At 48.3% G+C, this 60,948-nt stretch overlaps 1 protein-coding gene across 1 annotated transcript; it reads right to left on the reverse strand.

Moving 5' to 3' along the window:
• Positions 1–40,361: 40,361 nt before the first annotated feature.
• Positions 40,362–59,817, reverse strand: Coq2 (coenzyme Q2, polyprenyltransferase). The gene is made up of 7 exons (XM_032916458.1): positions 59,538–59,817; positions 53,693–53,859; positions 49,367–49,488; positions 47,641–47,726; positions 45,978–46,111; positions 43,767–43,955; positions 40,362–41,207 (listed from the first exon to the last, which is right to left on the reverse strand). The coding sequence occupies exons 1-7, from the start codon at positions 59,788–59,790 to the stop codon at positions 41,034–41,036; spliced, it is 1,125 nt and encodes a 374-aa protein (XP_032772349.1). The 5' UTR covers positions 59,791–59,817; the 3' UTR covers positions 40,362–41,033.
• Positions 59,818–60,948: the final 1,131 nt, after the last annotated feature.

Consider the following 60,948-nt stretch of genomic DNA (forward strand, 5'->3'; position numbering starts at 1 on the left):
GAAATAAAAAGGAAAGGCTATGGCTGCTCCTAGGGATAGTGGAGGAAACAGTTTACTGTAGACAAAGGGGAGAGCATAGTCAGAGGCAGACACAGCTGGGAGAGTCCAGAGTGAATGTGACCCTGAGCCAGGTGATGTGCAGAGAGGGAGAGGGGAGATGAGCCAGAGAGGACTTGCTGACCAAGATGGTGGCCTGGGCCAAAGACTGGCCAAGAAGCCAGTGTCACCTCTTAAAAAGTGCACCTGCCCAGAGCCCTCCCATCCTGCTAAGTCAGCATAGTTAGGCCTGCCATCCGGCATGTAAAGCACTGTGGCAGTCCTGACTAGGGCCCTCCGTGGTAGCAGGGAGGAAGAGGGCAGGCAGTGAAGCAGGGGGACAGGATCCTTCTTGTCCCTGCGCAGGGGAAGTCTTATGAACAGGAACCTGAGGGAAAGCTCAGTTTGTAGAGTGTTGGCTGCTCAATCGTGATGCAGGGAGCTCATATCCCCAGCACCCACGTAAAAGCAGGCAGAGTGGTGTGTGTCTACAATCACAACGTTGAGAAGAGGAAACAAGGCAGATCCCTGGGTCCCGCTGGCCAGCCAGTCTAGCCAAACTGATAAATGCCAAGCTCAGTGAGCCATCCTGTCTCAAAACAGGGCGGAGAGCGATTGAGGAAGATGCTCAGTGTCAACCTCTGAGCTTCACGTGCACACACATAGATGAGCACCCACATCCCCCACACACGCTGGGAACCAAACGACACAAGGAGAGGAAGGAGCAGGATTAGCAGCCCAACAAAGGAGCACAGCACTGTAGTTAGCGCTCAAACAGCAGTGGAGAACCCCAGTCTGGAACCAAACACAGCGGGAATAGCATAGACGTCACGTGCGCACATGCTGTTTCCTGGTTATTCGCCAAAACTTGGTTTCCTATGAGACCCTGACGATTTTATTTCTTCTCAGATTCTGGCTTGACATTTTAGCAAGAGAAAGCCAACCATTCTGTTAAGAAATGTGGGTCCTCTGTTGAAGCATCAGTGGTCAGGTTGTCACTAAGAAGGCAATGAAGAGAAGCTCTCGCTGTGTTCATGGATGAGGAAAGAAAGGTCATCATTGCTACTTGAATTTTCGTCCTGTTAGAAGCTTATACTTCTCTGGAAAGTTTTTGAGAGGCAGGAGTGGGGTTTGGTGCGTGGAGGACCCAGGTCCAGATCCAACTCATGTACCAAGTGACTCACCTTCTGAATGACTGAAATTGGAGTTGAGTCCTTTCACTACTCTCTTACAGCAAAGGAAAGACTCTTTTTAAGGTTCAGTTTGCTATCTAAGAAACAAGTATCTTACTTGAGTGGCATTCCCTATTTCCCGGCACCTGAGGTACAATTGCAAGAACATGGGCAGAATTGCCTAGGAGAGTTTAATATAATCCCCAGTCAATGTAAACACACCTCAAACGCAAAAGTAACATTGTTTTGGACAGGGGTTTTTGTCTTGATTACTGGTGTGAGTGGTCCTGCCGGCTTTTGTTTGTTACTTTGTTGCTGTTGTAGGGGTGGTGATGGTAGTGTTTTTTAGACAGTCTCTTTTTATGAAATCCAGGGCTGACCTCAAATTCATGACCCTCCCACTTCAGCCCCATAGTGTAGAAATTTCAGACAGATGTCATCACACTGGCTATAATAAAGGTTCTCGAGGGGACTTACCAATACCTTATTCTTCTTCAAACCTAACATCTGTTGGGGATTCTTTCATGAACCAACTAATAATATGGCATTAATAGTCGATTTTGCATTCTGATTGGCCACAGCACAGGGATGGAGGAGCGCTTAGAGAGAGGACAAAGCAAAGAATGGAGTGAATGGGTTCTAATTCTAACTAGATTTATCCGAGACCTCGACGAGGACGGGAAGAGCTAAGAGAGCCAGCCGGTGTCTTATTTGGGTGAAGAAATTCACAGAGTAAAGGACCAGATCTAAGGTTTGTGGAACATTCCAAGGGGGTGGGGATGACAGAAAGCCAGAGATGCTGGCCATCTGGGGGACGTTTTAGCGTTTACTCTGAGTGATCTAGAAAACTATAAAATGTTTAAACGAAGAAGTGGCATGGGGGATTCTCCTGTCTGAAACCCAAGCCTCTGTCTGATTCTGCTTCCACATGACAGAGGGTGAGCTGTTAACCTTTCTACGCTTCAAGTCCGTACCTGATGAAATGGGGTTAACAGTGCCTCCTGCATGACGTTGAGGTAATCATCACAGGTACGGTGTCCAGGTAAGCATCATACACATGGTGTTGACTTAATTGTTACAAGTATGGGGTTGAATTAAGCATTATGTGAATGGTGTTGAGGTAAACATTACAAGAGATAACATATGAAGAGTGCTTAGCAAGTAATTCGTGACTGTTAATGGTTTTGTTTTTAGCCCCAGAACACAACACAGCCATTTTTTCAGGTAGTTTTGCATCTAGGACTCCCGGGTTCATTCCTTCTGTGTGCTGGTTCGCCCAGCTGAACTCACATAGCGTCTTGACTCTGCCTGGACCACCGACCTCCTGAAACTGTGTGCAAATGTCTTGTGATGTAGGGATATACATGGTCGTTGTGGAGAGATTCCTGGAACCCAAAGGAGTTCAGAAGAGCGGTGGCTATCTTGATTCTGCAGATGAAATTTGGAGAAGCAATGCAGTACCTCACTTATTTTGTAACGCCCTGAGAACTAGTTTGACATTTAAAGTTTTCACGTTTCTCATGAGGAAGTCATGCAAATGACATTTACACTTACCCTTTTTCTCTTCTATTTTTGAGACAAGAGGTTTGCTTTGCAGACTAGGCCTACCTTGAACATACAATCTTTCTACTTGAACCTCTAATGCTGTAATTTGCAGGCATTTGCCACCATTCTTGGTCCTAAGGTCACTTGTAGGTCTGGGATTCCATAATGTAGGAATTGTCCCTGGGAGATAGTAAGCAAGCTTTTTTTCTTTCTTTCTTTTTTTTTTTCCCCCCTTCTTGATAGGCACCACATCTCTCTTGTTCTTCCAGAACAAAGCCATGCTCTGGGACCAATTTGTATCATTTGGGCTCTCTGTTTTGTTTGCCTCTTATGTTTCCCATACAAAGTTTTACATGGGGGTGGGGTTCTATCATTCAATACCTTTGATTTACATGCCGCTCCTGTCATGGGCATAGCCCAGAAAACCCAGAAACTTCCGGGGAAAGAAGAAAAGGAACAGCTTCTGGGCACATGGCTTCTGTGCACTGGGATGCATTTTCTACTCGTGAGCTCTTTGCAGTACAGGGATTTGCATGGGGTTTATTACATCCATTTTGCAGGTATGGACCAAGATTCAGAAAGACTTACAGTCACAGGACATGTAAGTTATAGAAGGGGGGCTCAAATTTAGGCTAACTCCAAAGGTCTGATTTTCCCCAAATCACTGCTGGCCTTCCTGTGTCTGTGTCTGTTTTATTCAAGAACCACAATTCACCCATTTTCCCCACTATATCCATGATCTAGGAACACTATTCTTTTTAAACAGCTGGTAAACACCCGAGACACCAATCTCCTTTACCCAAGCAGAAGGATGAAAGTAACTTCTTCATTTCTTGCACCTACTTCCTGTAAAGCTCTTGCAGTCAAGGCCCTGACTAAGCTGCTAGGCTAACGGCTCTCAACCTTTGGGTCTCGACTCCTTTGGCAAACCTTTATCTCCAAACTATTTACATTGTGATTCCTAACAGTAGAAAAGCCATGATTATGAAGTAGCAACAAAATAATTGTATGGTTGGGGGTCACCACAGCAGGAGAAACTATTAAAGGGTCGCAGCGTTAGGAAGATTGAGAACCTCCGCTCTAAGGATTTTGTTTACAAACTTGGGCGCAGTGTGGTTCAGAAGGGATTGAGGAATACGCATGCTTAGGAAGTACCCAGAGCGCTCCTTAATGGTCACTTGTAAGGTAGGAGGCAAAGGCCCCCTATACGATGGCTTTTAAATCTAGAACTAAATCGTCTTTCCAACAGTGATCTCTGAAAAACAAGTGGGAAAGGACAAGAAAAGTAGAGTCCTCTCAGGAGCTAACCCCAGTGGTTCAGTTTCACCTGGGTGCAGGTGAGCCAACCAGAACTGTGTGTAAGGAGGAAAAGTAACGAGAAAGAGAGCTCATTAAAGGAGAGGGAGGATGAGGAAGCGAAAGAAGAGGAAGAGGAGGTGAAGACCAGAGTCCCATTCCGCTGGGAATCTGCCACGGTGAAACTGAAGGTCTGAAAACTAGAAAGATCCACACTAGACAAATACGGGCTGCAAAGAAGTAATGGCTTTTTAATTTCAATCAAAACAAATCCGGGCTGGAATAGCATTGGTTTGGTCGCAAATAGATAAGTATCAGATTTTAGGGTTCTGAGCGGAAGAAGTCCAAACTCATAATCTGGGTGCAATTTGGTTTTAATTAATTGATTGATTGATTGATTGATTGATTAAACTAGCAGAGACAGTGTCACTTCTGTATCCAGGAGCAGATTGGGGACGCTGTCCAGAGCACAGGGAGTAGAGCAGTCTAGGCAGAATGACATACTTGGAGAGAAGGCCACGGACACAGTTTGCAGAGGCCATGAGGGGCCATAAAGATGTCAGCTTTTTGATGGACTTGGTAGCTCAGGCCTGTGATCTGAACACAGAGGCAGGGGAATTGCTGTGAATTCAAGGCCAACTGGGGTTACATAGCAGGTTCCAGAATAGCCTGTTCTACGTAATGAGGCCCAGTCTCAATATAAACAAGATGGTAGGTTCTTAGAGTCGAAAGCAGGGTCTGATGCAGGATAACAATGCATGGTCTTCACACCTTCCCGCATGTAGCAAGCATTGATCATTGATTCCAGAATGTTCCTGCTGCACACATCTCAGAATCCTTCACAGGACCATGGGTGCTGTGCTATTACCATTTGATCACAGCCGGCACATGATAGGAGCTTTAATGTACTTCTATGTGAAAGACTAAGCTTTACAGGGAAAGTGCTATCCCGCTCTGCACGGCACCACGTGAGAGCTTTACCGCGCCGTGGCACACATCTGAGGAAAACAATTTAAGGCATGAAGGGTTCACTTCAGCTCTGGGTTTCAGACATTTCAGTCCCTTATGGTAGGAAGTGCCTGGTAGAGTAAAGCAGCTTACCTCATGGTGGGGAGCAAATGGCTGCATAGTACGCCTTCTCCTTCCTCTCCTGCATCGATTCCGTCTAGGTCCCCAGACTGTGAGCTGGTGCCTACCACTTCCAGGGCAAAGACTGTGCTGGTTTGAATGGTCCCTATGGGTTCATATATTTCAATGTTTGGTTCCTAGGAAGGATTAGGAAGTGCATTAGCCTTGTTGGAGGTGTGTCACCAGGGGTAAACTTTCAAAAGCCAACACTGGGCCCTTGTGGATCAGGCAGACCTGCCCACCATGATGGTCATGGACTCACCCTCTGAACTGCAAGCAAACACCCAGTTAAACGTTTCCGTTTATGAGCTGCTTTGGTCATGTTGTCTCCTCATGGCAGTGGAATAGTGACTAAGACACTTCCTTAGTTGATCCTCTCTGGAAACACCCTTTCGGAGATGTCCACAGGGTGCTTTATTAATCTTCAAGATGTCTCTCAGTCCAGGCACGTTATCACCCAAGATTAGCCACTACAGACAGGGCTGCTTCCGGCCTCAAGGGCGAGTTGGAGACATCACCTCCTGAACACGTAACAGGGATACTCAGAGGGTGAGAGCTCTCGCACAGGATCCAGCCTCAGTTCCGAGCACCCTGACCCCTGGGACTGGAGTTACAAAAGGCTGTGAGCCACTTTGTGGGTGCTGGGAATCGAACCTTGGTCCTCTGTAAGATCAGTGGATACTATAACCACTGAGCCATCTCACAAGGACCCTAGACTACACCTTAAATACTGAGCATCTAGTCCTTTATAAATATTTACCTAGCAACAGACATATTCGTTGTATTGACTGGCTTAGAATAGGAATAACCGTGTTTGGTGCCAGTAAGGAAGTGCCAGTAAGTAAGTTTTTAAAGCTCTTTTTACTGCTACATTTATTTATGTACTTGTTTGTGCGTGCGTGTGTGTTGTGGGTGGATGTGTTGCACATCTGTGAATGGAAGAGAGGACAATTCTCTACTAGGAGTCCTCTCCTCCCACCATGTGGTCCTAGGTTTCTAACCCAGGCCATCATTCTTGGCAAGAAATGCTCTCCCCCTGAGCCATCTCACCCACCATCCCCCACGTGAGTAATTTTTGAGACGAGGACAAGCTGGTATCATTCCTGGATTGAGCACACATCGCTGGACAAGAAGTCCCGATTAAGCCTCTGGCTTCACTGCTCCGAGTTTTGCTGTGAGCAGGAGTTTCAGAGGTCACATAGCTAAGCAGCATATCCCTTCAGCTTTGTCACCACAGCCCTGAGCACATACAAATCATCAGGATAACCTGGAGACCAACACGCAAATCCTGGAACTCTGGTCTGCTTACGTGACCCTGACCTCTCTGTAGATTTGTTCATATCCTGTGTCTGGAGTTCTTACAGCAAGCGCTACCCCACCCTGCCTGCTTTCTCTTTTCTCTTAGCTCTTCCTTCCTTCCTCTTTCTTTCTTTCTTTCCTTCTTTCCTTCTTTCTTTCTTTCTTTCTTTCTTTTATTAACTTGAGTATTTCTTATTTACATTTCGATTGTTATTCCCTTTCCCGGTTTCTGGGCCAACATCCCCCTAACCCCTCCCCCCCTTCTATATGGGTGTTCCCCTCCCCATCCTCCCCCCATTACCGCCCTCCCCCCAACAATCACGTTCACTGAGGATTCAGTCTTAGCAGGACAAGGGCTCCCCCTCCCACTGGTGCTCTTACTAGGATATTCATTGCTACCTATGAGGTTGGAGCCCAGGGTCAGTCCATGTATAGTCTTTGGGTAGTGGCTTAGTCCCTGGAAGCTCTGGTTGGTTGGCATTGTTGTTCGTATGGGGTCTCAAGCCCCTTCAAGCTCTTCCAGTCCTTTCTCTGATTCCTTCAACGGGGGTCCTATTCTCAGTTCAGTGGTTTGTCTTAGCTCTTTCTTTATTCCTCTGAAACATCAGGGGTTCACTGCCACTATCTTTCTTGAACTGAAGCACAGTGTACAAACAAACTTGTATGGGGGCAGGATTTTTGCAAAAGGGTCACTCCAGCACCTCACAAATGCCCCCAACTCGTGGAACCTCATCCTCATATCCTGCCATAGCTGGGGGTTGGTGGTGGAAGGGAAGCGATGTCCACATCTAGTGAGTATAGAACTGGGGTGCCCAGAGCAGTCCACAGTGCAGAGACCTGACCACCCTTCGGCCTCAGTTCCCAGCAAGGCATTACGCCCTAGTAGTGTCGAGGCTGAGAAACTCTGATGTATGCCCGGCCTTAGGGTCACTATTGGTGTGATGTGACAAACCCAGACTCAGGCGTTGCCCGTAGACTATTTCTTTCTTCTCGTCTCTTTGGAGCTCCCGCAGGAGCTCAGCAGATGCAGTGATAAAGCAAAGCGGGGCCCCATCTCGTTCTGCAGAGCTCTCTGCAGATCCGACGCTCTCTCATCTCGGCTGGGGAGGCAGGTCCTTTACAAGGCTCAGATTTACGGTTTGGGCTACAGGAACCGGAAGATCTGTGTGGTGCGACTGTGCACACCGAATCTTCTCAGGACCTCGAGTTTGAACCGGAGCGGTTTGTCTGTCAGGCCCCGAGGGCTGCAAGCATTCATTTGGCCAGTGGAGTCAGAAAACAGTTTAGCCATTTTGCTATGAAACATCCAAAGAGATTTGGTCTGGGTATTAATATTATTATTATTTATTTATTTATTTATTAATTTATTTTTTTGCTTTTTACCTTTTCCGGTGAGCAGGTAGACAACTTCGCTAAACAACTAAGAATGTTATTTGGTTGTGGAAGAGGGAAGCGTTTCCTTCAAAATGCTAATGGTAAGGGATGTGAAAAATGTCTCTGCTTTCTGTGACTGGCCTCAGTCAGGGAAGAAAGAGCAAGAGACCGACTGGGGTGGGGGTGGGAGACAGGAGAGATCATTTGAGGCCTTCTAACCCCGTCACTTCAAAATGTTCAAGACACTAATGCTGTCCTGAGTAGCAGCTGGTGAAACCCAAAGCCAGGCTGTGGGTCTTGTGTTTGTGGCTAACGAGCGTAGACAAGAGGAGATATGGAAAGCTTGGGTTCAGCGAGGGCACGGTCAATGGTGTTTCATCACTCTGTTCTGGTCCCCGAGGTAAGACCGACATCAGAAGGCCACCGTCCCGAGGCCCTGAGCAGGGGAAGGCAGGAGGAAAACTTGAACAGAAAATCATCCCAGGTGAAATGGGCCTCTCGCTCTTAGGAACGGGGTGGAAGGGGAAGGGAAGGCATGACTCATCTAATGAATCACGAGCTAGGTACATACACACACGGTATTCTGTACACAGCCATAATTATTCCAGGATCGCTGACTAAAATCTGTTAGTTTAGTTCCGGTCAAATGTCTTTCAATCCTTTAGCTATGGCTCTAATAAGTCATGTATTCTTTTATTACATTTGAATATAAAACTTAGATGACTCACGCCATACAACATCCTTGTGATGTTCTCCCCGGTCGTAATTAACACTAGAGAGGCTTGTTCCCAGATGTGACTCGTAAATGGGAAGGGTCCCTTGGTGCTTGCTTATTTCAGGGAGGAGTTTGCCTCTGGGGTCACCATCTACACGTACCCTACTGAGTGGAGAACTCCACCTCGGTATGGTGTGATTCCTGGTGGGGTTGTCAGCACAGGATTTAGAACCACCTAGGAGATAGAGCACTGAGTGTGCCCCAGGACATTTTCACTGACTGAAGGAGGGCCTAGCCTGTGTGTGAACACCACCATCGCATGGGATGGGGTCTAGGACTGATTCAAAAGGGGAAAAAGGGGAAAGTCCAGCTGCACACCAGCCCTGGCCTCTCTCTGCTTCTTACCACTCATTCTTCTCGTTTGTTTTTGAGACGAGGGCCCACTATGAAGTCCTGGCCATCCTGGAGTTCATTATGTAGATCAGCTGGCCTCGAACTCAGAGGCCTGCCTGATGCTGCCTCTTCAGAGGCTGGGATTAAACGTGTGCTTCTCAATCTTTCTGCCACACGGCTTCCGCCATGGGGGTTACATCCCATCCTAGACCATGAGCCACAAAGTCCACTCCTATCTAGGCTGTTAAATTGAAAAAGTGGGTGACTCACCTCTGTACTGGAAACCTGGGAGGTGAGGCAAAGAGCGCACATTGTTTGGAAACACCCTTGGGATATTACAAAGCAAGAGGTCAGTACATTGCGGCCCCAAGCAAGGGCTTCCCTGAATTCTCCGAGCCGTCTTAGCAAATCAGTGGAACTCAAGGAAGGGGCCATAGAGTTCCAAATTTATATAGAACTGGTCAGATGCACAAACCTTGTGCTTTCAACTAAGACACGAAGTTAGGGCCAATGGAGTACCAAATCCGTGACCCGTGGCCTCGGATATTACCTCCGGGTCAGTGGTGTCAGAATCAGACTGGATCAGAGGTTGCAAACACTGACTGGCTGCTTGGGTGTGGGGAGAGAGCTCCTATGCATCTGGTATTGGCGCACTGTGTTAATGGATGGACCAGGGATGAGACAGAACAGGAATAAAACCACTTACCCCTGTGCCCTCTTACTGCGCATGTGCCCACCTTCCGTAACCAGGGAAAGTAAAATTCTACTCAGGTCAGCGTGACCCAGACGCCGGTGCTTAGGCCTCGCCATCAGCCACAAAGATGGTGGAGACCTCAGCTCGCAGGCCTGCTGTGAGGTCGGAGTAACGCAGGAGAGAACATGGGTGCCTTGGAGGTGGGTGGCCGGGTCATAATTTCTTTGCAAGTAAGATTCAGCTTTGAGACTGAGGACAGATGGATGAAGCAGTTGACGACTGGCTGCCTGAGAAAGACTGGCGTGTGGGACCCCAGGCATTGAGTGGAGCGCTCTGGGGTCAGCGCCATTTTTTTAAAAAATGGACTGAGCAAGGGGCTGGGGATTTAGCTCAGTGGTAGAGCGCTTGCCTAGCAAGCGCAGGGCCCTGGGTTCGGTCCTCAGCTCTGGAAAAAAAAAAAAAAAAAAAAAAAGGATTGAGCGCATTTCAAGGTCAGTCCTGACTAGATAATAAATTAAACAGTTTACATGTCCAAGCACGGGCTCTAAACACTTCAAAAGTATCCAGAAAGCATTTCCTCCCCAAGCCCAGCCTTCTCTGTAGTAGAGGTGTGGGAGAAGAAAAGGAATGGGACTGAGAAGAACTCGAGGGAGTAGAAACCACAGACTTACAACACAGGATGTGACCGGCTCCCATCTTTCTAATCCGGGACACTGGAGTACTGATCTCGGAACTTTTTTTTTCTTTCTTTTATGCAAGTCACAGAATATTAAGCAACCGAAAGGTTTCAGGCACGGCCAATTTTAGGAGTAGCTGGTTCCAGAACCTAACCCCTGTGAAGTCCCAGACCCCTACCCTCTGGCCCCTATCCTCCATCATGTGAATCTTATCTCTCAACATCAAGGGAGCACTAGTCGCTCCTTAGTTGTCCTCTGGATTCTGGGACAAAGAAATAAGCACTAGGCACGATTCTGATGTTTTCCATATTTCGATGTGTAATTTTCACAAGGATCCTCTGTGTTTGACACAGTCTTACAGGCAGTAAAACCTAGGCACGTTAAACCACTAGCCCACGGTTTCAAGCCAGAGTCAGAGCTGTGCTTTCTGTCCAGGAAGTCTGCTTTTTGATCACTTCTGTGCTCTGAACTGTTCCTTCTGAAACAGTCTTTGGGGAGTTAGTATACGGCAGGTATTGTGTTTGGGTCCAGTCAGGCTGTATTAGCCAGAGGTTTTGTTTTTAGGGGACAGAACTTATAGAATGAATATATATATGTTTTACTAGAATGGCTTACAGGCTGGGGTCCAGCTAGTCCAACAGTGGCCATTGACCAATGGGAAGTCCCAGAATCCAGTAGTTGTCCAGTCAACGATGCTGGGTGTTTCAGCTGGACTTTAGCGGATGCCATAATCCCAAAGAATTGGGCTCCAGCGGAGGAATGGATTTGCCACTGAGGGGCAGAGTTAGCAGTCAATGAGCGAAAACTTCCTTCTTACATGTTCTATGTGTAGGCTGTCATCAGTAGGCATGGCCCAGATTAAAGGTGGATCTTCCCACCTCAAAAGATACAGATGAAAAGTGGGTCTTCCCCCATCCCATGGGCCAGCTCCAATCTCTGACACTATTAATGATACCCTGTTATGCTTGCAGACAGGAGTCTAGCACGGCTGTCCTGTGAAAGGCTCCACCCAGACAGCTGCAGACAGCCACAGCCAAACAGTAGATGGTGGTTAGGTTAGGTATGGAAGAATAGGAGGAAGGATTGAGGCCCTGAAGGGGGTAGAAACTCCTCCACAGGAAGACCCACGGAGTCAACTAACCTGGACCCTTGGGGTTCTCAGGGACTGAACCACCAACCAAAGAACATATACAGGCTGGACCTAAGCCTGATCACAGTGAAGGGGGAGAGGATTCTGGGAGATTTGTAGCGCAGGTTATGGAAGCCAAGAGAAAGACTAAGGAGCACAGAGGACGCCTGAGGCCTTACCTGCGTCTCCAGTTTCCCAACACCGGGACCTGACAATCGGTAGGACTTTTGCCTCACACCTTGAAGACAAAGGTTTCCTCTAGGCTCATAAAATGGCCACTGTTTTACAAGCTTGTGTTCAGTGGGGCATTCTTTTCTGTAAACTTTTGGTGTTTCCATATAAACACTGTTTAATTTTTGCATTGAATTCTAAACATTCCTATTACTGTGGCAATTTAAACCATTTTGGGGGGGGATCTTTTTCATAATTTGAAATTAATGAAGCAATTTAAAAATAAAAAAAAGAAAGAAAGAAAGAAAGAAAAAAACAAAAAGAAAAGAAAAAAAATCCCTTATAGGTACCTGACTATTTGGGTTTTAGTTAATTCCAGATGCAGACAAGTTGAACCAAGAACAGCCACCACACAGGGTTAGAGGTAGGGGCCCCTTCTAATTGGCCAGGCAGAGTCACTGACTGCTTCTGCATGAGTGCATGAGGAACGCCATTGGTGGTGTGAAATCCCTGGCTGAGACGGGGGGGTGGGGGGGGGGGGGGGGGTAGGGGGTGGGGGGCGGGGGGATGAGCTTTCTCAGAGCTGGGGTGCCAAGAGGCTTCACAGCAAGGCCACTGGTAGCACCGCTGGGAGAAAACACAAGTTCGGGATGTGACCGATGAACTCGGCGTTCAGAGGTGTAAGTTTAGTGCTGGAAAATACTACTGCGGAGATCTGCCTCGCCGGGAACACGGATTCATATTCGAAACCAGATAGTAGTAATAAAAAAGCTGAAAATAAAAAGACGGCAAACAGTACTGAGTAAACAAGAGCTGGAGTGGCGCAAACACGGGCAGATGGGACTAACACAGCAGATGGGACTAACACAGGGATCGCTGGGGGTGGGTGTGGGTGTGGGTGTGAGTGGGAGGTGGGGGTGGGGGGGTGGGGAGGTGGTGTTAGCTGGTGAGATGGCTCAGTGGTTAGGGGCACTAGCTGCTCTTGCAGAGGACCTGAGGTTGGTTCCCAGCACCCACTTTGGGCCACTCACAACCACTTGAAGCTCCAACTCGAAGGGATTTTGATGTCTTTTGGCCTCTGCAAGTGCACGCACACACACACACACACACACACACACACACACACACACACACACACTATTGGCTAAATACATAAATCCTGCAATCACAGCCCTTAGAACAAACGAAACAAATAACATAGAAAGACAAGAAGACATTTATAAGCACACAATTATCCTGGAAAGTTTCGAAGTATCTTTCCAACCGTTAGCTAGAGTTAAAAGTCAAAAGGGCCACAGACTAACAAAGTAATACATTTTTGCTAGTAAAAAAAAATCATTCACATGAACAGAATAATATAACTAGAGGATTTACTATAGCACATATAAAGACTTCTTATGTTCCCACAGAGAGAGAGAGAGAGAGAGAGAGAGAGAGAGAGAGAGAGAGAGAGAGTTTTTTTCTCACAAAAATGGAAGTCTGCTGGACATTGATTGCGGTACTGGGAGACCAGGAGGGAAGATGGCTGCTGGCTGCTGTGAGGTGAGATATACAGGTTTAGATATACAGTCTGTTCGACACTAGCCTAGGCCATATGCTAAGACCCTGTCTCCAGATAAGTAAGTAAATACATCAGTGTTTGCGTTAAACTGTTCATATTTCATATCTTGGCTCCCCCAGCAGCTTTATCCACAAACGCTTAGGTCACAGCCTGAAAAAGTATGGACTCAGGACCTAAAAATCCTTAATAGCTAAAAACGGTAAACTCCTAAAGGTGACATGGAAAGAAAAGGAACCTCACTGTCCTGAGGACATCCAAAGCCTTCCTAGTTCAAAACAAAACCACCGGCAGAGGGACAGAGTCTTCCCTCCAAACCTCAGAGGAACAGGAAGCAGGAGTTAGCATCAGTGAAACTTGGAATGAATGAAAGAGGAAAATGATAGCACGGGGCTAAGAGGAGAGGGAGCGATGCTGGATAGGCTGGAGGCCACTCTAACAGCTTGTCATCTTCTTGATCCATAAAGAAGGAAGTGAAGGAGAGGAGGAATCAAAGCGATGGTAGACAGGCGCGAGATACTCAGCAGAGGCACTTAAGATGCCAATGGCTGTGGAAGCCGAGAGGGAATACAGGATTTCATAACGAAATACGATTAAAATTGACTCCAGAAGAGGAACACCAGGGAGCAGTCATTCCCAAATGATGGGAGGTGGATGCCAAGTTCGCAGTGATCTCGTTTCCAGGGTTTGGTTACGGTTGGATGGGAGCTCACTGGGACCTGCTGCTCCGAGGAGGGTCAGCCTCAGAGAGGACAAGCACAGCCATTAATCACAGCTAACGAAAACCACCTGAGCTTAGTCAACTCCAAACGGATCGAAGGCCTTCCTGTGAGACCAGAAGCTATTTAGAAGGGCATCAGGGTTGGGGTTGGGGATTTAGCTCAGTGGTAGAGCGCTTGCCTAGGAAGCGCAAGGCCCTGGGTTCGGTCCCCAGCTCCGAAAAAAAAAAGAACCAAAAAAAAAAAAAAAAAAAGAAGGGCATCAGGGGGAACACAGGCTATAGCTAGAACGGGGGCTTCCTGAGTAGGAGCCCAGCCGCTTAGGGAATAATGCCAGGAGCTGGCAAATGGAAGGCAGCCATGATGGCACAAACCCTCGATGCCATCGTTGTAGAGGTAGAAGCAAGGCATATTTCTGGGATCTGCGGCCAGCTTGGTCTACATGGCAAGTTCCAGGACGGCCCGAACACAGAATCCTATTTGTTTAAAAAACAAAACAAAATGGAAAAAAAAAATCAACAAATGGAACTTCATGAAAGGAACAAACTTCTGCTCATCGAAGGAGACGGAGTGCAGAAGCAGCCCACAGAGCGGTGGCGGGGGGGGGGGACCCAGTAGATATCCATCTGCCATGCACGTGGAGGTCACAGGGCAAGCATGTGAAGCCAGCTCGCTCACTCTTCCTCCTTGATAAGGTTCTGGGAACTGCGTTCAGTAGTGGTTTGTACATGTGTCTCTCTGCTGAGCGCTCTCTCTCTCTCTCTCTCTCTCTCTCTCTCTCTCTCTCTCTCTGACTCCCAACGTCGTCTTTGAAACCAATACGACTTTAAGACAAAAATCTAAGATGGAGTAAAACCCAGATTTTGGTGGCCTCCCTGCCTCTGCCTCCCAAAGGCAAGGACTCCGTCTGTGTACCACGCACCCAGCTCTGGATAGCTATTAATCACAACACAAATTAGAAACTAATTCAGTTTAAGTTTTTTTTTTTTTTCTTGTTTTTGTCTTTTGCTTTCTTGTAATGCTGGGAATCGAGGCCCAGGCCTTGAATATCATCTGCGGTCAATCTGTCGCTGAGTTACATCCCCAGCTCACGTGTGATTTAATTACCAAAACCACAAATAAAATGTCTCCATGGTGTAAATGTCTTTAGTCTACTGAAAGACTATGAAGGAACGAATAAGCAAGGTTTATCTGAGATCGGCAAGGGTGGTTTGTCCTCAGAGCCCTATTACTGTTACCATCTCCTTGTGGAGCTCAAGAAAAGAGGTCAGTCGGATCTGGAATGAGGTTCAGTGGGAGAGCGCTTGCTGAGAACTTGCAAGGTCCCACCTTTGACTCCTCAGCCCTGGGAGGGACTGGAGAGATGGCTCATTGGGTAATTCTTCACAAGTTGAGGGCCCGATTTCAGCCCTCAGCACTCAAGAGCAGGCAAGGCCATGTGAGCACGCCCACGGCAGTGCTCTGGGAAGGGAGGAGATAAGGGGACCATTGGAGTTTTCCGGCCATCTGCCTGTCTCCAAGGTTCTACTCTGGTTCCTGAGTGCATGCATAGGTGTGTGGACTTGCACACTCCTATGTAAATACCACACACACACACACACACACACACACACACACACACACTAAGATTAAATAAACATTGCTGAAGTCAGCAGCCATTCTCGTATTTTTGGTTGTGAGCCCAGCCTTTAACGGCTGAACCATCTCTCCAGCTCTCAGAAGCTATTCTTCAAAAGCTTTAAAAAGAATTTTTTTTCCCAGAATGGATGTGGTGTGCACACATCCCAGCACTAAGGAGGCAGAGGCATGTGGATCTCTGTGAGTTCAAGGCCGGCCTGGTCTACGTATGAAATTCCAGGACAGTCAGAATTACATAACAGATCTTGTCTCAAACAAACAAAAATTGTATATATGTGATGTGTGTATGTATACATGTATGTATGCATGAATATATATGCTGTAGCACACATGTGTCTAACAGAGAACAACTCTAGGCGTTGGTTCTCTCCTTTTCCCATGCAGGCTGTAGGGATTGAACTCGGATAGCCTAGGTAACAAGAGCTTAGTCACAGAGCCATCCCGATAGCCCTCAACGGCCAACAGCCACTCTTTTTAGAATGTTTTTTTTAATTATGTTTAATTATGTGTAAGTATGTGTGTCTGTGTGTGGATGTGCACACGAGTGCAGGTGCCTGCAGAGGCTAGAGGCGTGGGATCCCCTGGAGTTACAGGGCAGTTATAACCATGGCTGCTCTCGATAGGAGCTATAAGGAGGCACAGGAAGGAGGGACTTAAAAGACAAAGCCCACTTACTCAAAGCAATAACAAATATTATCTTACACAGAGAAACAGGAAGCTGCACCCAGTTTTAGATAGAATCAGATAATCATGCCACCGTTATAACCTAGTGGTATTTGGAATAGTGAATTAAATATAAGAAGCTTTTGAAGTGATAAGCATAAAGATTAGAAAAGAAGAAATACGAAGAAAGAATATGTACTCTTCGATAGGGATATATATATATATATATATATATATATATATATATATATATATGAGAAAATTCAAGATAACTCAGAAGGAAAACCAAACAAGCGTATTGACGGGGCCACACTAGGCAAACGTAGCTTACGTTATATTTTAAAAGGCCAATCTCCCAAGACTGAGGTCCTAGGATTTCTATTACAATGAAAAGGGTTTTGTTTTGTTTCTCTTGGAGCTGAGCAGACTGAGCAAACGATTCACCAAGGGCAGCAAACACAGCCCTGGCTCCAGTGGCCATGAGCAGTGCTAAGGGAGGCTTTCCTTTGTCTGCCACACAGCTGAACGCAATGGCTGTCAAATCAGGCAGACTCGGTGGCCTATGGGCTGTGGAAATGTGGCACTGTAATCCGGGGAGAAAGGAAGGGCCCAAGATATACCCTCATGAGCAGATAGAACAGGAGAAAAATCTTTGCCAAATATACTTACGATATACCTGTGTATCGATATCTGTGTTGTTTAAAAGATTTACAAAAAAAAATTAAACACCAAAATCTTATTTACCAGTCAGTAAAATGGCCAATGAACTCAATAAACAATCTCAAAAAATAAAAGGAGTACAGGTGATCATAAAATATTTTTAAAGGTGTTCAGCATCTTTTTTTTTTTTTTTGGTCAACAGAAAAATTCAAATTAAAACTACTTTGAGATTCTGTCTCATCCCAGTCAGAATGGCTACCGTCAAGACAAGTGGCAAGGAATGTGGCCAGGATCCAGAAAAAAGATCTTACTGACCATCATGATGGTGATGGTGAAGGAGGAGGGAGGGAGAGGAGGAGGGGGGAGGAGGAGGGGAGGAGGAGGAGGAGGGGAAATAGTTATATTGTTACTTGCCAATCATGAGAAAATGTTTTTATAGATATTGATAGAGTGTCTCGGCCTTTTGGGTATAGAATGTAGCATTCAAAACTGAGTAAAAGTTCATGAAATGCTTTAAAATGTCATGAACTAAACGTCACACGTGTTCATCAGATACATGGAAAAGAAGAATAGTAATTGAACCAGAGATCCCAGTCTGTGGGATCAGCACTGTCTAAAAGGCTGGAGAGAGGAGGGCCCAGAGCTGCCTGCACCCCCTGCCTTTGGGTTCACATGCCCACCCCATCCCCCCCATCCCCCATCCCCCTACCCCCCTACCTCCCACCCCCCACCCCCTGCAAGCGCAGGACCGGTTTATCCGGTGCCTAGGCAAGTTTCGCACAGGTAAGGAACTCCCTGCACACATCTATATGGATGGAGTGCTTTCAACTTTGTGTCCTGGAGGTTGGATGTTTGTCAACAGACGTGTCTGGCATTTCCTTAGGAAGGAAGCTAATATCCTAGACACTATGGGGGCAACAGACCCTTCCTTGCTGCCCGACCTGAGTTCAACCGCTGACAGGCGTAATAAGATTGGTGACGGCGGTGAAGCTGGACAGTCAAGCGGACAGCCTTTATGAAGAGACAAGCAGACTTGGTGCCTCCTCAGAAGCCAGGCAAGAAAGAGGAGAGAGTCCAGGCTGTGTTCCCGGCTGACCGGCAGAACACTGCCTGTAGACGGACTGAAGACGTTTATAAGTGAGCTAACTGGGTTTAGCAGAAAACTAGGAGGTTTTGACAGTTTATGTCCGTGACATCACCAGGATGCCCAGCTGGGAACATCCAGCTGATAACGGGGAAGGTTACAGAGTCCAGGGAGGTGCACGGCTCGGGGAGTGAGTCACAGAAGAGGTGGGAGGGAGACTCCCAGGACTTAGGACTCAGGTCGAGCAGCGGCCCTCCCTACTGACCACGTGACTTTCTGTAAGGCATTTAATGCCTCTGAACCTTGTGTCCTCAATTAAAGAAGGGCTGACACACCTATTGGTATATGCAGTGTCTCCAGGAGGACTCAGGCAGAAGTGTGTAGCTAGGAGGTATTACAAAACTAGGGACTTTCGGGGTTGGGAATTTAGCTCAGTGGGAAAGCGCTTGCCTAGGAAGCGCAAGGCCCTGGGTTCGGTCCCCAGCCCCGGAAAAAAAAAAAACCAAAAAAAAAAAAAAAAAACAACTAGGGACTTTCATGAAGGAAGAAACCGTCTGAGAACTGAATCCTGGGCTGTGGGCCTGGCCTCTCTACTTCTCATATCTCAACCTTCCCTCAGCCCCTACCACCCAGAGCCTGCTTACGCAAGGCTTTCTTCACAGGCGGTTCCCATTCCAAGTTGACTCGGGTGTGAATCCACACACACCCATGTCTACTTCCTGCCAAATGAAAAAAAGGAATAGAAAAAAAAAAAAAAAAAAAAAGAGATGACTGGTCTAGGATTTCATTCACCAGACGAATAAAAAAAAAAAAGAAAGAGAGAAGAAATAAAAAGGAAAAGGCACGTTTACTGTAGACAAAAGGGAGAGCATAGTCAGAGGCCTCAGGGAGAGTCCAGAGTGAACGTGGCCAGACTGAGCTGGGCCCTGTGAGGAGAGGGGGAGGGGAGAAGAGAGGGTCAGACCAAGAGAGCAGGTAAAAGGTAGATGAAAGGCCAGGCTACCAAAATGGCTGCACCATAAATGGAAGGGTATCTGGGGGAAGGGCAGCCAGGATACGGGGGTGGGGTCGGGAGGGGGTTAGGGGGTGGAGTTTTCCTACCCAGAAGACCCTGTACCTGCTAAGGACTGAGGAATGCTGGGAGAACCTAGCAGCCAGTGTTCTCTTTGATATGTTGTTAGGCACCGGGTTTGCAACCTACCAGATGGCAGATCAAGAACCTAACTGACACTGCTGAATTATCAACGGGAAGATGTTCACAGGGCAGATTTTACTGCAGTCGCTACCATACACTGAAAAGAAGAATGAGCCATCCTGATAAACGGCCTTTTAAATCCTTGAAAGATGTGTAACTGAGGGGCTGAGTGTCCCTTAGTCCCCACTGTGACAGCGGCCTCCTGGCTGGCAAACCCCCCTCCCTACCCTGAAGTCCAGTGGCTGCCGGCTTTATAATCGGCTGATTTACTGTCCGGCCAGTCTCTTGGCCCAGGCCTCCACTCTTGGTAAGCAGCTTCTCTCTTGCTCTCCCTCCCCTCTCTCCCCATATAGTCTGGCCATGTTTGCACCTCGGGTCATTTTCTCCCTCAGATCTACAATAATCCTCCTCCCCCATACCCAGGAGCACGTCTCCTTTTTATATTTATTGATTGACTGATTGGCTGGCTGATTGATTGACTGGTTGATTGGTTGACTGATTGGCTGATTGGTTGACTGGTTGATTGACTGATTGGTTGGTTGGCTGACTGATTGGTTGGCTGATTGGTTGACTAGTTGATTGACTGATTGGTTGGTTGGCTGATTGGTTGACTAGTTGATTGACTGATTGGTTGGTTGGCTGATTGGTTGACTAGTTGATTGACTGATTGATTGGTTGGCTGATTGGTTGACTGGTTGATTGACTGATTGGTCGGCTGATTGATTCATGCACCACCATGCATCTCTAGAACTTTTCCATCTTGCAAACTGAAACTGTACCCATGAGCAGGAAACCAGTGACCATCGGTGCTTACAGCTCTCACCGGGCTGTGTTGTGTTGCACTGGGCTGAGTGACCTTAACACACCCCAGGGAAGCCAAGCCACCTAGACCCGCTAAGCACACTTGGAAATCAAGGAAAGAGACTGGTGAAAGGGCTCAGTCGGTGGGGTTGGCTTTTTTTGTTTGCTGTTGTTCTTCGGTTGTTTGTTTCCGTGTTTTTTTGTTTTGTTTTGTTTTTTTGTTTTTTAAAGATTTATTTCATGTATGTGAGTACACTGTCGATGTCTTCAGATGCATCAGAAGAGGGCATCGGATCCCATTACAGATGGTTGTGAACCACCATGTGGTTGCTGGGAATTGAACTCAGGACCTCTGGAAGAGCAGTCAGTGCTCTTAGCCGCTGAGCCATCTCTCCAGCCCCCGTGTTTTGTTTTTTTGCCAAGCCTGACAGCCTGAGTTCTGAGAGAGGATTAGGGCAGGCTGTTAGGGATTCGATACAATCCTAAACAGAGAGAAAGCAAATCGTGGGGTGGCTTCGTAAACCCCCTAAAGACAGGAAAGTTCGGACACACGTAAAGCATTTTGGTCTCTGGTGTTAGCTAGCTGCTTGAGTTCAACAGCTGGAGGAGAGGAGACAGGATTTCGGCCAAGTCCTCATGCACTGGAGAAATGTTGATACACGTGACAGTGGCTGGGATTCCACACTCTCGGGAGCTGAGCTGAGGGCTGGGGCAACGCGTCCGTGGATAAAGTGCTAGCATGCGGGTATAAAAACCTGAGTTTGGATATCCGGCATCCATGTAAAAAGCCGGGCAGGGCAGCGTGTGCCTGCAATCCCAGCTCTGGGGAGAAGGAACTAGGAAGCCCTTGGGCTTACTGATCAACCAGTCTAGCTCAATCAGTGAGCTCTAGGCTCAAGAAAGACTATCCTGAAAACTAAGATAGAGAGTAAGGAAAATCCTCTCTCTCTCTCTCTCTCTCTCTCTCTCTCTCTCTCTCTCTCTCTCTCTCTCTCTCTCTCTCTCCCCCTACCACGCCTCAGGGGACATTATCTTCATTTTCATTTTGCAATGAGGAGTCATTTTGCAAAGCTTAGGGAGTCTGAGTGACCTTCCCTGAGTCAGAAAGCTAGAAAGAGGAAGCGTTGAAATGGACCATAAGTACTCTGGAAAACGTGATGATCCTGTGTGTGTGTGTGTGTGTGTGTGTGTGTGTGTGTGTGTGTGTGTGTGTGTGTGTGTCCCGTCACAGCCGGAAGGCTGTCATCTAATCAAGGCACACATTACTGAGCTCAGGACTGGGAAAGCGGCACAAATGAAAGAAGGAGAAACTGTGCCTCACAGTGCTGACCCTGGAGCGGGAGAGCCTGACCTTCACAGCTTCACAACAGGCCAGGCACTGCAAAGGGAGACAGGCCGGGTGAGGGTAGCAGTCCCGGAGAACTGTCCTTGGTAGCAGTCCCGGAGAACTATCCTTAAAACAAGGCTCCAGGGCCCGGCTCTGCCTCTCGGCTGGCTGCAGCCGTGTGCCCTGTTCTTTGGGTGGGTTTGGTTATTTCACGGGTGGAGTCAGTAGAAAGGAGGTAGAAAGTCTGGTCCCTACCCAGGCTGGCTGAAACTGGTTTTAGTATTTGTACAGCTGGTGAAACACACTCTTTGAAGTTTCTGCCTAAACACAGAAGGTAGAATTAACACCTGGGCGGAGAGGGGAAGCTTGGCCTGTCAACATGGCTGCAACCCACGGTGATCCTCCTGCCTCCGCCTCTTGAAAGGACGGCGTGTGTCACCAAGCCCAGCTCCATTCGTGCTAATTCTTACGAAGGGGAAGGACGAGTATTGTTATTTTTGAGAAGGAAAAGACATGCTATTTGATGTGGTGCAGATCTTGAGAAATGACTTTGCTCTGTTCCCCCTACAATGACACCACAACAGGAGAAGTTGACAGGGAAGGGCTAAGAAGACTCCGTAGCCACCGTAGCCTAAGTTACAGTGAGGGGACGAGGCCACTTCATTACAAGGCTGAGGGGCTAAGAGCCATACAGATCTCTGACTGACAGGCAGGGAAAGGGGCCACAGATAGAGAAGAAAGACGGCAAACTCTTGGCCTCTCCCTCACTCTCTGGACCTGAAGGGAATAATGCCTTCAGGCAGACTTGCTTGTTGTTTTGGGGTTTCTGACTTGCAGCCAACGAGAGCCAGATCTGTGGAGAGGGGCTCCTTTGCTTCCCACGGCCCCTTCTTTTCCCTCAACTTTCAGTCCTGCCTCAACGACATTTCAAATTTGCCAGCGCTGTTTCGAAAAAACCACTGCCCCCACACTGAGAGCAAGGCTGCTAGGGTCAGAGCGCATGGCAGAAGAATGTGCTTTCAGTTTCTCTCGTAATTGCTGGGAAATCAAAACTTAAGTACTCCCTGGTGGCGCAGTCCCAGCTGAAGCAACAGCTTCTGCCTTCCTGGAAACATCCTTGATGCACTGCTAGGAGACCAGGACCAGGACAGCATCCAGGGAGGGACTATTTGTAGTGATACTCGGATGCGGTTTCTGTCTGTGCCGAGCATCCAGGCCAGAATGTACCCAAGGTGCTGGCCAGATGTCAAACGCTCTCTCCCTGGTCTCCACACTCTCAGAAACAAAGGAACGGGGACACCAAGTGCCTCCTGCCCCTCTCAGGCTCCCAGTTGCCTCTGACTTTCGTCTGGATTCCTCAACCGTACATGCCTCTGTTGACAGGGTCATGCAAACTCAGCTCTCGTGTTAACAAGGCCATAGAAGCTCTTCTCTGGAAGTTGCTCTTTGTACTGCTCCAACAGGAAGGAACGCCTGGTCAGAAACCGGCGTGGAAAAGGGATTTAATATTCCTTCATCCCAGCCACTGCCCCTTGTTGACGTTGCCTGCTGTTGGAAGAGACACAACCCTGAGGCTCCTTCCAATGGGTTCAGCAGGCCGTGTGTTCCTCTCTTAGGGTGCTAATGCTGGAATCGTTTCTAATCAAGTCTAACGCGGTGGTTGTTGCGCTTTACGCGGTGCTTTTGGTGAGAGAGGAGGAACAAGTATGTTAGGCTTTATCATATAAGCGATTTAAGATATGTTAGGCTATGACAAAGGGAGAGAGAACAGAACCATTAATAACCGACCATTAATCGACTCGAGCCAGGGCTCTGTAATTATAGAACATGGAAAGCAAGAACACGTGTGCGATTCAGGTGTGTTTTCCTGTAGTGGTCGGGTCTGCTGTGTATTAATGCTCTCTGGTCAGAATGTTAATGTTTTACAGGAGTAATCTCATCCGATCCTTAAAACCCCATAATATGTTCTGTTATCTCCATTTTATTGTGGAAACAAGGATGCTTATAGGGTCTAATTATTGCCCAAGGTCCACATGGCTGGCGGGCCAGACAAGGTCTGTAGTCACATCTGTCTGCCACCAGTAGACTATTTATCTGTGCTGTACAGAGTCAGGAAAGTCATCGACTTCTCAGAATAATGTTTGCGGTTGGGGTTTTTGGTTTGTTTATGTGGGATTCTTCAGGGCTGGGGGGACGGGGGTTAGAAAGCGTGTGCTCTGCCGTTGAAGTCGGTCCTCAGCAGCAAACGGTTTTTAAATGCCACTGCTCTGAAATCGGAATAAAACAAAGCGGATAGAAGAAAAAGGAGGAGGAGGAAGGGGAGAAAGAAAAAAAAAAAGGACAGGGAAAGAAGGAACAGAAAGGGCAATTAATTCTCTTGAAACGAGGAAGTAGCCGGTTGCCCTACCGCACACAAACCTTTCTTTGCCTTGCTTGATTTGCAAACAAAAGTGAAACTTAGCTGGGACCAGTTCCTTACAATGCCGTTTTAAGGTAAAACAAGACTTAAATTCAACCAGCCACAAGCTCCCAACGGACCCAAGAATTCCTGGCAAAGTGGAGCAGACCAGGAATCTATAACTACTCTCGGTTAGATCTTTCCTTTGCTTCCCAGAAAGATTCATCCTGTATGAATGACACTTTCCTCCCCTGTCTTCCCTCACCCCCAAACCACCATCTTTGGTCTCCCTGATACACGAATCACAGTTTGCTGCGACAGGCTCTTGACATTTCACTGTGTCGACTGGACACTTCTCAATGGTCGAAAACGCAGCCTCTCGGGTAACTTGGCAATGAGAAAAGCATCCAAATGAAGGAGGGAGCTGGAGAGGCTCAGAAGTTAACAGCGGCTAGCGTTCCAGGGGATCCAGGTTCGATTCCCAGCCCCCTCAAGATGGCTTACAACCATCCATAACTCCAGTCCCGGGGGATCCAACGCCATCTTCTGGTCTCCCTGGGCATCAGACATGTGGTGCACAGACACACATGTAAGCAAAAACACTTGCACACACAATATAAAAGCAAACCTTAAATAAAAATGGTGAAGGAAATACATGTTCACCCTGGAGGCCAATCAAACCGTGAGGACCATGAAAGGTCCTCAGGACGGTGTGTGTTGGGATAGAATCACGGCTCGAGTCCCTGACAGAAGGACAGACCACATCAGGCTGATACAGTCCCAAGTAGAAGAGGTTTATTGAGGATGATGGAGACAGAAGGGACGGGGTGGGGGGGGGAGAGAAAGAAGAAAAAGAGAACAAGGGGGAGTAAGGACCTGCCTTTTATTTAAACTGTGACATAATTGCTCCCAGGTGAAGGTGGGAGCTGAACCAAATGTATGCTGGGAATGTATGGCCATTGCCATGGCAACAGATGTGCCTGCAGGTGACGTCACTGCTGGAGATGGAAAGTGGTTCCTGATACCAACATAATATAGCTAGGATATGTGCTCATCTTGGACCTGGAACCAGACCCAAATGTACCACAGTAAGGACCGGTTTCTGCTAGAACCAGGACAGCGGGCTGTCTGCCTCATATCTAGTAGCTACTGAAATAGAGTAAATTTATAGAACCCGATAAATGGTACTTAATCAAATATCAAACAGCTCATTAAGAAAGACCAAGAACGGGGTTGGGGATTTAGCTCAGTGGTAGAGCGCTTGCCTAGGAAGCTTAAGGCCCTGGGTTCTGGTCCCCAGTTCCGGAAAAAAAGAACCAAAAAAAAAAAAAAAAAGAAAGACCAAGAACAATGTAGGTAGAGGTGGGGACTGTGCACACCTATCCAGGCTATCTGAGAGGAGGTCCTGACCATTCATACACAAACTTTAAAAATGGCAGAGCCAGGGGCTGGAGAGATGGCTCAGCGGTTAAGAGCACTGACTGCTCTTCCAGAGGTCCTGAGTTCAAATCTCAGCAACCACATGGTGGCTCACAACCATCTGTAATGGGATCTGATGCCTCTTCTGGTGTGTCTGGAGACAGTGACAGTGTACTCATATAGAATAAATAAATGAATCTTATAAATGAATCTTTTTTAAAAATGGCGGCTAGAAGGAGGAGGGACAAGTTGGAACAGGCTTCTAAGAGGATGGGGTGAATCCTTCAGGCGCTACAAAGGAGAAGTTGCCTCTAACTCCTCAAGGCCAGGATGCAGATGAATGTCTGAAGCTCCAACCTTCTGACACAGGCTGGGAGAGAGAACAGAAAGTACTGGGAGGAAGTGGCTCGGAGCCATCTACTTAGAACTCTCTTAAACTCAAGAGAACTTCCTTGAAGTCACATGCTTAATTCGAAAAACGTAAACTTTTCTTTTTTACCTTACCGTTGTATCGGCATGAAAATCTTTTTACACAAAACTACCACGTGAAGTCGTTCTTGTAAGACGTGAACTGCGCTGTGCCCCACCGCCATACTGGGTCTTGGGCTTTCAATGCAGGAAGTGTGGAGGGATATAAGCATTCAGTCCATGAGTACAGACAGACGCACGCACATATACCATATGAGATGTTTAGGCATCGTAGTGCCCTTTGTGTGACATTTCCTTATGGAGGTTTATGACAGCTTTATGATATGTTCACAAATACTTCGCACTCTTCCCTCCAAAGGGAGGGACCTATTTTACCTTCCTGTAAATGTGGACCAGACTTAGCCACTTTCTGTGTCTGACAAATTCTAGACAGGACGGTGGGTAAACCTTGCCTCTTCCCTCTCATCCCCTTGATTGCGTCCTCCAGGGTGATTGAGCTACACTCTCTGCAGGACAATCCAGATGGAGCGGACTGTGGTTGGATGGTTTCTGTAGGCTGCCCCTATGGGTGAATCATGGTGCAAGTCAACCTTAAGAGAAGTCACAAGCCAATCCAGATGTGGCATGGCATGCTTACAATCCAAAAACATGGGAGGCAAGGGCAGGGAACTGTGCAGATTTTAGGTCAGCCTGGGCTTCATAGGAAGGCCTTGTCTTAAGAAACAGAAAACAAAACAACCACAAAACCAAATGAACAAAAAAGCAGGTCTCAGTTCCCAGCCACGCGCTGGGCAAGACGATGCTTGAAGTCGATACATGGTCAGTTGCTCCTGGGAGGGAAAGGGCCGGATAAGTCAGACAAAGGCAAGTAAGGCTGTGAGAGCAGACTGCCTGGCCTCCAGCATCTGGGTTTAGCAGAGCTTAGGTCGTTCTGATCCTGGCTCAGGAGGGTCAAACGTGCCAATCGAGCCAACTCCACACTCAATCCCGTCATGCAGATGGCTTTAAATCATCACGGAAACTACAGGTATCATGCAGTTGGCATGTTACGAAGCGGTCACCAGTGCCACTCTTCCACAGAGAGCTTGCTTTCCAGAACACCTCTGGGGCAGGACCACAGACAAATGTCTAAATCTTTAAAATAATAATAATAATAATAATAATAATAATAATAATAATAATAATACTAAATAACACCTGTCCACCTTTCTGAACTCACATACCCCTTCCTTCCTCCCCCAGCCCCATGTGCTGCACTGTTAAACCACCTCCCTGGGTCCCTATAAACTTACAATGACCTGAAGGACAGGGTCAAGGTTGGACGTCTCACACAGCATGAAGCTCCACAACAGACTGCGGGGACAGCCGTCTCCCTCACTTACCATCTGTAGCCGAGGCCTGTGCTGTTGCCACCCCATTCTGCAGCAGACTCTCGGTGCACAGTGTCGGCAACCTACGCTCTCCCATCCCTACCCCATCAAACCTATGTCGCTCAGAAGTCCCGAGGCCAGGGTTAACTTCTCCCGCTGCAGAGCCAGCCCTAGGAAGGACTGAACAAGGAAGGAGGAAAGACCTGAACAGGCTCAGGTCTGTGCTGTGGGGGCTCGGGCACCCAGAGCACGGCACAGAAGAAAGTGGTGCTGAGACCACGGCTTTCAGCCACAAGCTCCACACAGTGGAGTGTGGTCAGGTGAGTGAGACTCTCTAAACATGTAGGGAGGGTCCTCCTGCTGGTGTCAAAGGACGGCCTACTTATTGTGTTATTGTGTAATGAGCTCCTCTCTACGGACCCCAAATTACCAGCGATTCCAGATTTATTTCCCCTAGAAAGTAAAGGAAGGGTGAGTTCTGAGTCGGCATTGGCGCAGAATAAAAGAGTGACAATCGGTGTCTAAGAGGTTCGGGAGGAACTACAGGTAGCAGCTGATGCTGTTTGTGTGTGCACGCGTGTGCATGTGCACACAAGAGTGCACATGTGTATGTGTGTGGATCAAAAGTTACTGGGGTTGGGAATTTAGCTCAGTGGTAGAGCGCTTGCCTAGCAAGCACAAGGGCCTGGGTTCGGACCCCAGCTCCGAAAAAAAGAAAAGAAAAGAAAAAAAAAAGTTACTGAGTGTTGTCTCCCCAGGAGCCATCTCTAGCTTCTGCCTCAGTGCGCTAAGTGCTGGAGTTACCAGCCACCACATTTAACTCAAATGCCCTCCCTTTAGAGACCACAGTGAAAGCTGTCTGTGCTCGCCACCCTCGCCTCTGTGTCGTGAATGATCTGCTGCCTCCCTCAAGTGGCCCTGCATGGAGGAGGTGGGCGGCGTCGAGGGACAAACTGCCTTTCAATGTCAGTTGTCCCATGTTTGTCTCGCTGCACCTGGGTGGTGTACTGGGACGTACAGTGCAGACCGGTCAGGAAGTAATGTCGGTGTCGCCCGGATCCAGGTTGTTATGTTAGTCCTGTGTCCAGTCTCCAGTCAAAACCTACTATATCTGTCAGTCCCACAAGGTAGCTGCCTAGTCAGGATAAGGCAAGGCATCTGTAAGGTAGATAGATAGGTATCCAGCAATAAAGAATACACTGATTTTAAATAGTAGCCTAGGCTGGCAGTGTAAAGCACTCTCTCAGGGACTCAGGATTCTTCTACTAATCCATTACCCCCAACGTGGTAATTTATTGCCTGTACACCATGGCTTCTTGGAGTTTCAATGCCAAGAAAACCAAAAAGCAAATGTAGGTGTCCGTATGTCACAGAGGAACCAGGGCTTCCTTCTGTAGTCTCTCAATCTCACTGATTAAAAAAAAATTGTTTGTTTGCTGAGACAGGATCTTTCTGTGCAGCCCTGGCTGTCCTGGAACTCGCTATGTAGACCAGGCTGGCCTCAAACTCATAGAGATCGGCCTGCCTCTGCCTCCCCAGTACTAGGATGAAAGGCTTGGGTCACTGAGCCCAGCTGATAAAAGAATTTTTAAGTGGACTCTGAAGGAAGCTTGAGGAGGATCACCTCACAGCTGCAGGGCAGACCAGCGGTTGTATCCTGGTGATCACTGTGTGGGTGGCGGTGGGCACAGAATGGGGAAATGGGGAGACTGAAGAAGGGAGAGGAATTGTCTGTGAGGCAATCAGCGAAGGTCTACAAGTAGCTAGAGAGAGGTGGATGCTTAGGATTTGGTTGGCACCCAAAAAAGAGATGAGGGGTGGGAAAGAAAAGTTAGGCTTTTTTGAGCTAGAACTCAGAAAAGGGGCAGCCTTCACACCGGAAGCCTATAAACAGCTGCCTCGAGGGAGGAGCTCTTCCCCAGGGGTCTTGTACTGCGAGCATCCCACACTCTCTGGGGCTGGCCAGTTCTGCAGCTGGTATGTATTGCCCATGACGATTCGCTTTCACTTGGCGCTGCCTTAGAACAGAGTCCTCGGTCACTCCGCCCTTACCAATCCCCGTGAGAGGACACCTTGACCGACTTTCAGTTCCCACACCTACAGACCTGTCCACCCGGGACTGGATCAGCACCTGTCACTCTGTGCACCCGCCTTATCATCACTTGTCTCTCCTGCCAGATCTGTAAACGGTGGGACTTTGAATCTTTGTCACTGTGTGTGATATGATAAGTAAGTACCTTGGGCGGACCATCCTGCAGTGTTGTTTTAGAGAGTAAGCAGACTCCAGAGTTGAAGAAAAGTCACTCTTCTCTTGCTTTGTCTTTTGTCTGCTCTCTGGTTCTTGGTTTTCTACTTAAGAAAATGAAGAGAATGGGAGGGAGAGAGAGGAGGTCGGGGAGAGAAGATGAAAATATTTTTAAAGAACAAAAGCCACGTACACAGCTGTTCGACCTCGAAGAAGTTCCTCATTCCTTGAATTAATCTTATCTACATACTCACTATCTGTTCCCCTTAAAAACTGCAGATTTTTGCTGGGGTTACAACACTAAGATTCATCAGGGTGTGGTGGCACATGCCCGGAAGTCCAGCACTTCAGAGATAGGAGCAAGAGGACCTGGAGTTTGAGGCCAGCTTCTGCTACAAAGCAAGTTCAAGGCCAGCTTGAACTAAGATTCTAAAAACACTGCACACACAGACATACACACACTGACACACATATACAGACACACACATACAGACACACACACACACACACACACACACAGTCATGCAAGCAAAATAGACTTAGAGATTAAAATTGATCAAATCCGTGTTCTGATCCTTATCATTCCAAAGAGTGAAAAGGTGGCTGGATTTATGGATTCTGGGGGGGAAGAGGGTCCCATTTTGCCCAGAATTTTTCTACTTTAGCATAGAAAGCACCAGGCAGGCCAGGATTTGTGGTCACCTTCCATGGAGGAAAAGGGGGCCCAGATACACCAGCTTTCAGAAAGTTCTAAAGGTGTGGGCTCAGAGAGCACCAAGGGCAAGCAGGAACCAAACACTGACTTCTGCCTTCCACAGCTCCTCAGAGGAAGAGAAAACAGCAGGGAGGACATTTTCACCAAGTCGTAGCTGAAGTCTAGCTTACTTTGTACATCCCTCAGTGCCAAATGGAGTGCCACCCAGCAAGCTCCAGCTAGAGCTTGATGCCATGTAGACCAAGCTTGAGGGATGTATCATGGCCTTGGCCTCCAAGAAAGTCAATAAAGTTAAGAGTGGAGCTGAACTGTCTGCTCTTCCAGAGGTCCCAGGTTCGATTCCCAGCACCCACAACCATTCATCACCCCAGTCCCAGTGGGTCTGCTGCTGTATTCTGGCCTCTACTGGGCACTGCACACACAGGGTACACAAGCATGGTAGGCTGAGACTCCTACCACTGACCAAAGCCTTGTTCTGCCTTGTCCCTTCCTTTGTGTGGTGTCTCTGTAATGAGTGCACTTAGCCAGACTGAACTACATTGCCCCATCTTCCAGGCTCTGACTAGGGTGGGCCAACAGACACTCATTGGACAAGGACCTCTGTCTATAATTCTTCTACCTCTGAACCTGGGTAAGGAATTGTGATTTTTCCACTGTAACAACTCAAGTCAAAGTCTTGGCTACATGTAGACTTAGAATTTCTCCCAATATAGCAGTTGTAATATGGAAGACAAGTTGTTCTGTTCCTAGAGACACCATGACTAATTAGCCCCTGTCAAAGGTCTTTATGACCCATGTCAACTGATCATTGTGTGTATACCATCCTGTGATACACCACGTTGGTTCTGTAGCTATGACGTGTAGCCATTCTTATTGAAATAAGGCTGTTTGCTGGGCCGCGGGAGAGCACAGCTTTAATCCCAGCACTCAGGAGGCAGAGACAAGCAGATCTCTTGTCTACAAGCCTGGCCTACAGAGTGAGTTCCAGGGCAGTCAAGGGTATGTGTGTAGAGGATTCATCCAGCCCAACTCCCCTAGGCCTTTGAGGTCCCCCATTCTTAGGACAGCAGGAGAACTCTCTAGAGAGTGCTCTTGGGTGAATGATCTTGACCTGGTCTACTGAGGGGCCCCACTCTGCTTGCCTTAACACCCGGGCGTCCTCCCATTCACGGTCACTGGGTTTCCGACTATATGGATTTGGAAAGCGTGGTGTTCACGTTCTTCCTAGGATCTAGGGTGTACCTGCCCTTCTGAAGCATGCTGAGATCTGACGCTAGGTGGGGGCCTAGGGACAGTGTGTGTGATGGGGGCTGCTGGTGGTGGTAGGTTTTAAGGAGAATGAACAGCTCATTTCAAGGTATCTACCCAGAGGTTATCAGAGGTGTCAGTTCTCCTCCTTCTGTCAGACTTGGTACGAGGCCAGAGTCCAAGCATACTTTGACCAGGGAAAGTCTAACATAAAGAATCATTAACTATACCAAGAATGGATAAGGAGAATGAACGAAAGTACACGAGGGTCAAGAAGAGACTCGAGGGGGAATCTCTTCTCAATCTGAGGGTCAAAACACTGGAGAGGATGTGGCTGAGGACCGCTGGACAAGTTGCTGGGTGGCTGGGACCTGCTTGTCTATAGTTTTTGAACAGGCAGGGTCCCCCTTTCGAGAGAGCATCAGAGCTGAGGCTGGCAGCAGTTCAGTCAGGGCTGGAGAGGATGGCCAACTTCTGCAGGGTGCATGAGAGGCCAGGTTGCCTGCTGTACCTGTGCAGGGATTGAGGATGTCAGGATCCCACCTGAACCCGGTGTCATGGCTTCGAAGGGCTGTGGTTATAGGGTAGAGTGGTGAGCCCTGGTGAACGAGGGTTGTTCTTCTGGAACCCAAGTTCATGTGCAGACAAAGCAGCAGCGAGAGAATTTTAGTCTCACATTAAAAGTGCTCGGTGGCCGTGCTATGTCGCAGTCACTGCTCATTGTGTAGGGAACCGCCTAGTGCTTTTCCAAGGTGACAACTTCTGCGAGCATGAACGTCTCAGCTGCTCCACACTGCCCCATTGTCTGTTCCCTTCTGCCTCAAGAATCGGTTCACCCCTCCCGAGGTTTCTGCACTTGTACATCTTTCTTCCTGGACTGGTTACTTGTTTGCGGGAGGAGGGCAGCTTCTGTTAGCATTTGAGCCTGCAGGAGCGTTTATCTCCACACACATGAAGGCCGGCCAAAGCCCAACTGAAGACAGGAACACGACTGCCGGGACGGGAACAATGAAAACCTGGGTCCAGATCTCAGCTCTGCCCAGCTGGGTATCAGCTGTGGGATGGCCCACAGCTGTTTGGAACGTCAGTTCCAGGGGATCCAATACCTCTGGGCTCTGCAGGCGCCTGTACTCACGTGCACACACCCACACACAGACACATGTCTACCGGTAATACATACGTTTTCTAAACTACTGCTGGTAAGGTATAAACACACGTGCATATGCGTGTCTGAGTGCTCACGTGTGTGCCACAACGCATGTGTAGGAGACAACTTTGTGAAACTGGTTCTGGGGACTGAACTCACATCACCCGTCTGCACCGCACTTTTCCCCACTCAGGATTCCAATCCTTAGTGTCTCCTTTCTTCTGTCTTTGAAGATGAAAGGTAACCTGAAAGCAATCTGTGGTAAGGATACTTCCTGCCACAGCTGACCTCTGCCGCTGTCCATCTCTAGACACTGTGCTTGTCTCTCCGTTGCATGAAGGAAGTTGGGTCATTTATGTTTGTTAGACTAGAACCAAAGGGGGTAAGTAGTTACTAAGTTAACTCTATTTTTTTCTTTTCTTTTATTGGATATTTTCTTTATTTACATTTCACATGTTATCCCCTTTCCCAGTTTCCCCTCCGGGAACTCTCATCCTATCCCCCCACTACCTGCCTCCAGGAGGGTGCTCCCACTCCCAACCCCCCACTCCCTCCTGCCTCCCTGCCTGGCATTCCCCTACACTGGGACATGGAGTCTTCACAGGACCAAGGGTCTCTACCCCTGCTGATGCCCGACAATGCCATCCTCTGCTACATATGTGGCTGGAGCCATGGGTCCCCCATGGTTGGTGGTTTAGTCCCTGGGAGCTCTGGGGATTCTGGTTGGTTGATATTGTTGTTCTTCTTATGGGGTTGCAAACCTCCTCAGTTACGTAGTCTTTTGTGCTTAGTTCAATGGTTGGCTGCAAGCACCCACCTCTGTATTTGTCACGCTCTGGCAGAGCCTCTAAGGAGACAGCTTTATCGGGTTCCTGGCGGCATGCACCTCTTGGCATCCCCAATAATGACTGTATGTGGAATGGATCCCCATGTGTGGCAGTCTCTGGATGGCCTTTCCTTCAGTCTCTGCTCCACACTTTGTCTCTGTATTTCCTTCTGTGAGTATTTTGTTCCCCCTTCTAAGAAGTACAAAAGCATCCACACTTTTGTCTTTCTTCTTCTTGAGCTTCATGTGGTCTGTAAATTGTATCTTGGATATTTCGAGCTTTTGGGCTAATATCCACTTAGTGAGTGCATACCATGTGTGTTCTTTTGTGACTGGGTTACCTCACTCAGGATGATATTTTCTAGTTCCATCCATTTGCCTATGAATTTCATGAAGTCACTGTTTTGATAGCTGAGTAGTATTCCATTGTTTAAGTGTACCACACTGTTTGTATCCATTCCTCCAAACATTGGCATTTGGATTCTTTCCAGCTTCTGGCTATTATTAATAAGTTTGCTATGAACATAGTGGAGCATGTGTCTTTGTTATATGTTGGGGCATCTTTTGGGTATATGCCCAAGAGAGGTATAGCTGGGTCCTTGGGTAGTTCAATGTCCAATTTTCTGAGGAATCTCCAGACTGATTTCCAGAGTGGTTGTACCAGTCTGCAATCCCACCAGCAATGGAGGAGTGTTCCTCTCTCTCCACATCCTCGCCAGCATCTGTTGTCATTTGAGTTTTTTTGATCTTAGCCATTCTGGCTGGTTCCAGGTTGAATCTCAGGGTTGTTTTGATTTGCATTTCCCTGATGACTAGGGGGATGTTGAACATTTCTTTAGGTGCATCTCAGCCATTGGATATTCCTCAGTTCAGAATTCAGTTTACTCTTTTAAAAAGAACACGCTTAGGCCAGAACTCGGGGAGGAAAGAGAACCGACAATGGCTATGACCAATGACCTCAGGCACACGGTGTTCTTTAAAGGCTTTGCCTACAGGAGCAGCTAGAATTTACCCCCGTGTTCTCGACACTGTTCCTGCACTGAAGGGAAAACGCTGATCTCCACAGAAAACACCCGTGCCCTGTGGAACTTACTACTACTAGCTGGTGAGGGCGGGTAGGAAAGACAAATCAACTTCCTATCGATAGATAAGGCAGGGAGAGCGTAATTAGGATCATGAGTGGCTTGTGATTCCAGAAAACAGAGAAAGATTGGCAAAGATTAATGGGGGAGGAGTGAGGGCAGCCATGGCAACTTCCAAAGGAGTGTTTCCAGAAGGAGGGAGGGAGGGAGGGAGGAAGGCAGAGGAGGAGCATCGCAGTAACCAGGGTCTGACCACACAAGGACCTCAGCTACACCCTGAGGGAGGTTGGGAGTCTCTGAGAGGTTCTGAGCGTGGGCAGACTTGTGCCGCCTGAAGCCTTAAAGGAATCCTGTAATGTGGAGAGGAAGAGGGTGGTGGGGACAGTTACTAATATAGGAAGCTGTTGCGGTGATCCACGGGAGGGAAGAGGGTGACTTGGGTCGTCGTGGAAGCAGTGGGCTGTCTATGGAGTTTGGAGGCGGAGCTCCGAGGCTCTGGACTTGGGACACAGCATTTCTAGGAGGAGTCACTGACAGCTGCCTGGCTTTGGCCAGAGGAAAGGAAGAGGGGATGCTGTTGCTAGGGGAGCACGGGTTGGGGGTGGGGCAACAAGGCTGGGGGTAGGGAGATTCAGCTTTGAACACGCCAGGTTGGGAGGCTCTTTTCTGGTGTTGAAGTCAAAATGTCAAGTAGGTGTTTCAGCAGGTGGTCCGTCCGGGTCAGGCTCAAGGAAGAGAGGTGTGGGCTGGAGGCTTCCGTGGTACTTAATCAATCCCAACGGTTTCCTGAGCTCATCCCATACACAGTTAGTGCCTGAGCCTGCTTACTGTGCACTGAATCTTGGCCTGGTGGCACAGGTCTGTCAACCCATCTACTGAGGAGACTGAGACAGGAGGATTGACTTTTCAGGGCTGGTTCTCACTGAGGAGTGAGTCAGAGGCCAGCCTGGCCACCTTAGTGAGCCCTTCCTTCAAAATAAAAATAAGATTAGAAAGAGGACTGTGGATATAGCTCTGAGGTGCCCGTGGCTTTGCCGTGAGTCTTGCTTAAGCCATTTTCCCATGTAGTTCTCACGCTGCCATTGCCGCCACCACGAGGTCAGCGTTATTTAAAGTATTTAAGTTCTATGGTAAACTAAGCTGAGGTGGAGACGTCTCAATGGTCTGCTGAGTTCGGAGCAGTGTGGACTCAAAGGTTCGCTCTTCTTACACTTCTCAAAAGTGGCAAAGGCTCGCTTTATTTCCACAAGCCTCGGTTTCCGACAGGAGTTTTGTGAGTCTTACAGAGAGAGAGGACACTGGTACCATCATTCAAAGGGAAGTGTCTCTGCCTTAGCTCGCTCTTGAGGGCTTACGGTCTGCAATCTGACAAAAGAATGGACTGAGGAGCCAGGCATGGTGGTTAAAACCACGAAATCCCACCCAGTCTTCCATCCAAGGCAGGGAGATCCGACATTCAGAGCCAGCCCCTGTGTTTTGTGGGTTTTAATACAAAGTTTTCATAGTTAAGCGTGTGTTTTATGCTAACAACTTTGGTCAGAAGAGCCACATTTCAAGTGTTCACCAGGTTCATGGGACTGCGATACTGGGGGGCACGGTGTTATACACAACACTAAAAGCTTCCGGAAGTTGGAAAATGACTGATTCATCTCTGTCCGAAGCAAGTAGCCCGTATCTTCCACATAGTGAGTGATGTTTCCAGTGTTTGATGGCTGACTAGGTCAGCTATAGATGTTAAACATGTTCCCTTTTCCAAAGAAGAGAGAGTTCTGTATAAAGTACAAAACCTAAAACCTAAAACCCTCCCTCTACCAATAAAGCAACGATCTTATCATTGAGAACAGGAGTCTGTCTGATGTCAGCTCCTGGTACTTACTATCTAACAAGGCAGCATGTACCCACAATGCCTCTTACTCAACGGGAAAGTCACCCAGACAAGCCATAAGGAAGGAACATACATTTCCTATAAATGCATTGCAAAATATTCAGCGCCACTGGAAGTCCCAGGTTGTTAAAGAAACAGTTTACTCCTGCCTGGTTACTGTTAAGGAAGGAACAATGCTGTCTTCATGTCAGCTGGAGACAGGACTGAGGCTTTGTGCACTGTGGACAGAGAGATGTAGATCTTTCTGGAGTGCAACTTGAGAAAATGTTTCTCAGGCCATAAGAAAGTTCATAATACTACACCCGATCTTCCCTGGACTCTACAAGCCTTGAAAGTGACAGGTAGGTACACAGAGGCCTGCCTCTGGTACTTGAGTGCCGGGATTAAAGATGGACGCCACCCGGGCTGGCCTGGAAGACCACACGGACAAATCCAGGATTCTACTCACAGGGTAGTTTCAAACAAGAACCTTAGAGAGCATGGCCTTCCAGTTTTTGTTACAAGGCAAAGCGACATTGCCACCAGCGCATTCCTAGAAACTTTCTCATATTTGTCTTTGGTTTTCATTGCACGGTTTGCAGTTTGGATCCTTGTGTGCGAGGGATGAAAACACTCTTACTGTGACACCTCACACTGTGAACTGGAGTTCATCCTCGAAGGGCATTAACCATGCCCGGCGGCCGCAGTGGAATAGTTAGTACTCAAAGGTTACATTCAAATGTTAGTTCACTCATCACAGGGAGAGGCAAGTACTCAAGTGTTTCCAGTGTGGTGTGCTGGGGACACCGCAGTGGTGGAGACAGGGGTAGGGTGTGTGTGTGTGTGTGCGTGCGTGTGTGTGTGTGTGTGTGTGTGTGTGTGTGTGTGAGAGAGAGAGAGAGAGTTTTCCTTCCTAACAGGGGAAACAGAGAAATTCTCAACCTATTTGAACACCCAGACCCCTGAGAAGTGAGGGTTTAAGGCGGCGACCCCAAACCACGCTGCTGTGGGCTATGGCTAGAACACAGCTCTTAGCATTGTGTCTGAGGTAAGGACCCGGTAGGTTCTCAGGGAATTTGGAAGGCGGGCTACAAGAGTTGGAATCGTTCATTTTATACATAACAGATTGTTACACATCTAGTGGCTTAACACAGATCAAGTGCATGAACTTATTGTTCTGGGAATTACAAGCCTCAAATCAGCCTGACTAGGCTAACGTGAAGGTGCCAGTCAGAAGGCCGGGCTGCCTCTGGGTCTGAGACACGAGCCCTTTCGCATTCCTCCCTTCCCTTACTACATCTCTGGCTTTCTGTGATGGCATCTCCTCCTCCCTGAGATCTTCCTGCGAAAAGAAAGCCTGTGTTTACTCTGTAGTCTACATACAAGAGGGTTATTTTTATCTGGTCCTTAGCTCAGGCCTGGTTGTGGTGCCTTTGCCGTGGAAGTTCTGGGTCTTCTTTTTAGCTTACTGCAGTAGCAGACACAGGAAGGGCCGGACCGTGAGCTGAGGGAGAACTGGCGTGGAGAGCGCAGTAGCTTGGGTGGACTCCATTCAAGTGTGGCCTCGACATGTAAGGCTCAGTAGCTTTCTAGGGTTCCTTAAGCAAGAAAATTCATTTTCTCAGTCTTCCGGATGCCGGAAGTGAGGCATGACCCCTTGGCGCTAGCTACCGTTCTGCTGTTAGCAGGCTTCCGTCTGCACATTTTGTAGTGGTTTGGTTTGGGGAGCTGGTTTTGTAGCTCGGGCTGACCTGGACCTCACAGCCCCCTACCTGTCAAAGCTGGGATTGCAATCACTAGCTCACACTTGCCTCTTCTACTTCCAGGGACAGCTGCCCGCCTGACTCTTAAATTAGTAATTCCCTCAGAGGCTTAATCTGCAAATGCAGCCACAGGAGATATTCGGGGTTCGGATTTCAAACCATGAATGTGATAGGGCTAAGACTCTGGCCATAACTGGAGGTGACATAAGCTGGTTCGGCTAAATGTTGGCAGTTATTACAGACCAGAAGGTGGTGCCTAAGGGCTCCTGCCTGCCTGGGTTGTCTCAAGGACTCACAGCAGGCTCAGCTGCCTATGCCTCTGCTAGCAGGACGGCTAAGTGTGACCCAAGGAGTGTGATGAGGCCAGGCCAGGAGGGTGTGTGTGGGGTGGAGGTTCAGTTAGGAAATAGCGGGGTGCAGTCTGACGGTGAAGCCCTTTACAGTCTGGTGGAATACTTAGCAATGTTACTGGGGAGAAGGAGAGGTGGCCACCATTCAATGACACAGCACAGTGAGCTCTAAGCCTCTCTGACCAATTTCTGTTCTACCCATGGGCTCAGACATGGACTAGAGCAAGGGTCTCCACCACGCACGTTTTCCCAGGACCCTAACTTGTCACATCAGCAAGTCCCCTGGGGCACAGTAATCCTGGATGAGCCTTGGACAGCCCCTGGGTTCCTTCCTGACCTGAGCTTGGTTGGTTCTGTCATTCTCGGGGCTTATAACCTACTCCCCCCACTTTGTTCCCATCTCCCCCTTATCCACCCACATAACATCTTCAGTCTTAAGATGGTAAGAAAAAGTAAAAAAGCCTAGAACTCTTAAAACTCTACGAGGTTGGGTTGGGGATTTAGCTCAGTGATAGAGCGCTTGCCTAGGAAGCGCAAGGCCCTGGGTTCGGTCCCCAGCTCCGGAAGAAAAAAACAAAAACAAAACAAAACAAAAAAAAACTCTACGAGGTCAAAGCGTCTTTACAAATGAGAGGGTTTGCGACTCGACTGTCCCGTCTCTGACGAATGCTGAGATTTTTCATTAAGGTGCGTTTCCGTCTCACTGTCATCAGCTCACTCAGGGAAATGAAACATGACTGAAATTCATTACATTCACCCTTCTCACCGAAGCCAGGGCCAATGGCCGGGGTCTGAGCGTTTCCAATATCCCTACCCCGAGGGCTGGCTGTCCAGGTGTCCGGGTTCTTCGCCAAGAGTCGGAAATCCGTCAAAGCTAAAACAGGCAGAGTTCCCTGCCGGGAAGGGTAGGATCTCCAGGCTGTCTGCAGTCTACCATAGGGCACCCGGACTACCCCCACCCCACACACTTTTCTTCCTCAGTTTCCTCGTTCCCTCTCCCATTACCTCATCTCCTGAGCTGGACAGCCCTCGGCCCAGGGAGGTAAGAGACAGGGAGATAGCATCTCAGCTGTACAGTAGTGGCTGTCTCTCATCCAGCTGCCGGGACGTTATCTCCTTCCCTCCAAGCTCTTCCTGGCCTAGCTCCTTCCTGATTCCGTCATTCTGTGGCTGTGAGGCACGTAGGGCTGCTACCTTGTGACCTCGACACTGAGGCTTTCAGGGGTTCCAGGCTTATGTGAGCCTGTCGCCACTGCCATTCAAGCTAATGCTTACTGCAGCCCAGCATCCCATACCAAAGGCACCTCGCCATCAGCAAGACTTGCTTACACCAAGTATCTTGACTTAGTAATTGATAATACAAAGGGGAAACCAATCAAGAGCACAGATCAAAAGAGCACCGGTGGGGCTGGAGAGATGGCGCAATGGTTAAGGGCACTGGCTGAAATTCCAGAAGACCCAGGTTCAATTCCCAGCACCCACAGGGCAGCTACAACTGTCTGTTAACTCAAGGACCGGGGATCTGACACTTTCTTCCGGCCTGTGGCCACTGCATGCACTTGGTACATGAACATACCTGCCAACACAACCCACATACTAGACATGTAATACAAGGAGAAGATTATCACAGGCTGGAGACTCGCTGCTCTTACACCCACAGGGTGGCTCACGACCATCTTTAATTCCAATCCCAGGGGTGCACATTTATACATGCATGTAAAACACTCATTACATAAAATACAAATAAGCCTAAAATGAATGAAAAGAAACACAGGCGGTTTTGTTGAAAATTCAAAGCTTCTTTGAGAGAGTGTCATTTGAAGGCCTGCTGTGAGGAGAATCTTCACTCTACAGCAAGCGCACAGCTCTGGGTGGAGTCTGCTCAGTGCGGGACATGCGGGACAGTGCAGGACAGTGCGGGACATGCGGGACGGTGCGGGACAGTGCGGGGCAGTGTGGGGCAGTGCGGGGCAGTGCGGGGCAGTGTGGATCTGGAGGGTAAGAGAGATCAGGTCAGAGGCTGGCAGTCAGCCTGGGCATGTCCCGAGTGACTGGGGGACCCTGGCGTGTGAGCTGGGGGTGACTTGACCTCACTTAGATTTTCTGGCTACTTTGATAGACACACGATGAAAGGCTAACTTAGAGGAAAGAGTTCATGTCTATGCGTTACCACCCCACAGACCACCAAGATAAAGGGGAGATACGCATACACCACAGTGTCTGCCCGGCCATCATGGAGAACCACACACGGGTGGAAACATATTTATTTGCTCATACTCTTCTAAAACACCCAGAATCAGAATGGCTCTTGAATTCAGCTTTGGAAGTGAGCAAAGATCACAGGAGTTCTCACAGGAGATTCTTAGTGAGAAAATAAAGTATCCGGCCATTCTCATAAAAAACTAACTCAGGGGGTTGGGGATTTAGCTCAGTGGTAGAACGCTTGCCTAGCAAGCGCAAGGCCCTGGGTTCGGTCCCCAGCTCCGAAAAAAAGAAAAGAAAAAAAAAACAAAACTAACTCAGTGAGTTAGGCAAGGTTTTCCTGAAGCTCCTGAAACTCCAGGTGAGAGGAACAAGGACGAAGGCTGCACAGCGTGCAGAAGCCCAGGTTCCCGGAAGGGAGGTGGGGGAAGCAGCTGCCGTGAGGTCCAGCACATGCTACCCCAGTGCGTCTTACTTCTGTAACAGACGGCTCGTCCAAATCTAGCAATGTGGTCTCCAGCCCTGAGAGTTTTACAAATGAGTCTATGCTGACCCAGAGCTCGGGCGTATCGCACGGTGACCACGCACTCTTCCCACACGCTACAACTCTAGCGGGCGTGCTGCTTTGAGACAGGGCCCTCCTGTGTCACTCAATGCCCTGACCTCACGGTCTTCCTGCCTGCTTCCCGGGGACACCAAGCTCAGCTTGTCCGCTCACTTCCCTCTCCAACAGCGTCCGCTCCCTTCGTCTTGTCCGGCTTGTCTTTGTACAAATTCCCAAGCACAATCCCTAAGAACAGGAGTAGGCCTACTGTGCGGTTGGAGGTAAACTTTTCCCAGCAGTCCTCGGCTCTGTGGATGTCCACGGTGTAAATCTGAAAGAGAAGAGCGCAGAGCGACATTAGGATCCCTTCTGACTGCAGGCAGTGCAGCAGGCCTACTGAGAGGGAAGCAGCTTGGACTGAGCTACAGACCTTAAGCTGTAGGGAGCCTCACTGTATTCCAACTATCCAATGCAGAAAAATGCAAGCATCTCTTCCGGGAGTCACTCAAGCTGGGCCCTACGAGCCCTGGCTGTGAGAGTGTCTGAGGTGACCCACTGTTCTGCCTAGTTCTAACCACAGGCTGGACTTCTCTAATCAGAACTGTGAGATACTCCAATGTCCACCACTGACACAGGGGCTGACACTGCAGTGTGGCTTCCGTGACAATCGCTCAGGATTCAGGTAACTCTGAAATCACTGTCTGTAAGCACTGTCATGTTGCATGACTAAGACAGACATGACACACAGGTGAATTCATGTTTCAGTTTGGGTCCCATTCCTCAGACACCTCTTATGTACATGTGAGTACCGCTAACTTTTTATAAGGTTTAAAAGGAAAGCCTTCGGGTCCTAAGCCCTTCAGGAAAGGACCTCCACCTGCCCTCGGGAAGACCTTCCTTCCACACGCGGACTCACGGTGGCCTCTGCAGCTCCCCTCCTTGGTTTCAGCCTGATCTTCTGCAGCAGTCTCTCAACTGAGAAAGACGCTGCACACTCCTGGCTCTCCCTCACTAAGTGAAGGAGACCCTCCCAGGTTACTATGGCAACCACAGATGTTCTACCCATGTGCCTCTAACTCCCTCCTGTGCTCACAGAGCATCCGGAGACCCAGACCTGTGGCCAGCCGCCCAGGTCAGATGCTCTTTGCCCACACCAGCCCTGCAGATAAACCAAACTAGTCTCATTTAACTTCCCTTCCTTCTTGGACAGGGTCTCACTGTGGAGCTGAGGTTAGCCCTAAATTCTGGATCCTCTTGCCTCAGCATCCCTAGAGCTAGGACATGCCACATGCCTGAACTCTCTCTTTTCTGTTAAGATGTCAGCAGACTCAAAATCAGGATTTCCTTTTACAAAGCAGAAATCCAGGGCAGCCAGGGCTACATCGAGAACTATCTTTAATAAAAGGAAAACTGAAAGTGTGTCCTGAGGACCACAGGTGCCATTTACAGTATCACTCGGCCCACCTCAATTCTCTAACACTCACAGATGCTTGTGTATCCCCTCCTTTGCCACCTCCTACTTTAATGTGTTGAGACTAGACAGTTAATTAGGTCTCCATTCTCGGCAAGGGCCTGAGACTGTCTGGAGAGGAAATGGTGAAGCACTGAAGAACCCTAGTGCTTTGGCAGGCCATGGAGCAGGCATGCTGTGCACCAGAGTAGTTTCTGTGGTAAACATCACTGCAGCCTTGCCTACACAGATGAAGTTCCCAGAGAGCTGTAAGCCGTCATCAGACACAGGATCACCTCGGGAACACCTTTCTACTCTACTCTACTCTACAACACCGGTGCGGAACTTCATAGCCACTGATTCAGTTCAACTTAGATTTGGTGGCTGGTTTTACAAGGCTCTCCATGTGGGTTTCGCTCGAAGCCTGGGGCTGTGGGGCTGGGTGAGCACCCTGAGGACAGTTCCATTTTCCAGGCAGAGCTTGGATTCACTTAGCATTTCCTGATGGTTTTGTTGCTGTTTGGGTGCTGGGACTTGAACCCAGGGCCACACCTGTGCTAGGCAAGCTCCCTAACTCCCTAACACTGACCCCTTTGTTTTCGCTTTGAGATCAGGTTTCACTAAAGTGCCTTGGTTGACTCTGAACTCATGATCCTCCTGGCTTAGCTTCCTGAGATACAGGGATTGCAGATTTCTGGATGTGTTTTCTCTGGCCAGCAGTGGTCCCTACACCGGTGGCACTCAGCTGCATCACAGTGCACTTGTAGGAGTCAGAGGCCAACGCAAGGATCTCTCCTTCTACTATGAAGGTCCTGGGGAACAAACTCAGGCCATCAGACTCGGCGGCAAGCACCTTCATCTGTCTGGCCCTATCACCATCACCACCACCACCACCACCACCACCACCACCACCACCATCATTATTCTTTTAAGGTTTATCAGTTTGTTTTTGGACTAATGAATTCAACCCACAAGCTTCAGCTATAGGAGAAAATTTCGCAGACATCAGAAGTAATTTCAGAAAAATCAAAGAAGAGAAAAAGAAAACCCCCATTAATGTTTATGCTGTCCTCTAAATCAACAAGGTTAATTTTGCTTGCTTGTTTAGTTCTTGTTTGCTTGTTTGTTGAGACAGGGTTTCTCTGTGTAGCCCTGGCTGTCCTAGAACTCACTCTGTAGACCAGGCTGGCCTTGGACTCACAGAGATGTGCCTACTCCTGCCTCTTGAACACTAGGATCGAAGGCCTAGGCCACCACAGCCAGCAATGCTAACCTTTTGACATGACAAGTTGATGTGGAGGGAGGAGCGATTCAAAGCACACAAGCCAAGCAGTTGTTAGCTTTAAGAAGCTCCTTGGTGAGTGAACAGTGGTTATTTTGTTTTAATAATTTCCATAATTTATACCAGGGAAACGGAGGGAGAATAGGAAAAGGTCCAACCTGGTGAGCCAGGTGGGCTCCCACTGCAGCCACAGCAGCGTAGTAAGGGAGGGTCTGACCACTGCTGGCTCCCGCCAGGCTCAGTGCTCCCACCATGGCGACCCCAAAGCCACTGAGCCACTTCTTGGTATTCTCCCTGAAGAGCAGAGCCGTAGACTTCAGGCCAATCAGAGCATCATCTTTCTTGTCCTGATACCAGAAACAGAAGAGCATGTTTGATATTTAATTCAGCAGTTGAAGATCACATTTTTTAAGTGGTCAACTTAGCCGTATTTAATATATTTACAAGGTCACACAACCAGCGGTGCTCTCTAATCCAAGTGCAGAGCGTGCTAAAGACCTCGAAGATACATCACAGCTATAAAGCGCAGAGCATTCTAAAGACCTTGCAGATGCATCACAGCTATAAAGCGAGATGCAGAACGGATGCGCGGTGGATGCGCAGGACATCACTTCCTCACACTGAACCCCAGCCGTCCCCTTGCTGTGCACTGCTCTGCCTCTTAGGGCCCCGCCATGATTGGATTAGACTTTTATGACGTTAGGACTAAAATCAACTGTTTACCTCTTCGTACAATTAATATAATTATATATTATGTAGCTATAATTACAATCATTAGTTATTATAATTAACATAATTTATCTCCATGTTCTCCATGTTGCCTGCAACTTGCTGTGTAAGATCAGGCTGACCTTGGAACTCACAGAGCTCCGTCTGCCTCTGCTGGCTGGGTGCTGGCATCGAAAGGCGTGCACTAGCACATGTGGCTTCAAGTCTCACTCTCTGCCGAGTACTGCTCTTCCACGGGTCTCATTCTGTTCCCCTCTGGCTCCTATCACAGACCGTAAAGAGCTCACTGCACAGCCACACCCACCACTTCCCAGTCAGCCCAGCTGACCCCTCCCTCCCAGAACTGGGTGCTCACGACTCTGCTGCTCTCCCGCTGTCTCTGAAGGAGCAGAGAGCTCACACACATACACGCACTAAATAATAAATCATCTTTTTTCAAGTTCAAAAATGTCTCTTCACTAGACAAATGGGTGGTAACTGTGTGGGGCATTGCTGATCATTTCACATGGTGCGTATGATACAGCATCCCGTCACACACTCACGGGACACACACAGCGTTTGTCACCCGGACCTCAGCAAAGGGGTAAACATGAACAGTCATGACCTGAGAAAAGCAGAAATGAAGCATCCCAAACAAACCACGCAGGAAGTACTAAGCGTCGTGAGGATGTGTGCACCTGAGCCAATGTTCCTGTAAAACAAGATTTATTCTAATTTCTGTGTGCACGTGAGCGCCCGAGAGTCTGCCATGTGACCGGGAGGGTGGAGACTCCCAGGAGCTGGAGTGACAGGCACTTGCGGACCAGCAGGTGCTCACAATTGTGGGGCCATCTCCCCAGATCCGTAAGAACAAACAGCATTTGGAAGTTTTAATGAGGGTTTATTTATTTATGACTGTCAAAGCTCAGAAACAGCTTGGTTCCCCAGAGCAGACATCCATGTTTAAAGCAGTCATCCCATTCCAAGTCACAGGACTATTCGTCGGACTTTAAGCAACAATGACAGAGTGGAGTGATTGTCCGAAGGACAGGAGTTCACGGACAGACAGCCTCCTGTGACACAGGAGACCCTGTCTCAAACACTGTAAAAACTAAACTACAAGAAGGAAATGCTATTGCTACACCGTTACACGCTGTCTCATGTTGCGGTGCGACACAGACGGAGAGGCAGAGCACCTGAAAGCACGGAACTTGGAGGCCATCTGGGCCCGACTTTCAGCTCTGCTCCCCACTACCCATGGAGCCACGGGAAGTTACTTATTCATCTGACGGGGACAGAAGAGATCCGACTGTGCAGGCTGTTAGGGAGTAGACGGACAAACTCGAACAGAAACCGTCTGCTGGACGAGGGAACTGTGAACGATCCGGGTAGGAAGATAACTTGTGTTTTAACCGGGGTAGGAAGATAACTTGCGTTTTAACCTGGTTCTTATTCTAAAAGCTCTGTGTGCATTTGTATCCCAACTCTTAGGCAGGACAACTGGGAGCTCCAGGCCATCCTGGGCCTCGCAGGAAGTTCAAGGCCAGCCTGGGTAACATGAAATGTTGTCTCAAAAAAACAAAACCAAACTACACAAAGAAAGGGTTCTTAGAAAACAACAGCAGTGAAACCAAAATTAAGAAAAAATATCATTTCTTTACCTGGTGGGCATAAATAGTATCATATATCAGTGTCCACATAACTCCAGAAAAATAAAGAGGCAGGCACACAGCTGGATCACAGGAGCCCTTGACAGCAGACCATCCGAGTAACGCACCCCAATTAAAAGTCAAGCCTACATTGGTGAAGGAAGAGGGAAGTGGATTGTATGTCAGCACTGCACAGGAACATGGCTCAGCACGGGTCACATGGTCACCACCGTCACGCATGCTCCGCTGCTCTCTGTCCTCACAGAATCTTCTCACCTCCTGTGGTTGGTATTTATTTCATTCATCTTACAAAGTAACACACTAGGCACAGAAAGTTTAACTGATAATTAAGATATCATAGTCAGTAAGAACACCACTGTTTGGGGTTGGGGATTTAGCTCAGTGGTAGAGCACTTGCCTAGAAGCACAAGGCCCTAGGTTCGGTCCCCAGCTCCGAAAAAAAGAACCAAAAAAGGAACACCACCGTTTAATAAGGTAACTGACTTGTCGGGCTCAGCCTGATGGGACAAGAGTGAAGACATAGCCTTACACCCTTACTCACTTGCACAAGCGCCCCCACACTGGCAGCTGCTACATCCTATCCGTGAGGCCGGTCATTCCCGAAGTCCAGGCTAGATGCTCAGCTCACTAATGGATACCCTGGCTTCAGATCTCTCAGGACCTGACACAGCGTCTCAGGCCACTCTGCAGAAACCCTTTCCCTGCCTTACACCGTCTGTTCCCATTCAGAAGACCCTTCCTCTACTGAGAAAACGCCTCTCCTCTGTGGTCCCACCACATTCATTCCTGTTTGTCACAGGCACTGGATGGCCTGCGTGTGTGCTGGCCTCTGTCTATAGACACGCTGGCTGGCTTAGTTTATCTGAGTACCTGGTGCAGTTCCCGGCACGAAGCACACGTAGGGCTCAATAAGGTTAGGAGAAACTGTTCCAGTGTTAGTGTATCAGCCTGAGGATGGGAAATGCCTGGACCCCCTTTACCAAAAGATTGCCAAAGCCACCGGAACACTGCTTTCTACCTTAAAAAAATAAGGTGGTTGGAGGGAAGATATCCAAGGAGAGGATAAATATCCCATCAGACCTTCCTCACGCATTTCATGAAATGTCTTTTCATTCTTTTATTTCTAGAAAAATGGCTCACAGCATTTCAACCGGCCTAGGAGTAATTCAGAACGTCCTAGAAATAGGAGGGACGTAGAAGTAGGTTTTCCTTCCATGAAAAGCATCACTGCCTTGAGTACCTGTGTGTAATGCTGACGCTGGGGTGCATGAGAGCAAAGGACGATTTTTAGCCACTCTAGTCTACTAATGGAGGCGGAGAGACAACAGACATGTTCTGTTAAAGCGTCAGAGAGTGGGAGCTCTTAGAGCTTCTAGCGTGCTTCCTCCCTCACTTCTAACTCCATAGGATACTCTCAATAACCACCTTTTCATGACATATTTAGAGTTTAAAAGGCACTCCAGAAAAATAATAATCCTGGTAATCTTAATTAATATGTAAGGTTTCTTAGCCAATGAGAATAACTAACTGAGCTCCTTTAAAGTATATAAAACTTGATGGTTAATCTGACATTCACGTGTACACGTGTACACACACACACACACACCCCCTGTGCGGGATATAAGAACATGGCAGACAGTGTGAAAGGACTTACCCAAGGCTAACTGAGGCCAGAACGTGACTCTTTTCATGAGGGGGTAGGTGACGACAAGAAGTAAGGACGCTGCTCCCATTGCTATACTGGAAACAGAGATTACAGGGTTGGTGTGAAACTCAGAAATCATGAAGTATTCAAGTCATCAGTGACAATAATTGCAAGATATTTTTGTGTTTTGTAATATTTTTGTTAAATTTTTCCCTAGAGTTTGACTTTATCTACTGTAGAAAATGATTAGAAAAGTGTTTTCATGGACTAGGAACTATTGCAAGTGCTCCAACTCTGGTAAGTTATTCTACGACCTTCCCTAGGCATCGGCCGTCTAATCTCATTCCCTTTGGCAGAGTGGAAGCTGAGGCGCGAAGCCAGGAAGGAGCCAAGCGTCGCCCAGCTCACCCAGGCTCGGGAGACTCAAATGTTACAGCAACCTGGCTCCAGTCCCACCAGGGTAACCACCCTGTACTGATGGCTACCTCCAAACTGCTTGCAAATCCCAAGGTATGCATGCAGTAAACAAAGTGTGTACGCGCATGTGTCATGCACATGTGTGTGTGTGTGTGTGCGTGTGTGTGTGTGTGCGCGCGCGCGTGTGCATGAGGGACGAGGTAGGGCTACCTCAGATGTGATCCTGAGAAGCCGTACCTTCCTTTTTGAGACAAGGTACTCATTGGAACCTGGGGGTCATCAACCAGGAGAGGCTGCCCGGCCAGGAGAGGCTGCCCGGCCAGCAAGTCCCAGAGATCCGCCTGCCTCCGCCTCCCCAGTGCTAGATCACACACAGCCCCACCTGACTTCACAGTGGGGGCTGAGGATTAAGGACTTATGTGGCAAGTACTTCACCAAGTGAGTCATGCCCCTCGCTCCCCATGTGTCCAGCAGAGTTGAGCGGATGGAGGAGAGTCCCTTCATACAGGGCAGGCACTCTCAAGAAAGAGAAAACAGCAGATGCAGTAGCAGTGGCGCATACGCGCCTTCCATCCTAGCAGAGGAGAGGAACTCTGTGAGTCTGAGGCCAGCCTGGTCACAGAGTGAGTTTCAGGCCAGCTAGACTCACACAGTTGAGACCCTGTCTTGAAAAAACAAACCATCAACAAAACAAACAAACAAGCAAACAAAGAAAGAGAAAACAGCCGCAGAGACTGTTCCGAGGTGGCCGAAAGCTCATCTAACACAGCCATTTCACGCTATTAAGTCTGCCGGGGCCAGGCCTTTCTCTACGGTGCACTCTGTGGGCACTGCTCCAGCTCTCTCCTCACTCAGGACGCACTCTGAAGCAGCCGTCTGAGCCTGTGTCTATTTAGGAGCCCCAAGAATGGGTCCTCACATCTTTCTCTTCTGCTATTTTGACTAGTTACAGACTCTGGGAAAGTCGCAGTTCCACTTTTTGCTAACTGAGCCTAACCACTTCTGCTCCCAGGTACTCAGCAGTGACAGGCCGTGAGAGGGAAATTATACGCACACACATGGCTGCATACACAACAGAGAGCCCAGGGGTGTGCTCTGCATCCTAGCGGGAGCACCTAGAGCACGCTCTGAAGTGCTCTTGGCCCTGTGCTTGTGAGCAGATCTGACGGCAGCGTGCTGAGGTCCTGTGCCCTGCTGACTCAGGTCCTGCGCAGGGCTCAGGAAGCAGACTTGTAACAAGGAGAATGCCACCTCACCGTACATTCTACACGTCAGAGGCGATATTTCACACACAACCGTGGGACCGTAGCTGATGTACCTGTAGTAGTTCAGATGCAGGAGAACGCCCAGTGCCAAGGTCAGCTGTGCCCCAAGGAAGACGAAGGACTGGAAGGCTGAAATGTCTCCCGCGGCGATTGGGCGGTTTGCTGTCCTCTCGACCTAAACACGGGAAAGCAGTGCCTCAGTTCACACACTAGGTCAGTTGTCCATCTCAGCACAGTTAACACAGGCTCCGGGGGCAACCAAGACAGCTCAGGGCTGGCACCTGCCTCCAGCCTTGGAGCCCACACAACAGGAGAGAGAAACGCCTCCTCAGATTTAAGGTTTACTCTGACTTCCTCTCATGGACAGTGTTTCCTTCGCACATACAAATAAATGTTATTTCAAAATGAAGGTGAGGGCTGGAGGGACGGCTCAGAGGTTAAGAGCACTGGCTGCATTTTCAGAGGTCCTGAACTCAACTCCCAGCAACCACACGGTGGCTCACACCCATCTGTAATACAAAAGGATCTGCTGCCCTCTTCTGGTGTGCAGACGTACACGCAGACAAAAGCATGTTAAAGCGATGGACCAAGGCACAAATATGAATGGAGTGAACTCGACATTTGACGTCCCCTCAAGAACTAACACCGCATATTGAAATGGCTTAAAGTGGCTATGAAGGGCTAAATGCTACGACATCATTCCCACCCCCCACCTCCAAACAAAACAGTGTCTTCCTGATCTAGATATGTAGCCGCTCAGCCCAGCAAATGCACGTCCATTTCCCACACACAGGTGGAATGGTAAAGTGACAGACTGTCTCGGGGGCGAGGGAACCGCAGCAGACACTTAGGGAAGCACTAAGTCAGAAGTTAGTGAAGAGGATGAGCCCGGTGCCACATGCCACCCTACTGAATGTGTCTGTGATGTCAGCTGACTGTGCTCAAACAGGCAGAGTGAATGGGGAGTGTGGACAGTTAGACACACCGATGATGACTGCTGCTATCTATTGTCCCCTGAAATGGGATTTCCTCATACCAAAGTCAACCTTACTTATAGTAGGGAAACTTCATTGTTGTTGGAAATAAGGAACTTGGGGTCTGGGAAAGCCTCACGCTGGAGTCCATGCTTCTGATGTCTGCCACAGTCACTCGGTGGCCAATGACTAGCCCAGTGTCAGCAGACGTGCAAACTGGATACGCCTCAGTGGCTGTGCACTTGGCACTTAATATATGCGCGAGCTATTCACTGTGCGAGCTATTCACTGTTCAGTAATCAGCAAACCCTGAACCACAGCCTCGTCACTACTGATGGGAGACACTGCCTATAGGAAACTGAAATAAGGGTGACAATTAGCCTGAGATTTTTACCTCGTCCTTTAAAGGAAACAGGTAACATTTTAAAATTTAAATAAGCAAAAACCATGGCAACGACTGTGAAACCCTTGTGCTTTGTTACATGATAATATATAACCCAGATTCTTGGAGAAGATGGAGAAGGTCGGCAGGAGTCCCCATCCCCCTATAAATAGCAGCCCTGGCTGTCCTGAAACTCACTCTGTAGACCAGGCTGGGCTCTCACTCAAGAGATCCACCAGCGTTGGCCTCTGCAGTGCTGGGATTAAAGCCACTATGCCGGATGGCTTGATTATTTAACGAAGCCTTTTCTCTGTGATAACTACATTTAAGAATATGGAATCCTCATCTGCTCTTATCAGAATGTTATTATTGAAAACATTCTATATGCAACCACAATTTGTACATCAATACACAAAAAAAAAAAAAAACCGATAGAGATCCAGGGATCTCTAGTTTCGTCAGGAATTGCTCTCTCCCCTTGCTCCCCACCACTCCTAACACCTAGCAGTTGCGTATGCAGAAGCACAAGGCTGCATGCATGCAATCCTTGCAGGGTTTTTCTCCTGACACAATCCTCTAGAAATTCACCACACTGCTGCATGGACCCCTTGTTTGCTGCTTGTTTGTTGTTGCTACTGAAGTTTTCCACAGTATAAATGTTTACTCAGACAATGAAGGACACTGGCTGGTCCCAGTTTGGAATTATTACAAGCAAAGCCACTACAATCATATGGAAAACGCCATGTGAATGAACAGTTTTTATTCCTATGGATGAAAGCCCAGGAGTGCAGCCATAACCTGGACACCACCACCTAGAGTAAACCAACAAGCCAGGCTTCCGTCTGAGTCTGGCACACCCTGAACTCCTACCAGCAATAGACAGGCAGTTCTGCCCGGCTATGAGCTTGGCACTGTTTCTCCCTGCAGTCACCGTGCCTGTATGATGAGTCTGCAGTAAATCAAAGCAAATGATGTTGGGAAAAACAAAGCATTTTATGTTCCTTGCGGTCTAGGCATCTTCTGTTAAACAACTACTTACACAGGAACCAGACTTTTCTTCAGCGTTGGTTCTGAGCGTTTTTATAATGGTATCCTGGTGGGTATGAGGTTTCAAACATTTGCTAGTGCACACCTTTAATCCTTCTAAAAGGGCCTCTGACTTATACATGGATTCTTGTGAAATCCAACGTGGCTGCATTTCTTTTAATGAATTACACGTCGGTGTCTGTCTTCCAGCGCATGTAAGAGTTTCAGACGCTCTTCGGTCCATTCTTACGAAGGCGTATCTTACTGTGGATTTGCCTACTGTGTTTTAGGCATTTCCTTCATGAAAATGGACACAGTGTACTTTTGCCTTTTCCCAATTTCAGACATTCAGCTGTACTCCTTCAGGCATTTTTCAGTGTTTCTTACCTGAAATCAAGCGTCTTGGGTGTCTAAGAGTCTATCTCTTTTATCTTTATCTTACTTGTATGGGCGTTTTGCTTCTATGTCTGGTCATCACCTCCGTGCCTGGTGCTTACAGAACCCTGGAGGGTGTCACATCCTCTAGAACTGGAGTTACAGACAGTTGTGAATTTCATGTGGGCTCTGAGAACTGAATCCAGGTCGTCTGGATGAACAGCCAGTGCTCTTAACCACTGAACCATCTCTCCGGCCTCCTGGATCTCATTTTTAACCTTGTTTTAGTTGGGTTTTTGGGAAGGAACTGAGGATTCTGTCTAATTATTTCCACATGGAATTAGCTCACTTTTGATTCTTAGCTTCCAATGGCTCCTGGAGGAGTAGGCGTTTGTCAGTGCTTGGCTATGGTCTGTGTCCATTTGTGTCCCCAGGCTGCTGGCCTCTTATGAGAGGCAAAAAGTCATCCAGAAAAGTCACTGCCATGCTGTTGGGGCTGAGGGTCTCCCACCTTCTCTTCTATAGTCTTGTGTGCTGTCTGCTTGTGATGTCTGGAGTCTGGCTGTGCTCGGTGGGAGGAAGAAAGCCTGTCTAGTCCACCTTAGGGCAGTGTGAACATAGGGGAGGTGTGAGACCTCCACATGGTCTCCAAGTCAGATAAGGCAACTCAGATATAAACGTTCATTTCTTCCTCAAATTCCCTCTTTCCAATCTCAAGTCTAAGATTAGCTTCGAAGGTAACTGAGAACGAAATCCTTTTTGAATATTTAACCTCCAATGATAATTTCTATAAATCAGTATGCCATTACTCACAGATGTGCTAATTTACAGCTCTTTTTTTCATTTTCTATAAGCCTTATACCGGGCTTTTAAAAAGGGCACACTGAACTATAAACTTGACTCTGAAACCTCATTCATAAGGTACACAGAATGAAAAATGACCCAGGAAATGGGAACATGCAAATCAGGTTTGCATTTGCTGGCCAATCTTCCATTACACACACACACACACACACACACACACACACACACACACACGCACGCACGAGAGAGACAGGGAGAGGGAGAGGTGGGGAACTGTTCAATACAATATGCTTATACTTTTGGGGCACAGTAAGAGACTAACTATAGGACTGAGGATTAAACAGGACCCACCCCCGTGAGACTACCTGAGAAGCAGAGCTCTGTGGTAGCACACTGAGGTGCTGGAATTCCAACTTAGTTCTGGGCCGGGCTGCCTGGGTCCTGGAGCTGGAGAGTAAGCTGAGGGCGGGGCTGAGTGGAGCCCGTGGCCGGGGTTCACTCAAACTGAAGCCTCATTTACAGGACAGCAGCCAAGGAAAGCTGACATCTCTTAGACACACAAAGACTCAGGGTCCGATTCTAACTGTAGCTCCTACCTTTAACTTCCTCACCCTGGTCTCCCACCCTTTCAGTCTGGTAAAATTCCAGCACACACCCTGCCCTCTGGTGCTCTTCTGCTTGAAGGGGAGTGAGCCGCACTTCTCAACAGCGGCCACTCAAATGGCCCCTTTCACGGTGGGATCGGGACTCGTGTGATGTCATCAGGTGTTCTGAAAAAATGACAGAGGCCTGTCTGTTCCTTCCCGGGGTGAAAGTACCTTTTTATCGAAGTCACGGTCCCACATGTCATTAATAGTACAGCCTGCTCCACGCATGAGAATAGCTCCAGTGCCAAAGAGTGATAACATATACCAGTCAGGAAAACAACCCGGGTCAGCGGCCAGACCAATGCTCCAAGTGCATGGCAAATACAGCAGCCAGGTCCCTAAACAGGAAGGAACACATTCAGTCAGGTAACTGCCCCATCTGTTTAGCTGCTGTCTTGCCTTCTGCTGCTGTGACAGAGCCCATGGCGTGGGAAGAAGCGTTTGTTGATTTGGTGCGTGTACATCTCCATCAGTCCACCATAAAAGGAACCTGGAGGCAGGAGCTGATGTTTGCTGCCTCTCTCAGCCTGTTTCCTTCTACCACCCAGGACCATCTGACCAGGGTGGCATTGTCCCCAGTGGGCCAGACCCCCCCACATCATTAATGAAGAAAATGCCTCAGGCATAGTTGGAGGCATGTTCTTATTGAGGTTGTCCCTTCCCAGAGGACTCTAGCTTGTGTCAGGTTGACAAAAACAACCAACTCCCCTTGCCACCCTCCCCCACCCCAATCCCAACTGCCCAGCGCAACCACCACATCCCAAAGTGTGTAAGCGGTGACAGGCCACCACTGGAACCGCAGCACTGGGGACTCCAGTGGTGGCACTGGGGACTCCTGTGGTGGTGTATGCCTTTGATTACCAGAATTTCTTTAATCCCACACACCAGGCAGGTTGCTTGGCCTCATAGCAAGTTACAGGCCAACAAGGGCTATACAGTGAGACGTTATCGCAAGAGCTCAAAGGTCTTGAGATGAAGGGTCTGTGCAGCAAGACCCATCTAAAACAAAACAGCAACTTCCCTAATAAAACCTGGCAAAACTGGGGGATAAGTCAGGTGTGGGGCTGGCTATCTATACTCTGAAACCAAGACACAAAGGCAGGGGATCAAGGTGAAGGCCAGTCTGTGATCAAGTCCTAGGCTAACCAGAGAGACCTGTCAACTAACAACAACCAGACCCATCAAATCAAGGGAAAATAAACCTGTAACCATATAGCAAATACAAATTTACCCCAGGGGCTGGAGAGATGGCTCAATGGTTAAGAGCACTGGCTGCTCTTGCAGAAGTCCTGAGTTCAATTCCCAGCAACCACATGGTGGCTCACAACCATCTGTAATGGATCCGATGCCCTCTTCTGGTGTGTCTGAAGACAGGGACAGTGTACTCATAGACATGAAATAAAGCTCCTAGAGCAGAGAAAGAAGTAGTACAATGAAGAAATGCACAAAAGAGGCTGGAGAGATGGCCCAGCTGTTCCGAACACACTAGAACGTCACTTTACTGTAGCCGGTACAGTTCACGGACATGGTACGGGGTAAGGGCTTCTACAGTGGAGCTTTCTGTCCTTCAGTACTGAGTCATGTGAAGTCACATGTACAGGGGGGCTAAAGTCCGATGCTTAGCAAATAAACCAGATGAAATTAACTGAATGGAAGTACATTATATAGAGACTTAAAAACGACCTTTGAAATTCTACTCCAATTGGAAGTCTTAACTAGCTTCGCGTATCTTGCCTGTTAGGTACAGTCTAACGGGTATAAAGATTTGTTTTGCTGGTACAAGGTCTTACTGTATTGCCCAGGCAGGACTTGAATCCGCAGAGCTCTTCCTGCTTCAGCATCCTTGGTGCCGGCTAACCACAGGCTTGATAGTTACTTTGCTTCCTGACTTAGGAATATGAGAGAAAAGGGGCCAGGGGAGGAGCATACACCTACACCTTAGCACTTAAGAGGCGAAGACAGGAGGAGTCTGAGTTCAAGACCAGGTTAAGCTCCACAGTATAATCATGTCTTTAAAAAAGTCAGGAGCTGGGGATGTGTAGCCCAGTGATAGTATTTGCCTAGCATGACCCAGGGCCCTGGATTTAATCTTTTGGCATTGGAAGGAGGTAGGCACACCCTTACAATCCCTTATCTAAAACTTGAACAAAACGTAACACTTAGGGGCTGTGCAGGAAGCACTGGCCAGCACTGCAAACACTGTATATGTATAAACACGGTGCTCGCCAGGTCCTAAAGGGAGTGTCATTAGTAACAGCACCTCACAAATGGAGGAGCACTAAGTGAGGCAGACACCGCTGCTCCTTAGAGGAGAGACTACGTTTCACCGTTTGCTTGGTACGGCTAGAACGGAAGTCTCCACTGAACTAGGCCTCATGACACCCAGTGCACAGTGAAGCCAGGCTTTCCTTGGCTACAAGTCCGTATTCCAATGTGCGTGTGCTCACTCGCTGATAGGGGCCAGCAAAGGGAGCAGACACTAGACAGCAAAGAGGCTGAAGGCAGAGGTCTCAACTTCATCTGAGAACAGGGAGGATGACATCTACCCACTGAGCTTTAATGAGACGACAGTATTACAGAGGAGAGTTCTGAGAGCAGGACTTGGGGCTTAAGTGAGCAGCTACAGGCACTGGACCATGGACCTGTGTCCCAAGTCTACTGGAACGGACTAATCAGTGTATATTAACCTATATAACACACATAACTAGAGTTGGTTTTCTCTAACTCCTGAAGTAATAATATTAATATTTCTTGAGCCCCTGTTATGGGAAGACACTGCTCAAAGAATGGACTATGTGTTTATGAATTTCCGGTACACAGCAGTTCTGTGTCAGGACCTTCCAGGAAACACTGCTGGTTCTCACAGTGGACAGTAAGGCAAGAGTTCTTTCTATCACACTAACTGCAGGTCTGAGGAGGATGTCCCCTATAGGCTCTAGCGTTCGGACAAGTGGCCTCAGTGGGTGAGGCTGTTGGGAGCCTCAGGAGTCTGACCTGGGAGAAAGTGTGCCTCTGGAGGAAGGCTTTGGGAGTAAGTCATGGGCATTCTGGGTGGACTGTGTACTGTCTGTGGTTCAAGATGTGAACTCCCAGCTTCTGCTCCGCTGAGACTTGCTGCCAGGCTCCCTGCCATGACACTTCTACCCCTCTGGAACGGTGAGCCCAGCCTGGGTCATGATGCTTCCTCACAGCAAGAGAAAGGTAACAAGTGCAGAAACCGAGAGATGGGAGCACGGTGTGCCCAGGGCCACAGTGTTAGGGCAGAATTCTAAACCAGCACTCTGGCAGAAGCCTAAGTCAAAAATTCCATCTCATACCTAAATCCCGACCCACAAAAACCCTACTTCTGTTCCCACTGGCTGCCGGGGCACTCCTTTCTGTGTTCCCTGTGACACAGTCATTTGTTTCAGTTATGTTCTGTGAAGAACGGTGCAGAGGTATCAAGAAAAGCCAATCGGGTAGTAGACAGACATGTTTACTACAAAATGGAAAGTCTCTGGGAGAGGAAATAAAATGGTCAGATTCTGAATGGGATGGCAGGGCAAAATGCCTGTGTAGACTGAGCTTACGATTCTCTAATGATATATTTCCCTTAAGACAACCGGGAACTGCAGTGAAGTGGGAAACACAACTGCCAACCTGGTAGAAACAGCGCCACCTGCCGAAACTTCCTGGAATAACATCGGTTAAGTGACCAGCGATGTAGCCCAGTGGTATGTCGCTTGACTAGCATGTGGAAGGCGCTTTGAGTTTCACTCCTAGTACTGAGAAACAAGAAAGCTTTGTCACTGCCTTCTAAAACACAACGACGACTAATACTGCTCTATGAGGTAATTAGATATAACATCAATACAGAAAAAAAATAACAGCAATACAGTACCACTGTCCTATAAGACAAGCACATACATATCAAACCAAGATTTCTACTACCAATTTCTGCTCCTGACACATGGTAGGCGTCCAAAAGCATTCACTGAACAAACTTTACCCTGTAATCATCTTACATAGAATTAAAACATGCAGGCCAGTATCTTAAGATTCCCAACACAAATAACTATAAAGATAATTTTCTAATCTCCACTTCTGAAGTGGTAGTGACTAACGCCTCTGGAACTCTTACATGCAGGCACTTGTCAAAGTATTTACCATGTGAAGATGGACGTTAAGGCTAACTTTATAAAGTCAATATCAGCACTTTCCTTTTATAGAGAAAGAAATGAAGGTGTAGGGACGTGAAGTAATTTAAGCACAGTTCCTCCACTGGGTGGGGCTGAAGGTTCAAATCCATGAGATCTGGCTGGAAACCAGGTTCATAACACTTTATAGAGTCCCGTTACATGGTAGGATGTACGGCCACTGGAACGATGATGTTTAATTGTGAAAACAGAAACAGTGGCAGCAGTTGGTCTGTCCTGCATGCCTGCAGGTCGCCCTTGTAGCTTTGTCACCCAGATTTTAAGAACAGAATTATAGAATGCTTATGTAAACCCTGAATTACACAACACCCTAATCATGGCGGGCCTGCCTTTCATTTAATAGGCTCTATATTCTAATCTCTCACTGCTGGGATTCGGTGCTTAAACCCCAAGCAGGGAGCATTCACAGCTAGAATGTCAACAGTGGCACCTGGCTGCTGCCACTTCACTCCTCCCCTTTGTCACCTGGACACTGAAGCAAGCTCTGGAGGTTGTGGCCAACCTGCAGTACAAAGAGAGCCCTTGTCTCACACAAACTAAACAGGTTCGGGTGGGTATGGAGGTCAGCGCCTGCAGTCCCAGCAGTTGGGAAACGGAAGCAGGGGTTCAAGGCTGGCCAGAGACACATAATGGGACCCCGTCTGAAAACAGACACCATACCCAACAGGGCACATTGGGGGTCACATAGGTGAAGGCAGAACAGATAATTTTGGCATTTGGGTGCACATCCATACACCGAAACTGAACATATCAACATCTAAATTGGCTAGAATTCAGTTGTTCTTCTCTTCCTCCGTCCAGCCTTGTCTCCCACTAATTCCTACATCTTTCCAGGGTTGCAGGTCAGGCGGACATTCTTGACGTTTCACCACTAAGTGTTTGGTTTTTTATTTCGGAATATATAGCCCAGACTGGCTTGCAACTTGAATCAGTCCTCCTGCCTCAGCCTCTTGAACACTGGACTATAGACGTGAGCCACCATATTTGGCTATCCTTGGATCTTAAAAATATTTCTCCAAGATCTCTCTACTCCTCTGTAATATAGCATTCCCTTTGGAGTACTAGTTTTTCCAGCATTGGAAACCCACAGTAAGTTCTTTCTCCTTGTGCATGATATTTGTTTCCACACCTTCGTAGGTCATCAACTGTCTTTTCCAACCAGAAACAAATTCTTTCAAAGCTGGTAGTTTCCCTAGTGCTTTCTGTCACTAAGGCCAGGTGAATCCATCTACTACTCCGGACAGCGTTTTACGAACTAGACAGAAGCGTTCCGTGCAGACGGAGTTAATATTGTGTCACAGGTGTCAAGAAGAGGGTCAGAGAGAGAGAGGGGATTGTGTGGGTTTTATGTTGACGGGCAATAGGAAGCACGATACCCGGCTGTGTTCAGATGCTCTAAATCTTTGTAATCAGTAATGAAGGAAAAAGCCCAGTACCAACACTATTGGGTTCTTCTGGTCTGGCTCTGACAGGGAGCGTGAATTTCAATAGTCTTACATGCGTCTTGGGCCTTACATATTTGGAGGCAGAAACGAAAACTAATGAATGCAGAAATGCTTCAAAACTGCAAATCACCAATCAAAAGCTTCGAGGAAGCAAAGGAGCGCCGGATCACAACTGAAAGATCTCTGCAAATACATGTTTATCAATGTTCGCCTCCGGTCTCCGGTCTCCGAGCGTGGGGAAATCTGCGTGTTTCTCCCTGGCTAAGGTCCTGACCGAGTCCCTAGGGGACTGACCCAATGGGTGCATCACGCCGGCAGCGGGCTCTCAGTTACGGGACCCGGGCACGCAGCCACGGATATGCCCGCCCCACTCACCGATGGGCTTGTCCAGACGCATGAGCCGCAGGTAGGGCTGCAGCGGGCGGGGCGCCGAGTTCACTACGGCTGCGGCGGACAGGCTGAGTGCGCGCCCGCGCTGCGTCCCGGAGGCCGGCGCTCGCCGGTCCCGCGCTCCCGACGTCCCTGTGGTGCGCGCCAGGGCCAGCGGGAGTCCACCCGGACCTCGCAGCCATGCGGGCGACACCACCCGCAGGCCCCGCACTAGCCCCGCGCCTCCCAAGTGCAGCATGACGCTAGGCTGGACGCCGATTGGTGACGTCACCCAGGCGACAGGCCGCGGGCGGGCATGCGCAGTGGTGTCGTATTAGGTGGTTATGAGTTTCTTTGCGCTGTGTGTGTGTGTGTGTGTGTGTGTGTGTGCGTGCGTGCGTGCGTGCGTGCGTGCGTGTGTGCGTGCGCGTGTGCGTGTGCCTGTGCCTGTGCCTGTGCCTGTGCCTATAACCAATGTGTGTGTGCCTATAACCAATGGAAGCCAGAAGAGGGCGCCAGATCTCCTGGAACTGGATTTATAGATGGTGCTTAGCCATGTGGGTACTGGAAATCAAATCTGGGTCCTCAGTAGGAAGAGCAACCGGTGCTGTACGCCGGTGAACCATCCCTCCAGCGCCAGGTTTCTTAATGAACTCAAAAGGAAAGTGTTTATTTGTATGGAACAGTTCTGCCACAAAAAGAAAAAAAATTAACGACATCGAATGTTCACATTCTAAAACTAAAAGGGAACTAAGAAGGCAAATCCAATTATGTAGATTCAGATATACTATTTTTTAATTAAGGGAAGTTCTTTGCTCGAGGGTGAACCTAAGTTTGACAGTCAGCCGAAGAAACCGATGCAGTTTCACTCAACTTCATAGCTACCCAGTAGTGGCACACTCCTTTAATCTGAGCACTTAGTTTGAGATCAGCCTAGTCTGCAGAATGAGTTTCAGGACAGCCAGGGCTACACAGAGAAACCCTGTCTTGAAAAAGAAAATAAAGAAAAACAAAACAACCAACGTTATAACATCCTGATTAAGGTAGTCAGCCCTGGTATGTTTCCAGGTACCTGGTAGTGTTCCCCTCATTAACTGGCTCTGGACAAGTCGTTTATCTGGATTTTAGTGTTTTAAGATGGTGGTGTATCCTTTTTGGTGCCCTTCCTTAGACCTTGTTCAGTGAGTTCTGTGATACCTGTGTAACAACAGGTTGCTGGTCTAACACTTGTGGAAGACACAGCAGGAGGGTGTGCTGGCCTTTGTCCGTAGTCTGGGAAGCACTGTAGGTCCTTTGATCTTTTAGCTTCATCTGTTGCTTGCTAGCTGAGCTCTGAATTCTCTACAAGTTTGTGGCCTTTACGCTCCTTCCTTTTCCAAAACTTGCCTCCAGGCTGTTTATTCTCAAGCATCCTTTC

Source organism: Rattus rattus, chromosome 11 (assembly GCF_011064425.1).
Source record: "Rattus rattus isolate New Zealand chromosome 11, Rrattus_CSIRO_v1, whole genome shotgun sequence".
Lineage (NCBI taxonomy): Eukaryota > Metazoa > Chordata > Mammalia > Rodentia > Muridae > Rattus > Rattus rattus.

Bases quoted from the DNA above. Each gene is read 5' to 3' on its own strand.
- Coq2 (XM_032916458.1), bottom strand. From the start codon at position 59,790: ATGCTGCACTTGGGAGGCGCGGGGCTAGTGCGGGGCCTGCGGGTGGTG. The intron at 49,489-53,692 runs GTACTTTCACCC...TCCCGTGTTTAG, and splicing joins ACCGTGACTTCGATAAAAAG to GTCGAGAGGACAGCAAACCG. The intron at 41,208-43,766 runs GTTGGACCTTTT...CTTCTCTTTCAG, and splicing joins GAGCCCACCTGGCTCACCAG to ATTTACACCGTGGACATCCA.